At 29.5% G+C, this 72,089-nt stretch overlaps 2 protein-coding genes across 2 annotated transcripts; both read right to left on the bottom strand.

The window, feature by feature from the left end:
* Positions 1-7,830: 7,830 nt before the first annotated feature.
* LOC129907839 (odorant receptor 4-like) lies at positions 7,831-9,402 on the bottom strand. The gene is made up of 5 exons (XM_055984236.1): positions 9,037-9,402; positions 8,647-8,792; positions 8,366-8,570; positions 8,143-8,298; positions 7,831-7,938 (listed from the first exon to the last, which is right to left on the bottom strand). Exons 1-5 carry the CDS (start codon positions 9,304-9,306, stop codon positions 7,876-7,878), a joined length of 840 nt encoding a protein of 279 aa, XP_055840211.1. The 5' UTR covers positions 9,307-9,402; the 3' UTR covers positions 7,831-7,875.
* Positions 9,403-19,199: 9,797 nt separating this feature from the next.
* Positions 19,200-69,602, bottom strand: LOC129906063 (BTB/POZ domain-containing protein Tiwaz). The gene is made up of 6 exons (XM_055981696.1): positions 68,931-69,602; positions 57,250-57,629; positions 56,534-56,596; positions 20,476-20,583; positions 19,926-20,413; positions 19,200-19,864 (listed from the first exon to the last, which is right to left on the bottom strand). Exons 2-6 carry the CDS (start codon positions 57,258-57,260, stop codon positions 19,428-19,430), a joined length of 1,107 nt encoding a protein of 368 aa, XP_055837671.1. The 5' UTR covers positions 57,261-57,629; positions 68,931-69,602; the 3' UTR covers positions 19,200-19,427.
* Positions 69,603-72,089: the final 2,487 nt, after the last annotated feature.

The raw sequence follows: 72,089 nt of genomic DNA, 5'->3' as shown, positions 1-72,089 counted from the left end.
TACAATATGCAGGGATTTTTTCTTAAGAGTAAAGATTCGGATCTAAGTTCAATGTTGTAATTTTTCGGAGAGAAATTTATTAACTACCTACCAATGACTCTTAAATTTCAATTCAGGCCACATGTAGCTCCAGCTTAAAAAAAAAACAAAAAGGAAACCAAAGAAATTTTAACTTGGGCATGATTGAAAACAACTATTTTCCATTTATTTTGGAATATTTCAATTAAAACACATTACTCATACACCCCAGTGTCCTTTTAAATTCAAACTTGAAATTTACTGTCACCGAAATAAGAAAAATAAAACCGAAATAGCTGCATTATATTCAAAATAAATTTTTCCACCAAGACTTCAAAAACGATAGTGATAGAAAAAACTAGAAAAAAATAGTATGAAATTACCCCCAAAACGTGAAAAATGAAAATATCCAAAAAAAAAATTAGAGCTCCTAGAAAGTAACCAGTGTGATTTTAAGGCTAAGGGAACCCAAATTCATTAGGTTCGATAGCAAAATTTCTGGAAAATGTTAACAAACAGTTAAAATAAGCATAACTTTAAAATAAGTACGAAAATCCCCCCAAAACGTGTAAAATTAAAATATTTAAAAAAATAGAGGTCCTAGAAGTAAATTAATGTTTTTTTTTTAGGCTAACTGACCGCAAATACATTAATTTTAATATAAGTTTTCCTGGAAAATTTTAATAAACGCCCAAAATAAGGAAACCTTAAAAATTAGTATGAACATTCCCTCAAATATGAAAAATTCAAAAACTAGAACTGCTATGAAGAAACCACTAGGTATGATTTTTGAGCTTACTGAACCCGAATACATACAATTTGATATAAATCTTTCTGGAAAATTTTAAAAGTTGAAATTGTTGGCCAGTGTTTTGTTTGTTGCACAATTTTTGAAGTGGTGAAAACTCTCGTAGTGATTTGAAACACGATGAAACGAAAAAGCGACAGTCAAAATTAATTGACTATATATTTTTTTTTTAATAGTTAGATGAATGAAATTTATACTGTAGATAGATAATAGGTAGGACTATATTTGTACAAAACTTCAATTAATTTCATATTCACAAGGGATCGGGTCAAAATTCTGGCTTCAAAATTCTGCTTTTCAAAATTCTGCTTTTTTAACGAAAATTCTGTTTTTCAAAATTCTGCTTTTTTTCTATTCTGCTTTTCAAAATTCTGCTTTTTAAAATTCTGCTTTTCAAAATTCTGCCAGCTTTATACTTGAACAAAAAAATTCTGCCAATTCTGTTTTTTTTTATAGCATATGCGCTGACTAAAGAAAAATACACCTCATCAATGTAATTCAACATTGATACTCTCCTAATTTTTTTTGTTTAAGTTTCGCAAATCATATTTTTTAAAATGCATAGACTGACTTTCTTTCAAATAAAATCTATAACTTATTGGAACTGATGTTGTTTGACACAAGATATTCCTTTTCTTATTAAAATTTTTGAATATTCATCTTTATTTGATAAATTTAAAAATTTTAAATTTTTTTCGGAAATGTTTAGTATTAAAAACCTTTTCTTAATATTTTCAAATCTATTCATTTATAAAACAAAAATTAATATGCATTCAAGGAATGACAAATTATTTAAGTAAGTAATCAAATAAGCAGATAATTTTTCAAGAAGATGATTTTACTGAATTTTGCAAAAAATTAAAAAAGGGTTTGGAAAATGTTAAAAAGCGCGCGCTTTTTAACATTTTCCAAACCCTTTTTTAATTTTTTGCAGAATTTTGAAAAACAGAATTATGAAAAGCAGAATTTTGAAAAACATAATTTTGTAAAACAGAATTTTGAAAAGCAGAATTTTGAAAGCAGAATTTTGTAAAGCAGAATTTTGAAAGCAGAATTTTGATAAAAGAATTTTGACCCCGGCAGAATTTTGACCCCAACCCTATTCACAATCCTGAGATAAGGGTGCAAAAGATGTTCTTTTTCAAAACACGTTATATCTTTTGAACTAGAATATACATACAAAATTGATTTACTACAAGATACACAATCTTTAATTCAAAATCTACAAAATTACCAAAAATTCAAAAATTTACTGTGGAGATCTGTTGCCGATGATCAAGCACAAGTGAAGAAATACGTAATCTCATTCTTGAGGAAAGCCTAGTACGCAGTTCGAGCTAAATTTAAATACATACAAATTATATAATTGTTATTATTTGCATGGGATAAATGTTAGCTCGGGTATTGAATTTTATTCAATATAAGAATTTGGGAACTATCCCGTACACCTTTTAACGAGTGAGCGACTGTTTTCAGGAGCTGATGGAAATGTGATGGACGTTATCGTTTGCCACCAACCAACGAATTCTGAAAAAGTACTTTTTATTCCCCAAAACTTACCTTCAGTTATTTGTATTCAATAAAATAACAATTTTTGAACAATGAGAAAAAATGATTTATAAGATAGAAGTCTTTTTTTATTATCCATTTTTACTTGCGATATAGGTATACTAGGATTCGTAAAAAAAAATCAAACTCGAGATACCAATTTTACATGAAATTACGATAATGGAGAATGCCAAAAAAAGTTGGTCCTGCACCTCTGTCTATCGGTCTGTCTGTATATTTCAACGAAAATTTTTATACAAAAGCATTTAGGCAAAGGTAATATTAAAATTTTTATAAAATTTTCAAAAAACACATTTTTGGATTTTTAAAAAATATTTCAATTTTTTTTTTTTTTTTTTTTTTTGAAAAATCAATTTTTTCAAGAATTTTGAAATTTCGTTTATATGTGTAAATTATTTATTTCTACAAAATTACATACCAACTTTTTTTTGAAAAATGTTAGAAAATTTTTATATATGAAAAATTGAAATTTTTTTTCTCAAAATTCTTTTTTATACAAGAAATTAAATGTGATACTTTCTTTGTGTATAAGATCATTTAACCCTTTGACTGCCAGCTTTTTAGTGTTCTAATATTTCACATAAGGGGTGTCACCCAAAAACGATAGCCATGGCACAGCCACAGGCTTAAAACTTTTTGTTCAATGAAAAGCTTTAATATTAGCGTAACTTTTATTATAAGAGTCGTGCATTTTATTTAAATTCGGTATTCGCCCAAATATGATGAACTATTTGTCCACATACTAAAAAAAGTAGGGCGAAAAGGCCGAATAACGAATAGCGGCCAAATATTCAAGACATCTCTTATTTCGATATCAGTATGTGTGAGCAATAGGTACAAACAAATAGAGACATATTTGTGACTTATCATCATAATTTTAATGAATTCATGGAAATGAGAATAGAACGACGTTTTTTTTGAGCGGTTTTTAATCATAAATCATAATTTAATCAAAGTTTTTTTAACTTTTAAAAAACAACAATTGAAAATTATTGTGATAACTGCAATTAAAGCTGAAATCTGTTTAGTAATTAAAATTTTTTGAAAATTAATTTCAACTTTAGCTTAAAGATGCTTAATGTTTGTTTTTTGTCAACATTGCTCTACGTTCTTATTTTTCGTTTTGTAGGTTTCTTTATTGTTTATCAAAATATGATTTCAAAAACTGATGCTCCGAGAAAAAAACTCAATAAGTTTGTTAGCTGAAATTTTTGTGTGGTTGTCTACTATTTAAGGCAAAAAATGAAGACAACCTATAAATTGTCAATCTTACTGCTCATTAAGTCCACCATCTTGGCCTTGAATATCTAAAAGACAGTAAAGTCACAAATCTTAGTTAAATACCCACCAAGGTATGTACCTATAATACAATTTCAGATTTAATATGTTAACATTATTTCAGTTGAGACATCATAAAATATATCCTCAACGTCCTTAAAGAGCTGACGAAAAGCCGTCCGGAACTTATTGCCAGCTCGTTTATTATGTCTATATATCTACCCAAAACTCACATCATCCGGCTATAACACCTATACATTCCAATTATACTTTACCTACCTGCCATCAGACACAACAAATTCTACCAAAACAAACAAAAATAACAAGAAAAATAATAACAAACAACTCACTTATCCTCTTCCCTCTTAGCAACAAAAAAAAAAAAAAAGCCACTGGGGCTGGCTTTCGTCTCCTTTTGTTCCCGGATAACGAAGTACATCAGACTTGACAGCTAGATGAGGAACTCCAACTCCATCTCCAACTCTATTCATATATCGTTTCGACCACCTCAAAAGTCCACCACCACCTCTTTCATCTCCCATCATCATCGTGATCAACCCAAACAAACATCTTCGGCTTCGCATATTCAGAACACAGCCAGCGTGTTGTGTTGTTCTTCATTCGTCTACTCTGTACCCTATCGACTATATACATACACACAACAACCAACGCATTTTAACATCTATTTTAACACAAACACATGAAAAAGGACACACAAAATTGAAGACACGTCCTTGGTTCGGTACAATGTTAAGGCGAAAACGATGTTATTTTGCCTCTTTGCAAATTCAAAACAGCACCCGTCGTCGCCAAAATCCCCCCAAATAGGTAACAAAAATAGAAAAAAAAAACACAACAAAACAAAATACAAAAACAACGAAACTGGAAGGGTGAAAGAAAGAAAGAAAAAGAACTTACAAGAAAAAGATAAATGACCATTACGACTGTAAACGAAAATACATAGTTCATTCGTCCTGGATTCTGAATCCTCGGTCTGGAAGGGTGTTTTGTATATTTTTTCGTCCTCGTGTTGTCGTCTTTCGATTTTTTTCTAAACACACTGGCTGGTCTTATGAGGGAGAAGGAAGGGGGAATGTTAGAAAACTGTGTACAAAAAAAAAAAAAAAAAATACAAACTAAATACTAACTCCTGTTAAGTTAGATGGATGGGTTGATTATTATTAAAAAAACACATATTCACCAACATTTCCGAAGGGAAAGGATCCAAATTGAGGGTGGTAGAGAATGTGAATAAACATGGTGCGTAACGGGAATATTTCAAATTATTGATAGAGTTAATTTGACACTTCTACCTACAACTTTCGTTTGAGTCACTGTGGCGTATACGTAATTTTTTTTTGTTTGGTTATAGAAAAACTTAAGAAAAAAAAAAAATAGTTAGTACCAGCCTTATATTAAAACTGGAGCTCTTATTTGGCAACCCTATTTTTAACTGGAAAATACCAAATACCAAAAAAAATTCTAAATAGTGAGGAAATAAGGAATGAAGGACTAAAAATAATGAGAAATAAAAACACTATTAAAGCTTCTTTGATTTAAGAGGCAGATTATAGCGTGGTGTTTTCATTCGATTTGAAACAAAAATTCTATACTAATTTTTAATGCATTTGTTTTCCATTGCAAATTAAAAAAAAATATGTATTACCTACAAATTAAAAAAAAAATTGCATTAAAAAAATATTTAATGCAACTGAATAAATTGCAATTTAAAAAATAAAATTGGAACTGAAAAATATTTGCCTTGAAAAAATATTTATTGAAAATAAAAAAATGGTATTGAAACTGCAAAATATTTTCATTGAAAATAAAATTTGAATTGCAAATTAAAATATTTTTAATATAATTAATAATTTTAATATTTATCGCAAATAAAAAATTTACTCAATGAAACAAAAAAATCAATGCCAAATGTGTGCATTAAATGTTTTTTCTTAATATTCGTCGAATTTCATACAATTTTTGCTATTTGACCATACATTAGCTATTTCAACTATACTATTGACCAAATGCTATGTAATGTCAAATAGTCAAAACTGTAAGGAATTCGACGAATATTAAAAAAAATATTTAATACAGACATTTTGCATTGATTTTTTTAAAAGCAATACAATTTTTTTTAATGCTTAATAATATTTTTATTTGTAATAAAAATTTTAATATTTTTCGGTTGCAATAACATTTTTTTTTAAAGCAATTTGTTTTTATTTGCAATAAATTTTTTTTAATGCAAATATTTTTCAGTGTCAATAAAAACATTTTTTTCTTGCAATTTATTTCAGTTGCAATACATATTTTTTTCATGAAATTTTTTTTACTTGCAATAAATGATTTTTTTTTAAATTTCAAATGCATTTTTTTTAATTGATGTTTTTACAACCCTGAATAATAATAACATAGCTTTTACAATTTTGTAATTACAAGAAAACAAAACAAAATTTCTCGATTTATTCACAAATATTGTGAAAATAACTTGTAATTACAAATTTGTTAGTTGGTGAAATAGGGCCCTCCTCTCATTCCTTGTATTCAGCCCCACAAACTAATTTCAACTGCTATTTAAAAATATTAGTACTTTCCGGAAGTTATTCTCTAGTGGAAATTATTGGAAGCTAAACATTAAATAGTTAAGACAGCAACCATCAAATGGATTCAGCTAAACATGTAATATTGATTTTTTTCGGTTCGGTTCTTGTACAAGATACTGTATGTACATGGTTTTTGTATGTGATAGTCACATTGTGAATTGAATAGTGGAAGTGGTAAACGATGGTAAAAAGACATTTAAAGTGAATTATAATACACAAGTTATTTCCACTTTTTATTCTCTCCAAAAAATGTCTTTTCCATAGGGAAATTAAATGCATAAATATATATTTTCTGTTTCAGCCTGTGCAAAAAAACAAATAGTGAAGAAACAAACGATGTTGTCGAGGTTGGACTCGTATCTTTCATCTCAGGGAAAACTATCTAAGTGAAAAGAATTAGGTATAAATCTACAGAACTACAGACAGATCAATTAATCGAAAGTAAAGAACCGTTTGACTGTTCAAACAAATTGATAACAAATACATAAAAATGCAGAAAAACAGTACACAATAAATCTGCTACAAAACTTAATTCAATAAATAAAAAAAAAAAAAATCATTAAAACTTTTATATTTGTAGTTTTAGCAATCACTTAAATTAATTAAATAAAAATTGATTTAAATATAAACTATAATCAACTTTTGTTTGTGTTTTTTGTTTTATTTTATTTTGAAAAACTTTTATCTTTTGTACCAGAAATTGATTTTAAGAACAAAAATCTTCCGAATACGAACGTTTCCAAACATTCCTCCGAACATTTCCAAATATTTCCGAATATATCCTAACATTTGCGAACACTTCCACACATTTCCAAACATATTTGAACATATTCAGATATTTTCGAACATTTTCCATTATTTGGGAACACTTCTTGGCATTCTAAAATATTTCGGAGTATTTTAGAGCAAATCCAAACGTTTTTGAATATATCCGAACAATTCCGAACATTACGGAACACTTCTAAGCATTTACAAACATTTTCGAACATGTCCGAATATTCCCGAACATTTCCAAACATGTCCCAACATAACCAAACATTTCGAACATTTCCGAACAATTTAAAACACTTCCGAACATTCCCGAAATTTCGGAACATTTGCGAACAATTCCGCAAATTTCCAAACATTTTCGAACATGCCTACACATGTCCCATGAGACATGTCCCGTCCCGTGAGACGGGAGATATCTAATGGGACATGTCTCACGATACATGTCTCATGAGACATTTTCAAATAATTCTAATCCAAAATTAAGAATTTGAAAATTTATTTTTCAAAAACTTATAACTTTTTTTATCAACAGCAGTAATAAATGGACTTCCGACTTTATAAAGAAAATTTTTTTTTAATTGCCATTCTAATGCATAAATGGCATTGATAGAGACAGACTCTTCTGTAGTATGTGTTCTTAATTTTAACCCAACTTGCCATTTCTAAGTTTTCGTCCCAATATTATGCAAATTAACTTTTTCACTTTGAGCAAGTTGAGCAAGATTGTATCTAATAAAAATAGCAAAATATAAAAATAACAAGGAATACATACACAAAATACTACTTTATTTATTGATTTACTTGAAACAAAGTCAAAAAAACAATTCACAAATTCTTTGGTCTCAATTCATTTATAAAAGCAAAAAACGCATAAGCTCTCCTTAAAACCTGTTAAAAGATAAAAAAAAATATATTTATTAATATTGAAAAAAAAAAAAAATAATAATTTTAAACCCTGTTTCGACCAAAGCATTTTTTAAAAAGGACACTGCAATACAAGTACAGCGAAATCTATGAGAAAGACAAAAAAAAAAAAAAATTTGATCTAATTTCAGCTCTAGTCCAAACAGAAGCTCTATTAAGTTCATTTACATGACCAAATGTCTCCATTGAAAGTGGAATTAATTTCCCAGCATAAACATAACGTTCATTTTGTAAAACTGCCATTGACACTAAAATCATTACTTTAAAGCTCTTTGTAGCTTGATACCATTTTATGAAATACAATTCTGTATGAAGTTTAAGTCTCTGAAATAAGAAACCACATATGATTTGAAGGAATACAATTTTTCTTCTTATATGTAACTCAACATACTCGATCGACTAAATTCTGACCAAAATGACAATACATCCATAAAAGAAATGTTGAGGTTATAGTTGAAAAGACAATTCCAAAGAAATCTACATTATGAAATTCCATCCTTGCAATTACATACAATCCCAAGGACATAAAACCACATAGATAAACAATGTGTGTAAAAGTTGTCATTGCAAAAACATCTGATATTTTGTCTACAAAACTTTAAATGGGTGTAGTTTTTGCAGCAGTTAGGTAATTTGTGTTCATATTAATATTTTTTGAAGGCAAAAAATTACCTTGAGATTTCAATGACTTTTTCAATGGCATTTTTCAATTTCGCCTCTGACTTTTGATGGTCATCAATAACTTCATCAATTTCACGGATTTCTCGTGAAAGACTTTTGAAGGCTCCGGCAGAACTGCACAGAAATCCACAGTAAATCTATACAGGAAAAAATTTAATAATTTTTTTGGAAGAGTTTGACAGATTACAAAAAAATTGGTTCGCTGAAATAGTTCATGACTCTGTAGGGTACTATATATTTAATTTCATGAGATGTCTTACAGTCTATAACCAGGATGTAAGCAAGACACTTGCAAAAATACCTCATTTATCAAATTATAATAAGTAGTTTTGAAGTTATGATGAAACACACATCTCTAACAAAAAAATAAAAATTACTTACCGTATCAAAAGACACATTAGCACACGCAAGAACTAAACTAGATATCATTTGATAGACCAACATCAACTCAAAATTAGGACTTTTTTCCAAATTGAAAAACCACATCGATGGCTGGAAAAATAGTTTTCTTTCACCAAAAATCACTACGGGCGCCGACATCATAAACAACACCGAAATATTTGATAGACAGATGCCCAATAAAAATAATTTCTCATAGAGAGCTTGTGCCTTGTAGAAATAAGTTTTCTTTTCAAATTTTGACGATATCATCTCAAATAGTTGGATACACTTGATAATTTTGTCCTCGCTGTAAGTTATGGTAAATGTTTTTTGTATTGCCAATAAAATCACAAAAAAATACAAAATTCTTGTTATTTTAAAATCAGGACGATCCGATTGCAATGCTTCGATAACATCGACAAGTGATAAAATTAACATAAAACAGCCACATAATATAGTAGCCTATATGTAATAAGAAAGGGAAATTTATTTATTAATTTTTTTTTTTTTTCAAATTACAAACACTATAGAGATTTTTAAACTTACCCAATATTTACAAATTTGAGGGAAATTTTTCAAAGAATTTTCTCTTGACCATAGAAAGAAAAATTTGAAAATTGTTTGGGATTTTCCAAAGAAATTATTATTTTGTACCATCTTGGAGGGTTAACTTACTTTTGATTAAGTGTTGGATTAAGTGTTTGGAGAGGCATTTAAATACCACTCAAAAAGGATATTTTCTGACAATTGATTGGTGTTGTATAGTCTTTAATTAGTTGATTTTAGAAGGAAGTTCTTTAATGAATTTTGATGTGATTGACAGTTCTATTGGGATCTCTTTCCATGCTTTTTACTTAAACACATGGAAGTAAAAATGTATTATTAGAAGGTAACTGGAAAGACGAAAAAGGTATATTTGCAAAACTGTTGTACAATCAACTTTACCCACTCCATTTTTACATTGTAGCTACAGTTGAACCCTCTTTCTTTTCGTCAAAAGATAGAAGTTTGTTGAAAAACTAACTAACAAACAGACTGACAAACTGACAAGCTAACAAACTAACAAACTGACACACTGCGAACTGACAAACTGGCAAACTGACAAACTGGCAAACTGGCAGATTGACACACTAAAAAACTGACAAACTGACACACTGCGAATTGACAAACTGACAAACTGGCAAACTGACAAACTAAAACACTGTCAAACTAAAACACTGACAGATTGACACACTAAAAAACTGATACACAGCGAACTGACAAACTGGCAAACTGACAAACTGGCAAACTGACTAACTGATAACTGATAGACTTTGAGTAAGTTATCTGTTATTATATCAATTTTCGAAAGTTCTATTTGTTCAAAAACTACTCCTACGATTTTATCAAAATAAAATAAAATATAATTTTTTGTTATCGATTTCAGAATTTCTCGTTAACTTCAAAGCCGATTTAAGCCAATTTTTTATACAAAAAGTTAAAATTTTCAAAAACACATTTTTAGATTTCTAAAAAATTTTAAATTTTTGTTTTTTTTTTTTTTAATTAATTTTTTTTGGAAATTTCGTTTTTATGTGTTGTTGCACACAAAATCTAGAAGAACTTTTTAAATAATTGTTGTAACTATAGGTCTTAAACAGAAATAAACTAATACTATAAAAAATTAATTTTTAATTCTTCCCCATTTTTGACTAAATCAAAAAAAAAAAAACACATTTTTTAGAGATTTTACATGGTGCAGGTTTTCCTAAAGCCTGAACTACATAGAAACACAAAGTGAAAAAAAGTAAAAAAAAGTTACTTATTTTTCAAATAATTTAAATTTTTAAATGTCACATCAATGAATTTGTTTTTGTTATTTTGAACTTTTGTTTACTTTTTATACTTTTTTTTTTTACTTTGCGTGTTTCGATGTAGTTCTAGCTAAAATATCATAAAATCAATTATTAGTTTTCTGGCAAATTTGTGAACAACTTTTTTGTTAATTATTGTTTTCTTCATAAGAATAATGTTTATTATACATTTATCGAAGAAAATCGGCCCCAAAGTCAAAAATTATCATGGGTAAGAAAAAAATAATTCCTTTTAAAAATTAATATCTCAGCAATAAAAAAAGATATTAACATTTATTGAATGCAGTTACAAAGAATAGCATTTTTTCTAAAAATCAAGACATTAATAAATTTTCTACCATGAGTATTAACGGAGTTATTATCATTAACATTAGTAAAGGAATACCAAAGTAAGCGTTTTCTTAAATCATCGCTAAAGGGTATCAACTTTACAGATAGAGAGTTACTGTAGAACAATTTTTCTCTTAGAATATACCCAAAAATCATCCCTCAATCAACATTAAGAATATGCAAAAATTACAACTAGATAAACCCCTTAACAGGGCCGCTAAAAATTGTACGGCTAATCATAAATTCATAAGGCGAAAATGCCCATTATTTGGGTATCTTGTGTTATCGGTGATTCATGTGCTTAAGATAAACTAGGAAGCTCAGTTAACCATAAGATTAACAGAATTCTTCTCTTCATGATTTATCTTGGGGGCCCTATCATAATCGAGGGCCCCGGGGCATCAATTTCAATCCAATACACCTGCCCTAATGGTAGCCAATAGTTTCCCAAAAATACCTTTGTCAACTGTTAAGTTACCTTCCAATTATGTTTTTACTTGCGATATAGGTACTATATATCAAGTTATGCATTCGTACAAAAAAAAAGTTGAGATAACATTTTTCCATGACATTACGATGGTAGACAATGCCAAAAAAGTGGGTCCCGGAAGTCCGTCTGTCTGTCAGTCTGTCTGTCTGTCTGTCTGTATAAGGACCTACAGCCTAAACGGATGGACCGATTAATGTCAAACTTGGTATGTAGCGTTATTTGGCGACTCTCCAGAGGGGTTTTTGGAATTAATTTTTTTTTGACCAAAAATAACGGTACTTGTCATATACCGATTTTAGTAAAATTGAAATATCTCGAAAACGGCTCCAACGATTTTGTTTAAAAAATTCAAATGTTAGTTTCAAGCTAAGGTCTATATTTCAATGAAAAATTTTTTTTTGAAAATCATTATTAACGGTACCTGCCATAGAACCGTTTTTTTTTTTCAAATTCGAATATCTCTCAAACTTCTTATTCGATTTCAACGAAACTTTTTGTGAAGAAGCATTTATATAATTTAAATATAAACCAAAAATTAAATTTCAAAAAAAAGAATTTTTGGATTTTTAAAAAAATTTTGAAAATTTTTTTTTGAAAAATCAAATTTTCGAAAACGGGACATTGAATTTTTTTGAAATTTTGTTTTTAGATGTTGATTACTGATTTCTACAAAATGGCATACCAATATTATTTTCAAACTTTTTTTCCAAAAAATTATTTATAAAAAATTGTTTTTTTAAAAAACGGCTCTAACGATTTTGAAAATTTTTTTTTCTAAAAATACACGTTAATTTATCAATCAAAACTGCATACTTGTTTTGGAGGGCAATTAAATTTCAGATTTTATTTTATTTTTTTTTAAACGAATTTTTTTTTTTTTTTTTTCAAATTTCTATATAAAAAGTCTTAAAAATTTAAGCAACTTTAACTCCAAGAGCAAGTTCGTGCGACCCAGTCGTGCATTTTGTTTTACTTGCGATATAGGTACTATAGGGCAAGTTTAGGATTCGTAAAAAAAATCGAACTCGAGATAACAATTTTACATGACATTACCATGATGGAGAATGCCAAAAAAGTGGGTCCGGCAATTCTGTCTGTCTGTCTGTCTGTCTGTCTGTCTGTCTGTCTGTGTGTCTGTCTCTATCTGGAGCTGCAGCCTAAACGAGTGAAGTGATTTTCTTTAAACTTGGTAGTTAGCAGTTTTTGGTGATTCCCTAGAGGGGAAATTAAAATTTTTTTTATGACCAAAACTAACGGTACTTGCCATATAACGGAAATAGAAAAGTTAATTTTTTTCAAAAACGGCTCTAACGATTTTGATTTAAATTTTTGTGTGTAGTACTACACATAAGAGCCAACTTTTAAAATAAAAAAAATATTTTTTGTACCGTTATTAATGGTACCTGTCATAGAACGGTTTTTTTCGTTTCTGAATGTCTCGTACAACATTAACCCGATTTAAATGAAAATTTTTATACAAACGTGTGTAAGTAAAGATAATGTTAAGAATTTAGAAAATTTTCAAAAAACGCATTTTTGGATTTTTTAAAAATATTTCAAAATTTTTTTCAATTTTTTGAAAACGGATCAACGAAAAATTTTGAAATTTAGTTTTTATGTGTAAATTAATTATTTCTTCAAAATGGCATACCAACTTTTTTTTTGAAAAATGTTAAAAAAATTTTATACATAAAAAATTATTTTTTTAAAAAACGGCTCCTACAATTTTCGAAAAATTTTTTCTAAAAATACCTTTTTATACAAGAAATAAAATGGCATATTTGTTTTTTTTTTTTTTTAAGATAATTTAAAATGGAGTTTAATTAATTATAAAAACAGATTTAATTTTTTTATACTACTTATGAAATTTCTTCAAAATATCAAATTTTAAATTTCTTGAATAAAAAGCTTTAACATTATAGTTACTTTAAGCATAAGAGAGAGTACTTCCATTTAAGTAGCAAGTATGTACCTACAGAGACCCAAATAGAATCAATGTCAATCACTTCGCACCCATAATAATAGAGCTTCCTTCTGATATCAACTAATTAAAGACTACAACAGCAATCATTTGTCAGCAAAATATCTTTTTTAAGTGGTATTAAAGTACTTCCTCTCCAAACATTTAATCCAACACTTCATCAAAAGTAAGTGGAACCATTCAAGATGGTTAAAAATAATAACTTCCTTGAGAAATTTCAAACAATTTTCGAACTTCTTTTCATTTGGTCCAGAGAAAATTCTCTGACCAAATTCCCTCAAATTTTTAAATACTGGGTAAGTCCAAAAGCCTCTCAAGTATATCGATTTGAAAAAAATATATAATTTCCCTTCCTTGTTTGTAGGCTTCAATAATATGTGTGGCTGTAACTTGGGAATTCTATCACTTATCGATATTATTGAAGCAATGCAATCAGATCGATACTAATTTCGACGGGGCACAGACTCTTTATGAGTCCAAATTTGGAGTTGATGTTGGTTAATCAAAATTGTTATGTGGTTTCATTCTTGCAACTGTTGATGCGGGTTATGATATGATACGGTAAGTATTTTTTTTGTGATTTTTTTAACATGTGTGTTCCATCATAATTTCTAAAACACTTATAGGAATTTGACAAATGAGGTATCGTTGGAAGTGTCTTACTAGACTTCTCGTCATGAGTTGTAAAATTTAACACGAAGTTCATAAACTTATTCCAAGAGATCATTTGAATGTTTTTTTTTATGTTTTTAAGATTTACTGTGGATTCTTGTGTTGTTCTGCTGCAGCTTATAAAAATCTATCCCGAGAAATTCGTGAGATTGATGATGATATTGACGACCATCAAAAGTCAGAGGAAAAATTGAAAAATGTCATTGAAAAAGTTATTGAAATATCAGGGTAATTTTGTTTTTAAAAAAATTTTAAAATCAATAAATTTTCTATAACCCAAATTTTTAAAATGATATGAATTTATTTCAGTTCCGATTGTATCCAATGCAAAGAGAATTGAACTGCAAAGTACATTGGAAAAGTTTTATTTAAAAGTTATTATTAAAATATTTAATTTTTTTTTTTAGTGTGACTTCATATGGACTTTAAATAGACCAAAAACTTTATTAAGAATTGTTAAACTAGATCTAAGCAACATAGATAAACTTCTTCTGATATTGAAGTTCCCAGACAATTGCTACAAAATAACAATACAAAGGTGTTTTTCATCAGAAGATGATTCAATTTTGCTCCAATCGACTCAAAATTTTGATATAATACTCTTTAAATACTACGCATTCAGAAAAAATAAAAATGCAAAATGGAAAAACTTCCCACAAGCTAATTTAAATTTCTATTTAAAAATTATGCTATTATCTGTAAGCGGAAGTTAAAATCTAGCGATAAAAACGAGAAACTATAAAAAAAAAAGTATAGACAGCAACCTTTAGATTGGTTTTATTGATATTCTGGTTCAGTATGAATACGAAAGATGGCTTTATAATAAAAAAAAATGGTTTGTGTTTGTGCTTTGTCATATTTTTTAAAGAATGTAATGAAGTTATACCAAACCCATTTAGCCTTTAAATTAGCATAAAAAAAAACTAGGACAGAATTTGTAGGTATCACATTAACGGAGAGAAATAAAATGTCTACTCCTGTAATTAATTCTTTTATTAAAAAGCTAAAGTGCTATTTAAATAGAACGTCCACTTCCAGTGGTAAGAAATTCTATACAGGGTGATTCAGAAGTAATATGCACAAAGCTAGAGCGCATAGGTAAGGTCGAGACAAGAAAAGAAATCGTATGGGAGAGGGGGGTCTACCCCCCTTCGTTTAGCGGGGAGGGGCATTTTAAAAACATGTATTTAATTTGTAAAAAAAAAAATTTTAATCAAGGGTTATACCTACAATAAAGTGTTATACCTTTTGTAAGGCCAAAATACAAAATTTAAATAAAACCGATTTATGGTACAGTTTTTGAAAAATTTATTTTCAAAATCAAAATTTAAAAATAAAATTAGAAAAAAAGATTTCAAACTAATTTTTTTCAAAATTTTATTTAATTAAGAACTAATTTAATTTTAAAAATTCGATGCTCTTTAAACAAAAACCGGATCCAGAACTATCTTGTCATTTTCGAGAAATTAACAAAAAACTAAAACTACTTTTTGATAAATCGATGAACCACGGCAGCCACCACAAAAAAGTGACGCCATTTTCTAAAGTTACACTCTCGCACTTTCGCAGTGCGGCAAAAAATTTAAATTCAAAATTAAAACTAAACTATTAGAGATACAAAAATCTTCTATAGCTTATTTGAAAGATAATAACCTAAAGCTTAATCCAAATGAAGGATTTTTAAAAGTTCCGTCATTTAATAGGGTAAACAGGGGTAAAACGGAAAGATGAAATTTGGGCTAAAATCTAAAGCGAAGTCGTAGAGAATTGATTTTTTTTGCTATAGATAGATAAGGATTAATTTAAGAATAACTGCATTTAAGAAAAAATTCTAAAAAATTTTGAAACTAAGCTATAACGTTTTGTTTGAACGTTGTACACGTGATGGGGCTATGAAAAAATGATTATTTTGGGTAAAGGACATTTTTTTTGACAATTCTAAAGATGCCAAGTGAAAGATGAGGGAAAAAAATGATAAGGATTTTTTTCCAACACTCTGCGTTTCGAAATATGAATTTTTGAAAAACACCTTGTTTTTAGGGGTATTTTTTTTTTGTAATTTTTGATTTTTAGCGTTAAAAAAATCTCAAACTTATAGGACATGTAGGTTTTGGTCTTATGCATGTGCAAAAACTTGGAATCGTTTAGTGAGTTTTGACTGAATAACGGAAGAAACAAGTTTTAAAAAAACACGTTTTTGACGGTTTTTAACCGATTTTTATCGCGTATTAACTTTTGTCTTTTTTTCTTTAACAGATACATGAATAAAATATATGGAGTAATGATAGACCATGACTACGACTATATGTTTGCGAAGTTTCAATCATTTTCGTAAACACAATTTTGAGATAACGGTAAAATAAAATTTTAGAATTCAACAGTTTATAACTTTTGACCAAGAGCAAATAGAAATTTTACTAACCAAGAGCATCCTGATACAATTACCTTTCATTTGGTATATCACACATAACGGTCTCAAGTAGCACACTGGTGCATAAATTGGTGTAAATTCATTAATTTTGGTGTAAAATTGAGAAATTTGAATAAAATGGTGTATTTATCAAAAAAGATGGTATAAAAACTATACCATCATCTTTTCTGTGTAAAATTTCAACATTTCTTTTAAGATTCCGTGCAAAAAATACGCCGATATTCAATTGTTTTTATAATACACCATTATTGGTGCATAAAATTATTCGATTCTCAAATGAACCGAAACGGTATATTTTGTACACTCTCTTTGGTGTAGGAAGTACACCCTGTGAACATAAAATTCACCAGACTGCATAAGTGGGAGACATCATATTTTTCCATGGCCGCCATTTAAATAATGAAAACAGCGATTAATTATTTTACTTTAATAGTACTATATCGGCCTAATATCCCGCATTCTTACTTTTTTTCGATTCGTTTATATTATAATAAGAGAACGCTTCTAAAAAAATGTAAAAAACAACAAAAAAATTATTATTTTTGAAAACTGATTTTTAAAATCGAAAAAAAAAAAATCATTAATTCATTGAAATTTTTTAGGCGCTCGATTTTTAGACGGGGTAGTGTCTAAAATAAGTAGATGGAATTTGTTTCGTTCTTAAATTAGGCACTCAAATTCATATTTAATCATTAGTTTATTGTATTGTGATAGAGAATGATTTATTTTCATTTTTTTCATAAGAAATAGTGTACATTTTAATTCATCAAACTATTTAAGGTTACAAAATAAACTTTGGTTCAAATTATAAATCAGAATAATTTAAATGGTGTATTTTATCCATAGATTTATTGTGTATTTTTCAATTTCAAAGGAATAATTTTTCACCAAAAATCAGTTCATTTTTTATACCACTAGCTCTATTTATATACAAAAATCGGTTTAATTTTTTAACCAGCGGAGTTTATTATATACGAGAAAATGGTATATTTTTTATATTCAAAATGCATATCAAAGTGTATTTTAGACTTTTGTGCTACTTGAGGTAGACTAACTACAAGCTACACAATGTTAAATCAAGATACTTGCGAAAACACCAGTGGAGATCTGTTGCCCCCCGAACTGCCACCAGTGTGGGAAGTACCATAATCTCAGTCTGGAAATTCGACATGGTTGACTTTAAAAAATTCTAACTTCTCTTGTAGGCAACTTTGAAATAAGATTGACACGTCATATGAAAGGTAAAATAATAAGCTTTCACATGATATAAAATTTTGTATAGATTGTCAAACAAAGAAATTGATTCCATAGCGTGAGAACATAAAAATAAATGTTTTTTTTTTGCTTTTTTTTAATGAAATTTGATCGAATTCAAAATTTTTTATAGGTTGTTAGGGAAAAAAATGGGGTTAATGACGTGAGAAGATAAAAATTCATGTTTTTTTTGATGAAAATGATTGTTTTCAATAAATTATTTTTATATTTTTTGCGCATTGTAAAATTTAAAAATTATTTTATTCTTAAGAAGAAATACTTGGCTTTTAAAATGCATAATTTTTTTTTTGTAAGCTTTTAAAATAAAAAAATTAATATATTGAGAAAATAAAAAAGGTATTTTTTTTAGCTTTTTCTTGAAAAAAGTAAACGCTTCAATTGACTCATTTTAAACAAAAGCACACAACCTGTTTTCTGACAACGTTATCACGTAAAATCATGCTTTACAGACAACCTCTTTTTTTACATATTCTTATTTTCAGAAACATGTATTTTCTTAACAGGGCAATAAATCCACATAATTTTAAGATACTGACCATTGTTGGGTTCGCTCTGAAAGTTAAATAAATAAAACAAATTCCATTTAATTTTCATGTATCCACTTTACAAGTATTTTTTTTTTAATTTTATTTTGCCTAAATTTAAATTTATTTTTTATTTCCATTTAATATCGCATTTTGATGTGATATCTCTTTTTTTTTAATTGATGTTGATATTTGCAATGATTTGGATGATTATACAAAACTCAATATTCATTTTATTTTTATTTCATAATAAATACATAATTACAATTATAGAAGAAAACATCAATTTTTTGTTTGTATTTTTTCTAATTTAATTCGTTTTGTGTTTTTTGCAAATAAATATCATTTCGGGGGACACTTATAATATTGTTTATTTTGTCTCAAGACCTTACATTTTTTGTCATTATTTTATATCTACTCATAATGATAACTTTTAATTGTTATTACAAAAAAAAAACTAAAATAATTTATCAGTTCTTTTCCAAAGATTACACTGTATTTATTGATGACTTCAATCCTATTAAATTGCATCTTATTCCATAAAATTCGTATCATCTAAGAGTTATTATTTTTTTTTGTTTTAATTTTATTTTACTTAAATTTTTATCTACTTATCATACTTTTAGTCATGAAACATAAAAAACAATCTTTCCACAGGACACTAAAAAAAAAAAAACAACAAAAATAAAATATAATCTAACCTCAATTCGAAAGTGAGTGTGAATTATAAACTTAAAACAAAAAAAATTTCTTTAATTTTTTAAAAAGAGGCTAAAGTCAACCAGCTTAAAGCTGCATCCTAACGTACCTCAAAACACCCCGCACAGAGGCACTATCACATAGGAATCCGCCGCACCAAAAGATACTCGGAAAATTGCTGCCCCTCAACTCCACCGCCAGTACTGGCTTCGATGGAAAAGCCAGCGTTCAGCAATCGTGTTAGCACCTGTACGGAATTCAGTTTGCAATAACCGTTGAGTGGGAAGCGGATAATTTGGCGCCAATCGCCCTGATTCCAGGACACTCCAGTCCGGCTAGTCTGAGTGCCTTGATTGACTTCGGGAAAGACCTCGTCTAGGAGAGACCGTTCAGCTGATAGCATTATCCGTTCGCCAAGGTCTGGAGAAATATGCAGGGCAACAACTTCAAAGTTGTATTCTGTCGAACCGATGCGGGGCGATGATTTTATCCTGGCTGGCGGTGGAGGTGATATCAGATAGTTGCCATTTCGGACACGGTCTTTCCTCATGGTCTCGAGTTGTTTTATCATTGCTGTTCAGAAAAAAAAAGTCCATTAAAATAAGGTCTTAAACTTAAAGGGTTTCAATCTTACGTTCAATTTCAAAGTATTTCGCCTCTTCGAGTAGAAGCTCCAAGTCCGGAAAGTCATCGGCTATTAAAAGTCTTGAATTCCTCATGAAATTCAGAACATGTCTGAACATTCCACCATCTCGGTCGATAAAGTAGTGCTGTTTCAATGAATCCAAGACAATTGGTATGGACCCATTGAACAGTCGGGCCAGCTTCGAGTCTGGATATTTGGTTAGAGTTTCTAGAGAACTGGTGTAAATGGTTCCACCTACGTCAATATGAACTGGCGCTGTGTAACGTGATGCTGCGGCAACACATGGAATTCCAGTGATAGGCTTATGATTTGTGTGCAGATAAGAGGTAGCTCCTGAAGAGGTACTACTACTTCCTCCACCACCACTACCACCACCGCCGACACCTCCGCCAACTGGTGGTACTGATGAACTGGCCGGTGGGGTTGGTGTTGGTGATGATGAATTTGAGATCGTCGGTGAGACTGTTGGTGATGCACTAAAAAGTGGAAGAAATGATAAGATATAAGGTCGTTTAAGGGGTACAATTTTAGTACAAACCTGATTTTTATATCATTCCTGGCAAATATTCTTCCGGTGGATGAAAGATCTCGGGGTTCGATGGATTTCACGTCTCTTTCTCGTTCTCGATCCATATCGCATTTTTTTCTGAAATTAAAGAAAAATTCAAATTATTAGATAAAAATAATAACTAATTGACTTTTAAGAATGGATTTATAAAAAAAAATTTGAAAATGCAACTTTGGTTGCAAATAACTCAGCAACCCGACATCAAAGGAACTTTTGGTTTTCAGTTAATAATTGAGCTTTAAAAGACCTTTATTTTGATGTCTCAATCGATGGATTTGGAGGAATTTTTTTGAAAATGCATTTTTTTGAGAAGGGGTTAACCTTGGATTTTTTTCGAAAATCTGAAAAAATATAGATATGTAATTTTGTAGCTAAATGCATAGAGCTGTTCACTACGAACTCTTATCTTCAATTTATAAATTTGTTTCGAGACTTGGGTCCAAAGATATCTGCTTTCCAAACCCATTTTTGAGAAATGTTGTAACTTTGGTTGCTAATAACTCAGCAACCCAATGTCAACGGAACTTTTGGTTTTCAGTTATTAATCGAGCTTAAAAAGACCTTTCTTTTGATGTCTCACTCGATTGATTTGGAGGAATTTTTTGAAAATGCATTTTTTTTGAGAAGGGGTTAACTTGGATTTTTTTTCGAAAATCTGAAAAAAAATTGATTCATAATTTTTATACCTTAATCGATAGGCTTTACCACTAAAAACTTATACCATTCAACAGAAACTTGTTTCAAGACTTGGCGTGGGTCCAAAGATATCTGCTTTTAAAACCCCTTTGTAAAAAGAGTTTTAACTTTTGTTGCAAATAACTCAGCAACCCGACATCAAAGGACTTTTCTATTTTCAGTTAATAATTGAGCTTTCAAAGACCTTCATTTTGATGTCTTAATTGATGAATTTGGAATTTTTTTGGCAATGGTTAACCTAGGATTTTTTTCGAAAATCTGAAAAATATAGATTTCTAGTTTTAGTACCTAAAGGCATAGACTTGTTCAATATGAACTCATATCTTTAATTCAAAACTTGTTTCAAAGCTTGGGTCCGAAGATATCTGCTTTCAAAACCCATTTTTAAGAAATGTTGTAACTTTGGTTGCAAATAACTCAGCAACTCGACATCAAAGGAACTTTTGGTTTTCAGTCATAAATTGAGCTTTAAAAGACCTTTATTTTGATGTCTCAATCGATGGATTTGGATTTTTTAAAATGCATTTTTTTTTTTTTTTTTTGAGAAAATCAAAAATCTGAAAAAATGTAGATTTCTAATTTTTTTACCTAAATGCGTAGAGTGGTTCAATATGAACTCATATCTTTAAATCAAAACTTGTTTCGACGCTTGGGTCCGAAGATACCTGCTTCCAAAATCCATTTTTAAGAAAAAAAACAATATAACTTTGGTTGCAAATAACTCAGCAACTTCAGTCATTAATCGAGATGAAAACGACCTTTGTTTTGATGTCTCACTCAATGGACTTGGATGCATTGTTTTCTACTCGGGGAACCTTTGAATATTTTTCGAAAATCTTAAAACACAAATTTCTAATTTTTGAATCTAAATCAATATCCATAAACCAAAACTTATTTCGAGGCTTGAGTATCCGTAGATATCTCTTTGGCGCTTTTCCTCTTATTTGGTAAAACAGTAACTTATTACAAAAAAAAAAAAAAAACTAAAAAAAATAACAGAAACATATAATAACTTTTCCTGTGTTACCTTGAAAAATAACCACAGATTACCCAAACCCAGGTTATCAAAAAACTATAACTTAAATGCGGCAAAGATATCTTCACTTCACCTTCAAACATTGTTCCACATGACCAAGTCCTATCTCTAACGATGGCTATCACTCCCGCAAAAAGTTCCGATACTTCGTTACAATATTAACAAATACCCCCAGTACCAAGAGTTTTCTAATAAAACACCATCCCCCCCCCCCCCCCCATTTTCCCCCTTCCACCAAACCATCTTATGCCAAACTCACTGCAGTTACTTAAATCCATCTTTCTATCTACAAAATATAGTATAACGAATGCCTCCGATGTTCAAAAAGTAGGTATGTAAGTGTGTATATGTGTGTGTGTATTTGTACATCATCATCAGATGAGATTTAATTCGAAACCCATCCAAATGGCCAATGGCATAAAATTCTTCTTAACTTGGCCTGAAGGATTTTTTAGATTTGTGTACTCAGACCCAATGTTTGTATAGGTTCACATTTATATATTTTTCAATACACACACACACACACACTCGTAAAGCTACATACGCACACAACCAACGAACGAATGTACCAAAAACCCACTCTTGGGCACACACATGATGTGGGGAGCCGCCTGGTGCTGGTATATTGAAAGAGGTTTGCAGCACCAGAGACAGCCAGCCAGTATAGAAGCACCAAGGCTTCACAGCAGCAACTAAAGCTCGTATACTTTAAAGTTGAGATAAGGTTTTTGCCTTCAAAACTTTTTTAGCAAAAAAAAAAAGAAAAACCTAAAAAAAAGAAGTATCTTCAAACCAAAGCGAACTGAACCCAGGAGCACCGCAGGAGAGGAAACGATTGCCATCCACTGAACAGACAGAGACAGAGTGAGCGGGAGAGAGGGAGCGAGAGAGTGTACACGATATAGTGCCATCAGCCATCCAGTCGGTCTTATACCCTTCTGCCTTGCCATATCCATACCACACACTACTATCGCAAGCATATCGGGCGGCGACTCTGAGCTGGGCTGCTGCTGCTGTGGCCCACTTGAATCCCCAACACCTCTGGCAATGCCATAACGTTACGCTTCTGCTGTATGGTGTACGAGAGGATATGGGCTCCTTGGTCGTGTTTCGCTGCTGTTGCCTTCATGGATACTATTCGGGTGGCACATTGGGGTTTCGGAGGGGGGGGGGTGGGGGGGGGGGCAGAGGATAGACGAACCAGATTAGCTGGAGGGCGAATTTTGGGAGTCAACATAGAAGAGAGAAATCCTTATGAAAAAGGAAGAAGTCGTCACATGATGGTGCGGTGCTGGCTGGTGTGCGGCGGCCAACAGGCGGATTATATGGAAAGGCATGAGAAAGATTTTGCCCCTTCCGATTTTCCTATACTCCTCGAGAATCCTATACTGAGGGGATATAAGATATTTTATAACTTGTAGGTTACCTTACAAGAAAGAAGTTGTATTGTATGAGGACGAGGCAGGGAGGGGGGGGTTGGAGAGAATAAAAGGCAACAAGAAGTCAAGCCACCAAGGGCGCTTCGAATATTCGTAAACATATTAAGATTTTGGGAGTGCGGTTGTAGATGGTTCATATTTCAATATTTTGTGTCAGGTGCGGGTGGAAGGTGGGTGAAGGGGGAAAGAGATCGATTTGGGAAGAAAGTCCCCTAAAACTTTATTTTTAGCAAATAAGTTTTTTTAGGTTTCCTTCTTAGTTCTTAAAGAGCTAGGTATGGTAAAATCAAAGTTTTTACTTAAAAATTGGAAGCTTTCGGGGTCGTATGGTGGTGCTCATGAGTTTGGCCAAGTTTTTTTTTTGAGAAGGGGGGTCTCGAAAATTTCTTTTTAATTATATCGATACCCTTAAAAAAAACTTCTTTTTCAATAACTGATAGAAAATGGTGAAGTTGTTGGTTGTATGGTTTCTTTCGACATTTGTGGTCCTCAAGATTTTATAAGGGGGTCAATGCTCCCCAAAAATGCATGTCTCGTTGACGGATTTCAACGTTACCGGGAAGTCTTCAAATAGGTCCGGAAAATGAAAGTTATAACAGTAAAAGACTAAAACTTCAAGGGGGGCATGTATTAGCTTATAGGTTCGGACCATTTTTTTTTTGCGTTTTTTGAAGGGGGGGGGGGGGGTCAGAAAAAAAATTCTTTTAAATGAATTTTTTTAAACGAAAAATTGAGACAAATTGGCGGAGTTATTTCTTGAGCGATGGGCTGTTCAAAAAAATTTCTGAGGGGGTCAAAGTTCCCCAAAAGTGTGTGAATATCCTCGTTAATCTACGATTTTGCGGAGAGGCCTGGAAAATTAAAGTTATAACGAAAAAAGTTGAAAACTGCAAGATGGTTTGATTTTTTGTATGAATTCTGGCCAAGTATTTTAGGAAGGGGTGAGCAAAAACTCTTTACTTATGAAAACAGAAAAAACAACCTGTTTTAGCAAAAACTATGAAGAAGCGGTGAACTGTTGTGTTGAAACGTTTGTCAAGAGATTTGCTTAAATTTTCTAAGGGGGTCAAAGTTCCCCATATTTTTTTCAGATTGTGTCGTAAAGGAGTACCAGTAGCGGTTAGTCTATAAACAAGCGTGAAAAATTGGTTAAAAAGTTGTACGGATAGATTTTCTTATGTGTATGGTTTGAAGTGGGGGGGGGGGGTACAGAATACCTCCATTATTAAAAACTTGAACAAAGCGGTGGCGATTGGAGGTTAATCTAGAATGCCTCAATAACTATAATCACATTAGTGGTTAAGATAAAATATATTCTTTCAAAAAAGTTTTGATGCATCTTTTCCTGCTAACGAAGAGGGAGGGGGAGGGTGTGAAAAACTCCTTCGAAATTAACAGAAAAACTCCTTATGTCAAAAACTGGAGGATAACGGCTGATCTTTGAGATTCATGTTTTTTGGAGAATTATGTTCGGTAAAATTACTAAGGGGGTCAAAGTGCCCCAAAAAATCTTCTGAACTAAAAAAATATTCAAAACCAACATCTAAGCGAAAAAAAATTTGATTCAAAAAAGTACCTACCTACTTTGTTACTTTATCATACGATCAAAAGATTTGTAAAAAGAGTGAGGGGAGTGGGGGGGGGGGGTGATAGAAAAAATCCTTCGAAATGATTATATTGGAGGACTTGAAAAAAGCGAAAAATTTCTAGTTGGTGTTTTTTTGAGACCCACACTCGGAAAAATTGGCTAGGGGGTCAAAGTTCCCCAAAAAGTTTTCTCTACGACAAGCTCGTCAGCGGTTAATTTAATTAAGAAACATTAAAGGAATTTAATAAGAATTAAATAAGTTCAAAGGCGTTTCTATAAAACCAATACTTGCCCTTTAAGGAAGAACAAAATTTGTGAAGGAAAGAAAACAGGGGCAACTCACCCGAAACATGTATGAATATTTTGGGCTGTGCGGGTGTCCCTCTTGGAACTTCATATTAATACCAACCATAACCAAAGCTATACCGACATACACCAACAAAAACAACAACCAACGACAACGACTATTATACGATGAAGAAGAAAACCGCCTGAATGCATTTTGAATGTTATTCCAATCAAAAATAAAGTTTCCCAGGCGTATTTATATGGTTACCTTACCTTTTTCGTATATATAAGTTCGACTCGACTTGACTCTCTCGGTGCTGCTTAGATATGCGAAAAACAACTTGGCAAGTACACCTCGAGGTGAATCAAAGAAGACGCGCGTACATACTGCGTTTTGTATTTGGGGGGGGGAAGCAGATCATTTATTGGCATAAATTCTGTTGCAAGTACATTTTTCCCCCCTCCCCTTTACAAGTCCCATCACAGCTTTAATACTGAAGGTACAACATTATGATAGAATGATGAGAAATTCTATTCCAGGTGAAATACTCGTGGGTATTTGTATCTCTTGAAGTGCACACACAACGAGTGGTCGGTCGTCAGAAAAATGCATCAATCTCTGAGATTCAGAAGTGCATCCAGTTCTCCCTCTCTGCGCGATGTGGCCCTTTTTTTCATCCTCTTGGTTATATGAGATGTGATTCGGGAGAGATTGTTATGTGTAACATATCACGGTGGAAAGTTTTGGTTATGGTTTTGCTTTCGTTAATGCTTGAGGAGCGCACGAATTTAACCTGAAGCGGTTTTCAAAAAAAAAAATCTTATTAACTGACTTTGAAGCAATTTTGAGAAATGTATGTGTGTTTGTAGAGTGGAAGGAGTGGGAGGATGTTGTTGGCCTAAAGCAATTGCAAATTGGCCTTCTCATATTTATTTGAAGGAAAATATATAAAAGTATGTATGTTTTTAGGTACCTTAAGGTATTTTTTTTTTTTTTTTTAATATAATGGTGGGTGTTTGTATAGTGGGTGGAAATTTTAAGAAGGAGAATTTTCATATTTTTTGTATGTCGATAAATGAAAACATGGAACTCTCAAACCAAATGTTTTTTAATTATTTTTAATAAGAAAAAGAAAGATAAAAATAGAAGATTATTCAAAATGAAAACATGAAAAGCTGAGATAATTAAATTCAACACGAAAACTGATGACGTTTGAATTTAAGTTAAATTTCATGTAATTTTTTACATCTATTTTTATAGAAAATTAGGACACCGTGTTATAAGAACAGATAATAGAATTCTGATTAAAAATACCAAAAACATACAGAATATGTCAATGTCAATATACTGCATCATTTATTTAGATAGTCCTGAAGCGTTCCTTTAAATGATGTATTTAACATTGCACCAAACACACCAAATAAATCGTTTATTTTAGAAACAGCATAAGTCCATTTTTCCCAAATTTTTTTTTTTTTTTAGATTTCTTATTTATGTATAATAGTTATTCATCTTCTGGAAAAATAAAAAAAAATATGTATGTCAGACCCCCCCAAACACGAAAACTGAAAGAAAAGGGTTCAAAATATATGGAAATATTTCACCCGGTGACAACATTTTTGACTGCTAAATACATGATTTTTTACCAGTTTTAAGTTATTTTGACAATCTTGACACGCACACCCTTTTGTTATACATCTATAAAAAGGTAAGGAATTACTCTATCTATATCTATTAAATTCATTAAAATTGAACTCAGGGTTCAAAAGTTATAGCCAGATTTCTCACGGTGTAGCGTTTTTAACTGTTGAATATATGACATTTTACCTGTTTTTAATTATTTTGGCAGCCATAATGACACGCAAGCTTAAAAATTATACATCAATAAAGAGGTAAAGATTTACTCTATCTACTACTATTTTATTCATTAAAATCAGAAGCAGGGTTCAAAAGCTATAGCTAGATGAAAACAAAAGTTTTACAAACAAAAAATCGTTTATTTCAGAAACGACATAAGTCCAGCGACTTTAAAGGCTTAAAAACCCACTAAGACTTGAAAAAAGTTTTATATTTTTAATTTTTTAATGCGTCTTTAGCTAGATTATAACTGTGGTAATAAGTTAAAAGAGCTTATGTCGACATAAGTGAAAATCGATTTTATTTGCTTAACATGTTCACCTTTTGTTCAGCTTTGTTTTAGTCTGGGTCTCATTTCTCTACGCAAAATATAAACCGTTAAATTTAAAAAAAATCATAGTAGCTTAAGTCTTTTTGGACAAAAACTGCATGTGCATAAAAGCTTATGTATATGTTAAAATAAAATCGTCCAAATCTTAAAAAGAATAAATTTTTTTAAATCAGCTTAAGTCGTGACATAAGCTTTTATGACAATTTGAATTCAAATATATTCATCGCTTAGGTCAACGTAAGCTATTTTAAACTTGTGGTCGAGTGAACCATTTGTGTTCTTATGTCGACTTAAGCAATTTTAAAAAATTGCATTTTGAACCAAAACCAATTTTGAAAAACAACTTAAGTAACATAAGTTGTTTTGTTCCTTGAAATGTCCGCCAAATTGTGTACTTAATTCAAAGTAATATATTTTTTCAATTGTAACGGTCGTCCCAAACGTTTGCAAGAAAAAATATACATATGAAAATAAAGGGTATAACAAGCTTGTATCCTAAAAAAAATTGTTAGTCTAGCGGCAACAGTTTAAAAGTAATCACAAAAAAAGTACAAAAAAATGATGTCCACAAATTTCATTTGCTTATACTGAAAAATGATAAAAATTGACTTAAGCTCTTTTAACTTATTGACAAAGTAAATTAACTAACCTCTTTTTTTGTACTATTTATCAGCCCCGTTGTGAATTTCACGTGGACAATTTTTCGCCCGAAATATTTTTGTTTGTCCGGAATTTAAAAAAAGTTGTTGCAAGTTGCATCAGAGTGAAAACTAAAAAAAAGTTCAAAATACGAGGAGTATTCGGGACCCGAACAACTTGTCGCCCTCAACTCACAATAAAGGAAAAGTGAAATGTAATTTTTTTGGGTTGAATTTTTTTCACGCGAAACTCACAATAGGACGTGGGCACAAAGCCAAATCTTGAAAATTGTACGTTTGAGAAAAACTTCTTTCAAGTTTTGGAAACTCATGCAACGGAAATTGATAGTTACGACTTCAAGGCAAAAGTTGGAGGATCGGGATCCAATAGAGGGACCGATAACAAGTAAAATGATGCATTAAAGTGAAAATGTCGAAAATGCCGATTTGCGGTTTTGGCGTTGTGCCGACGATATATCGTCGCTTGAAAAGCAAAGTGACTGTTGCCAACTTAATTCGAAACTAGTGTGAGCGGGGTCTTAAGGTAGTTGGGGGTTGGCAAGGCACTCAACCACCAGAACGACTTAACGAACGAATCAAGCTTTGTCAATTTTTTTACTGTATAAATGGTCCAAAAACGGAACATGACCGCCCGACGAAAATACTCTTCCGGATTAGTTTGAATGCAGCATTGAATTGGGGTTTCTTCTGAGTTTAAATCTCAATATTTTGAGAACGAACTGTCGTACAGAAATTTTGTGGAATACATTATAACTAGTTATCTTAATTTCTTAAAAACAATATCGAAAAAATTATTAGAATCCGACGAAATTGATGATTCTAGAGAAGTAATATTTTAGAAACTATAATCTAGCGGAAACGGTTTTAAGCTCAAAATATAAGAAATTTTACTATCTTTAAGGACTTGATGCATTGTTTTTATCAACATAAGGGGATGAAATATCCAAAGTTTGAAAAATCAGGCATTTTTCAACATTTTTATGATTTCTTGGCATTAATGCGTTTGAAGTATTCAGGGAACGCTTTTTTTTGGGTTGATTTGATGGAATGAAATTATAATGAACTCTTATAACTAAGACGAATACAAACTTATTTCTAACATAGCTAAATGAAAAAAAAAACTAATTTAACATTGTTTTGATTTAAAAAAAAAACAGTGTCTGAAACTTAAATTTTCCAGCTGCATGATTTTGGTCTGTATGATAAGGTTTGATTAAAAACAAGAAGTATTTTTATAATTTTGGTTTTTCCTGGACTTTATTTTTTATCAAAGAAGATTTTAATCATTTTCGAGTGTTTTTTTATACCTTAATTTTTAATTTGAAATTATTTTATTTACAAACATGCGTTATTGATAAGCATTTATACCTTCGGAGTATGAAAGATTTATTGACCTATTCATTTTATTATGAAATAGGAAAAGGTATTTCAAATTTCAGATAAAAATATAAATTATAAAATCATTTAATTAATTATGTACCTATTTTAAATTTAAATACAATTTCTTACAATCCGTTTTCGAAAAATTGCAATACCTTGAGAATCCTTAATGGAAGTTATATTAGTTCGAAAGGAGATTTTAGAAAAGAAAAAAAAATACTGGTGATGACAATTAGCACGAAAACGAAATTCAGACACATTTATGAAGAATGGTCATTGGTCATGGAAAATTTCGACAAAGGAATGCCGAATGCTGTTGGCCCGAATCGTTATTCCATAAATAACCCCATCCTTTGAACTTAATGGTTCAATAAAAAAATTACAATTAAAAGACTAAAAATTATTTTTTTTTTCTTTTTAATTAAAATTTTGTGTTAGTTTTGGGGCACCCTTTATTGAATTGAAAGGGTAGGATACCTATTTTGTTTTCTTTACAATTATTTCTTGTTTCATAATGACCCCAACGCTCTAGGTTTCTGTCGGAACTTGTCTAAATGAAGTTGAACATCTATATTACGACCCTAAAGTAAGTCAGTCTGATAGAAGATAGTGCTTACCATAATAATGTTTTAGGATGAAATTTTATAGAATTTTTGTATGGCGTATACGTAACATTTATTCTTGCAAAAAGTTCAAACACAACAAGAAATAACAAACAAAACTGGGTCGCACTAGCTTGCTCTTAGAGTCACACTTGTTTAATTTTTTAAAACTTTTTATATACAAATTTCATAAATAAAAAAATAGTACTATTATTTTTTTTATTTTTTTTTTTTTGAGTTTTTGTTTTCATAATATATCTAAGAGCATAAAAATTTTTTTGAATATGTGACGAATCCAAAAAAAAAATTATTTTATTACACCAACCATTAAATTCATATTTAAAAACTCACACTCTCAGACAAGTTGGGGAATTTATTCAATTCTATTTAATCACCTCATCTTATAAAGCCTAATTTCCTACAGACCTTGTTATTCAACTTCAACGTAACATAGTAAAACTGAATTTGACTGCCTTTTCATATTTAGCCAATAACATTCTGCTCCTTTAATATCTAATTGATTGCACATTACTAATTTGAATATGCATGCATGCATCGTGCGGTATTAACCAGAATGCAATGATGTGAGTAAGCACCGCACTTTACTTCGACTTTGACTATCGAGAAGTATTTTAATTGACTATAAATTTGAAATGCAGTAACCTTAAAATCTAAAATTTGAAAGTCAAACGAGCCGACAAATAGGAAAAGTCGAGGAGGCTTTTTGAATTTGCTTCTGCCAACATAAAAATTAAAAAAACAACAACAAAAAAAAAACTCAAAGAGATTTTGAATTGAATGCTGAAAGGATATAGGCACTCTTACATCCTGCCAAAATCCAGATTTCACACGTGAGCAAACCCATTAACGTGTTTGGTTTACTGTTCTGTGTGTTTCTGTCTAGAAAGAGGAACTTGTGTGTGTGTTTGTGTGTATGTTTGTTTAATGTGCAGTCATATTGCAAATGAAAGGTGAAACGATGCGCTTTTGTGTTGTCGAGAGGTTAATCATGCGGAATGATCACACACAACCTCTGCCTGCTACGAAAGCAAACACATCATAAGCGATTACCTACATGCAACAGAAAGATAAAAAAAAAATCTGATGCCTTATCCCATTCGAAATGGCGCGCTTTCAAAGAGATAGAGAGACATAATAATTGAAAGTGGCAGGATTATCATCAGATAGGCAGGTAAAATAATGGTGGTGGTGGTAGTTGCAGTAATTTTACACTTCACTTAATTGCCACATTTCCTAATGCACACTCCTGCAATACCACATTTCCCCGTATTTCAATTTTATGGCGCTTTGATGTGCATTTTAGTTCCAGAAACTCAATGAGTCGCTAAATAGTTTTCTGAGATAAATTATCCAGTGATGGTCTTTCGTATTCTATGACGAGAGTTTGTTTAGACTGTCAATTAGCGATTTTTGTGATAGACCTGCTTTGATAATAGCGATATAGGATATTAGGATTACCAAGTTGGGAAATTATTAGAAAGGTTTTGAAAGCAGAAAATTGTCCTTAGCGTTATTAAATTAATTGTAATTACAAAATTCCATTAAAAAGTTGAACATCATTTTTCCTATAAATTAGGTTTAAAAATCCCAAATTTCAGTATTTATCAACTATCGATAGATAATTGTGAATCACAATAAGGCTGATAAAATCCGTTTTTCAAAGCAACAAAACAGCATCTGAAATCAAACTGCTTTCTAAAACAAGTATGCAGTTTTATTTGATATATATGCAATTTTAGAAAAAAATTTCAAATCGTTAGGCCCGTTTTTTAAAAAGCAATTTTCTTATAAAATTTTTTGTTGGAAGAAAGGTTTTAAATTAAAACTGGTATGTCATTTTGTAGAAATCCCTATTCAACATCTAAAACCAAAATTTCAGAAAAAATTCAAGTCCCGTTTTTGAAAAAATTGATTTTTCAAAAAAAAAAAAATCCAATTTTTTTTTTAATCCAAAAATTATTTCTTTTAAAATTTTATTTCTGATTTATATTGAAATTATAAATTCTTTTGTGTAAAAAAATTCCTTGAAATACAATAGCAGAAAATCAGATTTGAAAAAACGGGTCTATGGCAGGTACCGTTAATACCGTGATTTTCAAAAAAAAAAATTAACAAAAAATAGACCTTGTTTAAAAACTATTATTAGATTTTTGTTAACAAAATCGTTGGAGCCGTTTTCGAGAAAATTAATTTTGTCCGAAATTAGTATACGACAGGCACCGTTATTTTTGGTTCAAACATTTTAATTCCAAAATCCGCAAGTACACATTCTGCATTTTTTTTAATATTCGTTGAATTTCTTACAATTTTTACTATTTGGCCTTACATTAGGTTCGATATGGTTAAATTTTTCAAAGCAAAATGTTTGTATTTCCAATACCTGAATATTTTTTTCTTTTAAATTTGTAATAGAAAACAAATGTATTAAAAAAAAAGATTTTTTACAACCCTGGTTGAAACACTGTACGATTACACTGGTCGGCAAAAAAAACAAAAAAAGTCGGGAGCAAGAACTCTGTAAGGTGATTTTAATAAACTTGAGTGTGCTGAATTCAAAACAGTTTACAGATTTTTTCCATCACGTCTAGTTTTTGAGCTCTGCTCATCACAATTTTAGCTATAAAGTCCCAAAAACTAATTTTAAATGAAATGTTTTTTGACATTTGACCTAAAAATATTATTTTTCCGTAATATTTTGCTATTTTTTTAAATCGAAAACTGAAATTTACTTCAAATCTGCTTCAAAAACCATAATTTACCTTAACCACCAAGATTTTGAGAAATCATACCTTTCTATACCAAATATCTTTTAGAAAAAAACAATTTTGAAAATAAAAATAAACGTATTTAAGACTATAAAATATGGCTTTTGAATATTGCATATGTAGTTTTGCGAAAAAAAAAATTTAACGGTGATGAAATTCAACGCCAAAAGTACCACAAAAACGCGTTTTTGACCTATTAATATTTAAGTATCTCGAAAACTTGACGTGCTAATGAAATTATGACTTCAGATTCTTAATAAGCACACAAAAGTGTTATTTATGAGTTCTTATAGGATTGTTTATTAAGTGTCCAATTTTTCAATAAGTCTATTTCTTTATATTGAAATTATTCGTTTTATAGTATAACTGGATGATTGAAAAATTAGGGCTAGAAGAGATGCGAATAATTTGTCCATTCACCAGGTGGCTTTCCGCTTCAACTTTATTTTTTCAATATCCTTTACCAATATCCCATCCCCATGCATCTTTTTCAACTTTTCTTTTGCTTGACTTAATATTTGTTATGATATTTTGTATCTTTTCTATTTCATCTCTTTTAAATGCAAATCCTCATGTCAATGATATTTGACTTTTATTCGCTTAAGTAAACTCAAAGGTTTTATCCTGGATGAATCCTGTAGATCATATTATAACAGTCGTTATTCGGTAGGTCTCCGATGGATAGAAATATTATTCCAATATTTATGAGAGAACAAAAAGCTATAGTTTGGATCCTTTTTGCAGTCTATAAAAAGGTTAAAAAAATAAAATGTGCATTCAAAATTTTCGAATGGGTTAGATTATTTTCCAAACCCAATTACAGCTCAAAAACTTGTCATTCATACATCTCTTTCTGTTCATTGTTCATTGAAGCTTAATATACCCGTATTATCATCGTCATTTATATCATCCTTTATGTGAGATCCTTATACCCATCTATCAAAATGATGAGAAAGGGAGCCTATTCTACATGTCCTCTCATATATGAAGTAGGTATACTTTTGAAAATCCTTTTAAGACAAAATATGGATATCGTATTATTCAAAAATTCCATCGAAAATCCATCAGTAGGTACCTAATATTTTATTTACCCATGACGAGTGGTATTTTGTTCTTTGTGAGAATTCAGAAAGATTCCAGATGACATCATGATTTTTGGTTCTTTTTGGATATTTTTGAATTTTCATCTTTCATTTTGAAATGAAATCAAAAATATATTTTCAAACATTGATGCCTATAGATTTTGTTCTTTCAAAAGATTGAAAGGGCAATGTGATATGAGAAAAGATTTTCATTTTTGAATCATCATCAAAATGCTAATTGAGGCATGATACTCGTAAGACTATGATTTCAAGGAATAATATTTTTGTGTCTGTTTTAGTTGATGAATATGTAAAATAAGATTAATTAAGACGTTGTATTTAAAAAAGGAGTCAGATGAAGTTCCAAGAAAAAAAAAAATTTGTATTCCATTCTGTTTTGTTTAAAAATTAGTTTTAATTAAAATTTTCATTTAAAATGTGAAAAATTTATATTTAAGAATAGATTTATTATGTTAAAATGATCATATTTTAATTTGCATAGTTTAATTAACTAAAAAAAAATAATGTTAGAATAGAAAAATTTATAAGAAAGCAAAACAGTGGATTTATTCTACGAGTGTCCCGTTTGTGACGATCCCACATCTCATGTTTTTTTAGGAATGTAAGTACATTATGCCATATATAACATAAATAGACCATGAATAGGCCAGAGAAAGCTGTTTCGTATCTGACTTCGTTCAAACAAAAGAGCTGAGAAGCGAACTTTAGTTTGATGATTTTTTTTTAAATTTTAACTTGTAATTTTAATAATTGACATAAATCAATCAAATTAACAGTAGGAATTAAAAATAGCTTACTTTTATTTATCTGTTAAAATTATTTCGGATGTCACCCATTTAGGGTGACAGGTTATGTTTTTAAAAGTACAAAAAAAGCATGTCAAAAAATTGTTCAAAATTGTTGGTATAAAATTTCCAAAATTATGAATTTAAAATGAAAAATTAATCGACACATAAAAAAAAATTCAAGAAAATTCACTGGTCCTTCATAAAAAAATTCAAAAAAAAAAAAAAAAATTTTGAATATTTTTTTTTAAATCCAAAAATGATTTCATTGAAAATTTTCCTAATTAAAAAAAAAAAAAAATAAAGTAAGAAAATGGGTTGTATTGCAGTTCTTTTTTTTTGCGATTCCAATTTTGTCTATGGTAAGTATCAAGTAGAAAATCTTAATATCATAGTGGAATTTCATTTATTTTATTGAGTTTTTTTTTTGTCTGGGGGTGAAACCATAATTGCCATTTATAAGTAGAATACATCAATTTATCCGTCCATCATTTCAGGAAAGCTTAAACAAAAATTTTATTTGTTTTGTAATATTATGATCAAAAATTGAGGGCACTTGTATCAAAATAATTTTATTTTGCATTGTCAGATGAAAAATAAAAATCTTTAATGGTAAAATCGTGGTTTTTGTTAACTTTGTTTGTAAGACCTATTACATAAAAAAATTTGCTCAAAAACGGCTCCAAAGGTTTTTTTCAAAAAAAAATTAATATGTTAGTTTTAAGACAAGGTCTCTTATTAAAAGATACAATTTTATTTCGAAAATCAGTACCAGTAGGTACCTGCCATAGAACCATTCATTTTTTAATCTGATTTTCTTCGAAGCTACTAATTTGATTTCAACGAATTTTTTTGTACATTTCTTTCATTTACTTTGGATATGTTAAAAATAAAATTTTGGAAAAGTTGATTTTAGGATTTATAAAAAAAAAAAAATTTAATTTTCGAACAACTGAAATTGAATTTCTTTTAAATTTTGGTTTTAGATGTTACAAAATGGCATACCAAATTTATTTTAAAACTATGTTTCAGAAAAATACTTATAAAAAATTATTAAAAAAAAAAACGCCTCTAAAGATTTAAAAAAAAATACTTTTTCTAAACATTCATATCAATATTATTAAGAGAAAATAAAATGCATACTTATTTTGAAGTTCAATTAGATATATGTAACATGTTGATACCTATTTTAATTTGAAACACAATTTTTTTTATATATGCATCTTACAAATTTCTATGTAAAAGTCTTCAAAATTTTAGTATCTTGAACTCTTAGAGCAAGTTCGTGCTACCCAGTCGTGCATTTTATTTTAAGAGATTTTGATTTTCAAACAAAATATAGGTATGCCAAATTTTAAGAATTTTATTTTTCGAAAAAAACGTAGGATATCAAAATTAACTTCCCTTTTTTAAAGGAAATACTAATCGAGATATAAAAACAAAACTAAAAAAATGTATTGATCCGTTTTCAAAAGAATTATTTTTCGAAATTCAAAACAATTTTTTTTTTTTGTTAATTTTCCTTAATTCTGATATTAAGGTTAATTTAACGTTTTTTATACAAAAGTTTTTGTTGCAATTACCGGTCCCTAAAATATTTTTTCACATCAAAAGAAAATTCTGATTTGCCACTATACATAAATATTTTTTTAATCAAAATCGTAAAAATCGCTTTTGAGAAAAAGCGTTCATTTTGATCATACAAATATTAAATTTTCCTTTTAGGGATAATCACCAAAAACTCTTAACTACAAGGTTTGAATATAATGATGAAACCAATCTGTTCAATTTTAAAAAGGCTTATTAGAATTTAATTAGTGACAAAATTTGACTTCTCATTCTTTCAAATTCTAAATTATGGTATTTGTCTTACTCATCATGAAAAACAACAAAGTGACCATTTATCCCCATTGAAGGATTTTTTCTCATTATTTATACAAAAATTAAAATTAAATGAAAAAGAAAAAAAAAAACATATTAATCAATCGCTCCAGGTGAGCGCATATTATATGAATAAAGTATTGAAACAAACGTGACCCTTCTCCTCCTCTTTCTCCTTTTATAAAGTCATTATCTGTATTTATTTTCCAATTACACAGAAAATGTGTGTCACATACTTAAGTAGGTAGGTAAGGTATCAACTGTAAAAAAAAAAACTTTGTGTGTGGGAAAGAATACAGAAGAAGAACAAGAAAAAAAAAACGTTAAAATTACGAAATGTTTACTGTTATTATCCCCAAGGCACTCTCGCTCTTATACTGTTCAGGACGTGTCAAAAAGAGAGAGAGAGAGGAAGTCTCTGGCAAAAACTGGCTATATGCTGTCCGAACACCTACTTTTCATTACCCAAAAGTTCTTCCTCCAGCTCTTTCATTTCTTCTTCCTTCTGTATTAAGCCATTCAACCAACACACACACAGAAGTAAAAAAGGAACAACAAAAATGTAGTCGCATTAACAACACAACATAATACCAACAAACACCCTATATACCCACACTTTCGGTCTTCAAAATACCAGAGAGCGAGTGGACGGCGACAAAGAAGAGTATACCAATAACAACGCTTATAATAATTTTCTGTGTGAAAAACGTAAAGTTCGCCACCCTCCAACCAAAAGAGTGCACTTTTTTTTGTCGGTCCCCCAACAACGATTGTCTTGCTCAATTTACCCCCAAGCGACACAAAATACACACACTTACAACACACAATTTTACAAAGCTGGAGCCGCATCTCCGTCGTCGTAGTCGTCGCCAAGAGAAATGAAGCTGCAATACCATCCCCATCATCAAATAAAATGCAGAGAGGACATGGGGAGGAGGCCACTCTCGTGCTGCAATTGGCATTTAACGATACTTAACAAGAATATAAAGGAAAAAGAAATCGAGGGAATCCCAGATAAAGGAAATCCGAAAAGGAAAACTATCTTGGAAGACCAATCCCTCCTTCTTCAACCCACTACATCTCCAAGAAGAAGAAGAATTGTCGATGAGAAGATGAAGACGACATTTCCGACATTGGAAATTGCCTGAGAATCGCAATTCAAATGAGTTTTCACGATTCGCGAAAGTCGCGACCATCACAAAATTGGTCAACTGCACTGCGCTTTGTTCACGAGAAAGGAGTTATTTTTTTCGGGAAAAAAAAGCTTGCGGCAAGGCGATGCGATGGGATGTGTGAGCACCCTGGCAAATCATTTGTTTACCTACATTTCATTATTTCGCAGTGTGTGAATTTTTTGAGGTATATTAGGTGTACAAGGAGATGATGAATGTAGGAGGAAGCGTTGGGTTAATTGATTATTTTCCATTCTTTCGTTATTTTTAGTTTTCTCAAAATATCTTCATAGTCAAACGAATCAAGAGTCCTCCATAACTTTTCGGTTGCATTTCAAACTTATTCAATTTTGATAAACTACCATTTTAGACTAATGCGATACTGCATCGTATCTATAAGTTTTCTCGTACTATAAGTACAATGATTAAATAGAGCTTTTAAACATTTTAAGTTACTCTAGCACTCTTATGATTTCAAATTTGATAAGTGATATAAAATAACTTTATATGACAATTTTTTGTAAAATAATCTCAGCTACAATTTTGTAGAACATAATTTTTGTCTAAAACATAGCGTTTTTAATATAAAAAATGATGTGATCTTTGACCTCTTATAATGGGACTAGCGGACAGAGGAAACCTTAGAACTTTTTACAGATTGTAAACCAAAAATCTGGCTCTTACAATTTTCCCTTTTCTTTGACAATTTTTCGTCTTTTCTGACTGAATTAATAGACAATCTCTTCATTGTTAAGAAGAAAGTTGAAGATAGAACAGAGAGTTGTGAGATATTAAAATTTAGGTTCAAATTCAACGGTCCCAAAAAATATCTTCTTATCCATCTTTGAAACCTCATATAGACTATTTTAAGATAGAAGTGCTTTATGAGAATGTCCAATAAATGTTTTAGAAAAAAGGAGCGCAATTATAGTGTTTTACATAAACAATGGTAAGACTGATTTCATCTTTCCATTATGTAAGCCACTTAACAGCGAATTTAGACGACAAAAGAAGTATGACATCCAATCTCTGGTATAATAAAAAATTCTTCGATTTCTTTTTTTGAAAATTTGTTAGAAACTTTTTTTTTGTATTTTTAACATTTTTAAATAAAGAAAATGCTATGCTTACAGAAAGGAAATATTAATTTATTAATTAATTAATTTCCGACAAAATCATAGACCGGTTTTCAAAAAATAGTTTTTTCCAAATCTTAATACTACTTAAACTTTTCCACATATAATTTTTTATTTAGAAGAAAGTCAGAAACAAAATTATTTGTTTTATGACAGGTACCGTTAATCACACTGGTCAACAAGGTTTTTGCCACAAGAACCAAAATATACTTTTCTAGTAGTTTTTGGGGTGCTGAATCCGAATCTGAAGACAGAAAAGTTTGATTGGCCTTCGTTTTTGAAATATTACCGTTAGAAAATGTCAAAAAACGTTATTTTGGCTGTTTTCGAGGTTATGTTTTTATGTGGAGTAATTCATTATAAATATTATAAATATAAATATATTTATTCTTTCAAAAAATGTTTAAATCTTTCCGATATCTCTTTTATTGCCCGAGATATTTAAAATTTAAGTTGCGGTCTTTGGCTCAGAAACAGCACAGGCCAATCAAATTAAACTTTTTTTGCCACAAGAATCAAAATATACTTTTCTAAAGGTTTTTGGGTTGCTGAACTCGAATCCACAATCAGAAAAATTCTATTAGCCTTCGTTCTTGAAATATTACCGTTATAAAATGCAAAAAAAGTTTTTTTTTATAACGGTTATATTTTAAGAACGGAGTCTAATAGAATTTTTCCGATTGCGGATTTGAGTTCAGCAACTCAAAAACCATCAGAAAATTATAATGAATTACCCCATCACATAAAAACAGAATCTCGAAAACAGCCAAAATGACGTTTTTTAGCATTTTATAACGGTAATATTTAAAAAACGGAGGCCAATCAAATTTTTCTGACTTCAGATTTGGATTCAGCACCCTAAAAACTACTAGAAAAGTATATTTTGGTTCTTGTGGCAAAAAAAAAGTTAAATTTTGTTGACCAGTGTCATTTATTTATGTAGTTTTCGACTGGTTTCACTCAAGGATTCACTCATTCTGAAATTCAATAAACAGTCTGAATTGCTTCCACTCGATTCTGAAATCTTATACCTGTGTTGGTGAATAATCAAATAATTTTTTTTTATTATTTAAATATTATTTAATTAGTGAAATCAAGAAGAGAATTTTTATTCTGAGAAGCGTTCTTTCTGTCATGTTCGTGCGAATAAAACACTTTCAGAAGGCTTCTGAATGATTCCGGACGCTTCCGGAGAACCAATCGAAAACAATATTACTTTTATAATGGTCCAAAAGAACGAAATTTAAAAAAATATTTTGTATATTACAAAAAAAAAAACAAAATTTTGAAGTGTTTTTGAAAAATTGTAATAAAAAACTTCAATTTTTTTTTTTTATAAAAAATTAGTTTTTTTTTTTAATTTTACTTTTATAGGTATAAAGTTTTAAGCTGAATATTTTTTGCAAATACTTTTTCAGTATTTTGTATTCGGTCGAAAAATTTTTCGCGACATCTCTCATTAAAATCATTTTAAAAGGGTAAAGAAAATTTAAAGGAGTAATGATGAGAGGCATCCAAAATATTAATTTTTATTCTTACAAAATAACATCTTAAATGTTAAGACAACAAAAAAAAAAAATTAAGAATATCGAGAACTTTTCCGGCATCATAATCTCAAGTTGTAACTGCAGAGATTCAAATTTTTGACATGCATGTGCTAAATTTAAAGCAAAATATTTTTTGCTCATTTTTAACAATTGAAATAAATCAATTATTAGAAAAAGTAAAAAGGAGAAATATTGAATAAGCCAGAGGGAAAGTAGAATATGTATTTTTTATTTAAGTACCTTAGCCCTCAAGGAGATTTAAATGCAAAGAAAAACCTGTTAATAACTTTCTGTAACAACTTTCTTACGTTTATGTAAATATTTTAAACTACTTAAAAAAAATGTATTTGGCCAAAAAAAAATTTCTTCGATCCGAAAAAATATTAAACAACAAATCCTATTAACGGAGCACCATCTATTATAAAAACTGTTGCAATACTCTATCAAGGAAGTGACGCCAATTTATTTTTAGAGCCTAAAGCTTAAAACAAAGACCATTTTTTATGTATGAGTAATACCTTTTTTACGTGCAGCAGCTTTAGTATTTGGGTTGGCGGGAGGTAAAAAATCAAGAATGAAAAGAGATAATTTAAAAAGTTTCTTTTCTATGAGTGGGTCAAAATTTGACTTTTTTTTCAAACCTCTACTTTTTTAACGAAAATTCTGTTTTTCAGGGCGCACTTTTGACATTTTTCAAACCCTTTTTTAATTTTTTGCAGAATTTTGAAAGGCAGAATTTTGAAATCAAAATTTTGACCCCAACTCTTTCTAATTTAGCCATTTTTCTTGATATTGGATTCCAGTGACAAATTAAATAAATTGCACGACTGGGGTCTTTTTATTCAATAAATTTAAAATTTGATATTTTGAAGAAATTTCATAAGTAGTATAAAAAAATTAAATCTATTTTTATAATTAATAAAACTCCGTTTTAAAATATCTTAAAAAAAAAAACAAATATGCCATTTTATTTCTCGTATAAAAAGGTATTTTTAGAAAAAAAATTTTGAAAATTGTAGGAGCCGTTTTTTAAAAAAATAATTTTTTATATATAAAATTTTTTTAACATTTTTCAAAAAAAAAGTTGGTATGCCATTTTGAAGAAATAATTAATTTACACATAAAAACTAAATTTCAAAATTTTTCATTGATCCGTTTTCAAAAAATTGATTTTTCAAAAAAAAAAATTGAAATATTTTTTAAAAAACCAAAAATGCGTTTTTTGAAAATTTTCTAAAATTTTAATATTATCTTTACTTACACACTTTTGTATGTAAATTTAAATTTTCATTTAAATCGGGTTAATTTTGTACGAGATATTCAGAAACGAAAAAAACCGTTCTATGACAGGTACCGTTAATAACGGTACAAAAAATATTTTTTTTATTTAAAAGGTTGGCCCTTATGTGTAGTACTACACACAAAAATTTTAATCAAAATCGTTAGAGCCGTTTTTGAAAAAAATTACCTTTTCTATTTCCGTTATATGGCAGGTACCGTTAGTTTTGGTCATAAAAAAAAAATTTCAATTTCCCCTCTAGGGAATCACCAAAAACTGCTAACTACCAAGTTTGAAGAAAATCACTTCACTCGTTTAAGCTACAGCTCCAGATAGAGACAGACACACAGACAGACAGACAGACAGACAGACAGAAATGCCGGACCCACTTTTTTGGCATTCTCCATCATCGTAATGTCATGTAAAATTGTTATCTCGAGTTCGATTTTTTTTACGAATCCTAAACTTGCCCTATAGTACCTATATCGCAAGTAAAAACTGTACGGTCACTGTGGTGTATGCGTAATTTTTTTTTTGTCTTTAGAAAAACTTAACCTATTAATATTAAAATTTCTATAGCGCTGACCAAAGACAACAAACTTAACCAAAATGTCTGGAATTTTCAACTAGGCCGTTCACTATGCATTGTCTCCATCTTTTTGTGAATACAGGGGAATCGGCTTACACAACTGTCGATAAATTGATGATTTAAATAACCCAAATTGTCGTTTTTTGACGTATTTCTAACATTTTATTTTGCAAAACTTTTGTGGAAACAGATTTTCTAACAAGTAAATAGAAAAAAATCTAGCCTTAAGCAGGTGACGTGCAAGTTATGTAAGTTTCAGTTATCTTAAGGAGAAAAATCAAAAAAACGGAAACACCCGTTTTTTTTTTTTTTTTTTTTTTGAAAATTCTACTCTTGATGAAAAACCATTTGCTATTAATTTTCGCCATTTTTAAGAAAAAACAAAGTACTGTCTAAGAAATTAGGGTTTTGATTTTTGATAGGTATAATTGCTTTCACTTTTATATTTGTAACCAATCGATTTTGGTGTTTTCACGGTATTGACCCTTTTTTAAAATTTGATGTGAGCATCAATCATTGTTTTCCAAATCTTAAAACCCAAATATTAATATAACGTATAAACAAAACATGAGTAATCAAAAACTCAATTTCTTGATACGTTTGCTTATTTTGAAAAGCCATCAGCCAAGTGGGTACATTTATATCATAATCAAAGACCTAACAAATTAATGCTTGAAAAGATATATAAAGATAACTCTATCACGTCATGAAATGTTTAATCAAACACTGACCATCTCAATTTAAGTATAAATGTAGGTAAGTTATAAGCACTACCTTCTCTATAAGCTAAACTAATTGCCATTTTCTACATTTATTCAAACCCGGTCATCTGTATGTGGAATTGGAAGGAATTTGGTTTGGTATTATATAGAAGAGAGTGGAGCAAGAGAAACTATCTGCAAAAATCTACCCTCCGGCCAACATTGACATTTCATTCAATTCAATCTCAAAATGTGACGATGATGACATGGAACCAAGGAGAAATCATCATCATCATCAGCATCCAACAAGAAGAACACACTGCACCCATATTTGCAGTCGCTGATGCTGGATACTAAGCTTTGGATGTAGACAATACAAAACATAGAACAAAAAAAAAATAAGAGAAGAAATTCGAAGCTTAGGTTGAGCAAGCAAGCAAACCCACAGAATTATTATCATCATCAGAATATAGCTTGGCTTCCTTCGAAGAAGCATGAGGAAATTATCTCGACTCAATGGCATACGGCGCGTTGTAGATTATTCGGAGACCCTCCGGTAGAGGTTCCCCCGAACAACAGAGAGCCTTTTGTTGAATTCATATGCCACACACTATACTCTGATGGAAAGGAGGAAAGCATCATTTCTGACTTCGTCATATCATTCATTTCACATCCAGGTGAATGCAGGAGGTATCCCTCCTCTATATACGACCATAACCACGTTCTTCCTCTTCCAAGCTTCGAGTGGATGCTGCCAAGAGTTTTCGGTCGGTTCTCTCTCTCTCGTTCGCATTGTGCCAGCGGGGATCCTTTGGATTGTAGCTTCTAGGATCTTATGCACTTGGGCCGACCGACCGTTCTGCCGACTGTTATACCGCACCATATCCACAACCAACCATCAGCAGCAGCAGTACCTACAATCTACTCCAATTAAAAAAGTTAGAAATTCCATCAAAGGTCATAGGCACCCGACCCGAGCCTATTCGTTATGCATATGCCTCACCAGAGAGCAGAGCACACCGGAGCACCCAAACACCCGAATCCAACAAAATCCCCCCCTTCTACACCCTCTCTCACATCATATAATAACCGACCGACACACAACGCTGACGAGGACGAGGACTACGAATATGATGAGAAGGATGTGGTCCTGTCTTGGTGGTTGATTATGTTCAGGAACACACACAAAAAGGATACCCACTCGTTCACGAACTTGACTTGATCTCTTGGAGCACACCAGAGGAGCGCTCCAAATAGCACACAACATACAAAAAAAAAAGAAAAATGCTCAGTTCCATTCTCTCTGTGTTCTGATGGGGTACCTAGGACCCGAGGCGTTACCGGAGCAGGGCAGGATGCAAAAGCTGAAGAACTGGAGTACAATTGAGCCACACTATACTATACGAAGTCAACTAAACCACCATACCCGACGACGACGACGACGACGACCCCATCTCGTAGATACTTTCCGGTTCCGTACGCTTCTCTCTTGCAATATATATATATTTGTATAGGTGTATGTGTGTGAGTGTAGTATGTGAATTGTACGAGTAGAATTTTCCAAGTATCTGGTAGAATTATGCCGAAGGAAACTCTGGTGAACCTTCCTTCTACCTCACTTTTTCCCATCCATACCATTATTCGCCCCCCTCTTTAGCTCCCTGAAACTACTTTTGTTAGCCAAGTTTGTTGGCTTGTATTTATTGTATTGAGGCTGGGGTTGTGTGTACCAAGAACCGTTCTTGCTTTTGTGTTGCTTGGTCTTTGCCAGCTGGCTGGCGCTCCACTATGCTCTGCATCTCTGAAGCTTTTTTGCAGTTAAGAATTTCACAAGAAAAATATAAGTTTTTGAAGTTTTTTTTTGAAATAATAGTAGAGTAGGTAACTAAAGCTCAAAAATTGGCAATATTAGGGAACCCGGCCGAACAGCTTAGATTTTGATGATCTTTTTTTTTTTTCAAAAGTCGGTAATTAAAAATACTTTAAAGTCTATAGATTAAAAATTGCCGGTGTTGCCGTTTTGATTTTTCAAATTTAATTGAAGATTTTTGTGAACAAAAGAAATTTTTTTTTCAAAAATTTTTCTTAAATTTCATAAATAAATTGATGCCAAAAGATTGTGAGGGACAATCTTCCATCGTTCAAGCGATAGATGCAATTTTCTTATTAATTGACTTCAAACACAAACAAAATATTTGAACACAACGGCAACACCTACAATATTTAAATATACATTTTTAAAAAGCTAGAAGCTTAGTCACCTTTGTAAAATTAAAATTATGTTAATTGAATGAAGGGCTTTTGAAAGAATGGTACCTAATTGAACTCAGATTTTTGAAAAACAAAAAATTATTGACCAAATTTTAACATGTGGTTTTTAAAATATTTTCGTAAAATAAAATGCATTTATTTTTCAATTTTTTTAGGCCACATTTATTATGATTTAAAATTATAAAAGCAAATGTCAATATGTATTACGGTTTCTGAAAAAAATTAAAATGTATTTCATTTTCGAAGAACTTTATTCAATAGAATTTTTGAAAAAAAGTTATTTTTTATTTATTCAATAACAAAAAAGTTTAAAGTTCTTATTTGCCAAAATCTTTGAGAAAATCAATTATTTCAATGCAAAAATTCAGTTTTTATTTTTATCAAAGAAACCCATTGAAATTGAAGTAATTTTTAATTTTTTTTTTTTTCAAATGTGTGATATATATTACCTTTTCTGCTACGGAATTCAACTGATAATATTTATGGCCAAACATTTTTTTTTAAATAAATTCATATTTTATTACCTAGAAAAAGTTTGGAAAAAAGTCATTTAAAATTTTTTTAATAACATTTTTTTTTTAATTCTGAGTTTGAGGACCATTTTTTCAAAAACTCTTAGTTAAATTTAGTGGATTTAAATTTAAGAGATAAGAATGAGCTTCCGGCTTTTTAAAAATGTATTTTAAAATATTGTAGGTGTTGCCGTTGCTTTCAAAATATTTTTTTTGTGTTTGAAGTCAGATTGTGAGAAAATTGCATTTATCGCTTAAACGATGGAAGAATGTATCTTACTCCCTTATTTTTATTTTCCTTAAATTACCTAGAGAATTAATTGCTAATGAAATTTAAGCAAAAAAAATGGTTTTGTTAAAAAAAAAATTTAATTTTAATTTTAAAAAACAACATCGGCAACATCGGCAATTTTTAATCTATCGTCAAAATCAGAGCTGTTCGGCCGGGTTCTCTAATAATTTGCTTTAGTTACTCCACTAATAAGGAGAATGATTTTTTTTGTCATCTTGCGAATGATTTCGAAAACTTATTTTGGTATAGTTGGTTAGTTTGTACCTCAAAAAAGATTAACATTGTGGTCGAAAACCCAAATACCCATGATTCCCATAAAGCATTTAATTTGTTAAACCCTAGAAATCTAGAAATTTTGCAAATCCAACCACCAAGAACTTGGGTTTTCATAATTTAAGGTTGTTGAGGTTGTTAGTTTTCGAAAATACGGTTTTTTTATGTTTTTATTTTTATTGATTTGGTGTTTTCAGTATTTTGAATTTCATACTATAATTGGGATTGTAATGATTGTTGGAAATTTGGTCTATGATTTCAAAACTTGCATCTGAATTGACCTTAAAATCCCAAAATTTTATTTAAAATGGAAAATTTTGTACCATTATTTTGGATTTCATGGATTTTGAAAGCTAGTGACTAATGAAATTTGAGATATAATATTTTTGTTTTGTTGTTTTTTTTTTGCTGTAAATTTTCAAATGGAAAGCTTTTTTTTTTTGTTTTTAAAGCTACCCCATTTTTTGCCGACTTACAAAAAGGAGGTTCTCGATTAGTTTGTATTTTTATTTATATGTATATGTTTGTTACCCCAGAACTTTTAACTGGGTGAATAGAATTTGATAATTCCTTTTTGTATTTGAAGGCTGGTGTTTCCAGTGTGGTCCTGTTTAAAAAATTCAATATATTTTTGGGTAGATACTAAGAATTATAGGGTCAAAATTATAGGGTCTTTTCGATTCGATTATAGACATTTAGAAGCTAAATTTCGGAATGTTGGAGTCACACCCTAAAAGAATGCTGTACTTTAGAAATCATGGCAGCTAGGCATTTCAAGTCGTGAAATTTTTCAATTCTGACGGAAGCAAGATCCCGAAAAACTGTCTAAAATAGGAAATTCGACAAGTTTTTTGTTCCGTTTTAAGAAATGTTTCGCTTTGAAAACTAAGAAAATTTATAATTTGTTTGCTGATTTTTGGATTTTGTCTAGCGAGCAGGCTTTTATTTTATTATTTTACTGAGGTTCCTAACTCCGCAAGAGTGAGTTTTTTTTTTGTGTGAGTTTTTCTCTGCTGTGTTCTTAAGGCTATTTACACATTTTTTTCATGTACACAGAGGAATTAACTCTTGCAGAATTGGGCCCCAGGAAAAATTTTCGAGAATTGCGTTTGTTAGATTTTTTGAATTTTTGAGATGTTGAATTGTCATGATATTAGCTACATGCTTGATGTTGTACATTTTGGTTCAAATTTCATATTAAGTTTTAGAGGGATTCAGAATAAAAAAAAACAAGTTTATTGAAAAATTAATTAAAATTGAAAATTTGAGTGATTTTCTCTATTTTTAATTTAAATTGCTTTCAAATTTTTCTTTGGAGGGATTTTTTGTTTTTGGAGTCATGCGATAGTAAATTTAGAGTTTTTGTGATGGGATTTCAAGTGTTTTCGGTTTTCTCTTTGCTGGGTTTCTTTCTTGGATCTCCACATTATATGAATTTTGAGTTTAAGTTGCCAAGATTTTGTTATAAATTTTTTATATTAAATTCTTTTACCGCCAAAGCCAAAACCGCGAATCTGCATTTTTTGACATTTTCATTTTAATGCGTAATTTTACTTATTATCGGTCCCTCTTCATTGCGTCAATCACAATTCTACATCTGTTGCATAAAAGCCTTAACTATCAATTTCCGTTGCACGAGTTTCCATCAGATTGCATGAGTTTCCAAAACTATGAAGTCGTTTTTCTCAAAACTACAATTTTGCAAATTCGTGGTTTTGGTATTTTGTTTTCACGTTATGAAAAAAAAAAAAAAAAAAACAAAATTACATACAAAACATAAAAAATGTCTTGAATTTTTAAGTGGTTTTATTTTTCATGTTTGCAAGATTTTTTTTCGAAAATGTATGCTTTCATGACTTAGGTCCTTGGAATTTTTAAATGCTGAGTTCCCAGATTTTGGGTTGTATTTCTGGAAATTAATTTTACATTTCTGCATTCTTTTGTGTGGAAAATACACACTATCTAAAAAAACATTACACATTTTTTTATTTTAATTTTAATTTTTATTTTTATTTCTATTTTTATTTCTATTTCTATTTTTATTTTTGTTTTTGTTTTTGTTTTTGTTTTTATTTTTATTTTTATTTTTATTTTTATTTTTATTTTTATTTTTATTTTTATTTTTATTTTTATTTTTATTTTTATTTTTATTTTTATTTTTATTTTTATTTTTATTTTTATTTTTATTTTTATTTTTATTTTTATTTTTATTTTTATTTTTATTTTTATTTTTATTTTTATTTTTATTTTTATTTTTATTTTTATTTTTATTTTTATTTTTATTTTTATTTTTATTTTTATTTTTATTTTTATTTTTATTTTTATTTTTATTTTTATTTTTATTTTTATTTTTATTTTTATTTTTATTTTTATTTTTATTTTTATTTTTATTTTTATTTTTATTTTTATTTTTATTTTTATTTTTATTTTTATTTTTATTTTTATTTTTATTTTTATTTTTTTGGCATGTTGGGTTCTTAGGATTTTAGAATTTTCAGACTCTTAAACTTTTCGGTTTAAAATTTCAAAATTTGGGCAGATAAATGTTTCTTTAAATTCATGAAGTTTATCCAATAAGGTCGCAGTAGTGGGTGTTTTGGGTTCATGAATTTTAGTCTTATAAAATTTTGATTTTCTAAATTTTAACTAGATATTATAATAACATCCTTAGCTTTCATTTTTAAGATTTATATCCATTTTACATCTCTCTCGGTAAATTGCAAGGTATTTACTCTGGAAATAATTTTTTTTTATTTACTCTGGAATTAAATTTTTTTAATCTGCATCAACGTTCGTACAGTTTTTATATTATTTTCACAATATTTTTAAATAGCTTTAAACATGCAAGTCGTCAATTACGTGAAATGAAAAAAAAAAACACTACAAGAACCACCAAATATTATTCGACAGACCATCAATCACCCAAATCAATTTTTATAAAACTGTAAGAATATAAGGTATCTCAATAACAATATGAAAAAGAACTTTTAATAAATATAGAGAAAAAAAAATATTTTTTTTCTTACAATTCTGAGGCAAGAAATTTGCAGATGAATTAGAAAACAAAAGAGCTGAGCAACAAACTTGATAATACTATTTTCTTGAAAATGCAAATAGTAAACATGTCTTTCATCAGTTTTTTTTTAACAAAGGAAAATGAGCAGCTTTTAACAAATAATAACAACAACGTTATTCTGCAATTTCTAGTAAATCTGAAGTTCCTATGAACTTACAACTTTAAAAATGTTCAACAATTTCACTCTTGTACTCTAAAGATTCTCAACATATTCGAAGATATTTTCGCTACTTAAGGAAGAAAGTGATATCAAAAATATAGTTTTGAGAATATTTTAGTCAAACCTGGAAAAAGATTTTCCGAATTCCTTATTTATACGAATGCATTTTCCCTAAAAAATAAATTTTTATTTCAAATTCCTCAACAATTATGCTGGTGAAATTCCGAATTATAGTTTGTTATTTATATCGTTGATATGAATGTAACCGTAATATGCCAGTGCCAAGCCAAGGAGTGGAATCATTTTCTTTTTCAATCTTTTTGACGTAATTACTTGTTTGTTCGAAACGTTCGTTGCTGTTGTTGCTGCTGCTGTTAGGTTGCTTGGTTATGATGCTCTTCGAGTCCCAAAAAAATTCGCCTCCAGGTCTAATTTGGGTAGAAAAACAAAAATACTCAGATAGCCAGGGGCGCTCATCAGACCCTTCGGGGGTTAAGTTAAATTTTCGTTTTATCTTCATTTTCTGTCGTTTCTTCGTTTTTAGTTTTCTATATGAATTTGTATTGGTGTATACTTATTATTTGTGCCTTTTATATTATATTTATTATTGTATAAGTGTGCGGGTGTGTTATAGGTATAAGAAGAGAATGGAGTTTTGTAACAGACGTTTTCTGGTGTAGCTTGAGGGTGTAAATTGCTTGAGGCAATATTTCGAGATGGAGTTTAGTTTAGGTACCGTCGAACTAAAAACCGATTCATGCATTTTATTTTCTTGAAATTACATACAAACATATACAAATTTTGAAATTTATAAGAAGACAAAACAAAAAAAGAAAAAAAAACTTGTAAACCCTATATAAGAGTTTGAAAAGGGAAATATTTCTATGAGACTGAATATTTTGTTAGGAAAGGCTTGAAGGGGAGTCGTACAAGTACGACTACTATGCTATTTGCTCTGTTGCACAACAAATAAGAAGGAAAATATAATGCTTTGTGGTGGTTGTTTTTTGCTGTATAATGTTTAGAGGGCGGCTAGCTTTGAAGTGTATATGTGAATTTTAGGGTTAACGAGCTTGTGAATGTTTTTCGTGAATTATTAAATTTGTAATGGGAATATCTACCTATACTCAAGTGAAGTAGTTTTATGACTGTATCATTTGTAAAGCACTTGGTTTATCGACACTTTAGGTGATAATTGGTTAATTTTTTTTTCTATGAAAGGAATCAAGATTGCATTTTGAAGGCTAATGAATGTGTTTGTGTTATTACGCAAACATTAAGTTATATAAAGAAAGAAAACTTATACTAACTCTGGTAGATTCTATAAAAACCCGAAAATAGAATTTTTTAAGTTAAGTTTAAGCATGTATCAATTTTTTTTATTGTTTCGACTCAGATTTCATTCAGTTTTGAGCCAACTTGAGCGTTGAAGTTAGCGATGAGTAAAAAATTTCATTTAGGGGAGAGTGGCGGACAGTGAGACACCCTTTTTTTAAATTGGTATATCTTAGAATGTTTTCGAGATAGCTTAACGAAACTTTGAAGTTAGTTTAAGGCATATTTTATCTTAATGTTGCAAAAAAACTTATAGTTAAAGAATGAATGAGGGCATCACATTGGACTAAAATGTAGAAAAAGTCAAAACGTCTCACTGTTTGAAAGGGGTGCGATCAGTGAGACATTCTTAGGTGAAAAAAAAAATAACGAAAACGTCAAATAATTAGGTAATTGACAAGTATATACTTAATTAATTTATGTTACTTTAACCCATTTATTCAAAAAAAAAAAACAAAAAGCCAAAAAAAAATGAAAGAAAAAACAATACAAAATCATTTTGAAGTCATGCTAAAATAATAGATTTTTTTAAAATCTATATGTCTCACTGTTTGCTTTTTAAAAAACCTATGTCTCACTGTTTGCTTTTTAATAATGTCTCACTGTTTACTTTTTGTCATTTTTCGGAAAAATATAAAATTACAAAAAACGAGAAGGAATTCTAATTCAATGATATTTTTTTATGAAAGAACATATAAATATAATACATATGTAAAAAAAGTTCTGTCCACTAACCAGATTTTTTTGTGTTATACACTCTTTTTATAACACTCCAAAAACTACTTTCACCTGATTTTGTGTGATATTTTACGGCGGGGGAAAATGGACAGCTTTAATTAAGTCGGGACAAAATTAAAAGACGCAGACGGGGAAATAAACGTTTTGACCCAAACTAGCGTTACTGTGCTTATTTTCAGAAAAGAGAAAAATGGATTGTCTCACTGTTTGCACCGTCTCACTGTCCGCCACTCTCCCCTAGACCTAAACTAACAACAGTTTCCAGTTTTCCACATAACATTCAAATTTTTAGCACAACCATTTTGAAGCATTTTATAAATTATTTTGAGTTTAGATCTAATGAAATTAAGTATTAAAAAAAAAACACAAAATCAACGGCGGCGTGGAAAAAGTGGATCACAGTATTAAAGCTTTCCGGTATAGTTAAAAATGGCGAAAAAAGGGGTAAACCTCGAAATGAATGCTAAAACTTATCTCAAAAGTCTAGAAAAATCTCATGTCCGCAAGTGGCCAGTTTCAAGGTCAAACCGCGAAATAGAGATATTCAAAATTTGCAAAAATAGACAATGGTATTAACCCGTATTATTACATATAACAGTTGCCAACTTAGTGCCGAAAAATATTTAAAACTTATGCTAAAGTTACCAAATTTTGCATTAAAGTTTAAATATTTATTATCATTAAGAACCAAAACAATGCAATTAAAAAAAAAAAACATGCTTATCTATGAAATAATGGTATTTTTTGAGAAAGGGGGAAATTGAATTTCCAAAATTTGAAAATTTGATGAATACAAACAATTTATCGAAGCCTTAGGTCTCAAGAATATTTTGTGAACATTAGTGTGGTCCAGGTTACAAAGCAAAAAAAATAAACCATATATATCATTAGTTTCATACTTATTATTTTGTTAGACACATCAATACCAACACAATGCTGAAAGTTTTAGCCCTCTTAAGTCTTGGAAAGGGGGCATTCATCAGCTTTGTAGTATCAGATTTTGTTACATCTATTACAATGGTCTACAAAATTTATTTTTTGTTTTGGTGCGGACACTAAAATATACTATAGGTTTTTGATATGCTGAACTCGAATCTGAAGTCAGAAATATCCTATCAGCTCCCATTTTGGAAATATTACCGTTAGAAAATGCAAAAAACGAAACGTTTTTTACCACTTATGATGTTATGCCTTAATTTGAAGAAATTTTTAAAAATATAAATCATAACGGTTTCAATAAAAAATATTTTCCCTCTTTCAAGACCTGTTTAAATCTTTGTAATATATTTTTTACTGCCCGATATATCTTAAAATGAAGTAATGGTGTTTTTATCAAAAAGGAGATGAAAACGTGATATCTGTTTGATACATTACAATAAGCCAAATAAATGACGATATCTCGAACAATAAAAAAAAATCGAAAAGATTTAAAAAGATCTTAAAAGAAGGAAAATAGTTATTATATAGAAACCGTTATAATTTATATTTAAAAAAAAATGTCTTTACATAAAAGCATAACCTGAAAAGTAGTTTTTTTTACATTTTCTAACGGTAATATTTCAAAACCGGGAGCTGATAAGATTTTTTTGACTCTAGATTCGAATTCAGCACATTGAAAACCTATAGAAAAGTATATCTTAGTCTCGGCACCAAAAACCTTGTAGACCTGTGTTATCTGTTGGTATCGTAATTGGACATGTCTTGGAGTTGGAATTTCGCTAAAAAAACGATTAGTGCACAAGTTCCCGATAACCCAGTAAACAATTTTCATCTTTCTTTCTTAACAGACGAATTTAAATAAACAAAATGAATATCTCAAAAATATTAAGTAACTACGGTTTTTATAAAAACGATCGGCATATCATGAAAAATTATACTAAATCCCAACTAACTTCACCAGATAAATTTAAATAAGTAATTTTTTTTTAAGTATGAGAACCTGCCTAGAACAGCATTCAAGCAAAAACTTTGAGCGTATTTACGTATTTAATACAAAATACATAAACAACAAGATTTTTAAGTGGGAAACAACGAAAATGTGAAATCCAAAAATTGGACCCCCCTAGTGAACAATGATGTTTAATACTTCAGTAAATAAAGAAGTAACAGCCGAAGAAAATGAATCATTTCCGTTCCACTTTCTATATAATAATATTCTAGTCCTTTTATTATAATATTCTTTTCTTGGTTTTTTGTTTTACATGCACAATAATAACTATTTCTGTGATCAAAAATCACTGACGGTCTCGATTGAAGTGTCTACTTAAAAAAATTTTAGAATCGTTTACTCTGAATTTTTTATAACACCCCTAAGATAAAACATTTCCAATGCTTTCCTTAATATTTAACGAATAAAGGTATAAATAATATTTTAGTTAAAAGATAAAATACAAAATCTGAACTCGTTAAATAAATCTCTACAGATGCTTTTTTTACTTCTGTAAAGTTTTAAAGAAGTCAAATTTTTAGTTTGGATTTTACTGTTTTTTAAATTTTGTATGTAGATATTTAACGGAATATTGAATAACTACATATTTGCAGAAGAAAATAACTTATAATAATTCAAATACATAACTTTACTCATTGTGAGTACATTCAAGGTGATTCCTGAGTAAGTAATATGGTGTACTAAAAGGTTGCACTCAAACACAAGTTTCTTACAAATTCAATTCATAAATAAAAATGATCAATTTTTAATATTTTAAACTGCACTTTGCAAATCACATACAGTACCTTGCCATATTATTAGGCCCAAGCGAAAAAAATATAACTTTTTGGTTCATGTTGCTCAATTTTTAAAGTTTTTGTCGAAATATCTAAAAAAAAAAAAAATGTTTGTCTCATATACTTACACTTATCATGTAGATACGGATTGACTTAAAAAAGTTAGAAAATTCTTAAATTTCGATCAAAATAACGTGTAAAAGGGATTAAGCTCTTAAAGACGTTTTCTATGGAATTCATGACCAGAGAATTTCCGGACTAGTGCAATACTTTAATTTTTGCATCGAGGAATAACGTGACATTCTTAACTTAATGCAAAGGACTACATTATGCACAAATAGAGAATCTTTGAGCCTATTCCGAAATCGTAGAATCAAAACGAAAACGTCTTTTGCACATTATTTTTTATCGAAATTTATGAATTCTCTAACCTTTTTTAAGTAAATCCGCGTATATCTACATGATAGGTGGAAATAAATGAGACAAAAAACTTAAAAAATTCATCAACATCATCAAAAATTGTATTTATTTTTCTGTTGCGCCTAATATTATAGGAAGGTACTGTAGGCAGTTTGCACAACAACGATTTTTGTACCAATTATAATTATATTATAATTATAATAATAATTATTGGCACCCTTCATGCAATAAAGCATTTCACAAAAACTACTATGCCCAGGAACAAAAATCATGTTTTTTTCATAAACTGTATTAATTCTCTACAATTCTGCATTTTTATTTAGGTCTATTTCATTTTCAGTTCCTTTTAATTAGTAAAAAAGTAAAGCCGTTTCTCTGAAAAAAGTGCACAAAATACAGTGTTCCCTCTAAGGACACTGAATTTGGTAACTGTCCGTTTTTGATTATTTTTTGAGTTTTTGGATGAAGATTATTTTTTTTTGGGTTAACAATATAATACATAAAATGTTTTTAATTGTTTTTAATATAAAAAATATGTTCACATTAATTAAAAAGGGGTGTCAATAATTGGTCCCATATAAAGTAGTGGTTTTATATAGATATCTATTATATAAAGTTTTAGAGATATTGCAATTTTCTCGAAAACGGCTCCAACGATTTCGATTAAATTTGGCGTACGCAATGTTTTAAAAAAAATATAGGTATAACGAAAAAGCGTGTTTAGTTTTTCTCAAAAAAAATTATACAGCAGAAATATGACGTTTCTTTTTTTTGCGAAAATGACATAATTTTTAGTTATAAATTTAAACTTAAAAAAAGATTTAACATCCAAAAATTATCTAAAGTAAAGGTATGTAATTTGAAATGCAAGAGCTAGTACATACGACCCAGTTGTGAATTTTATTTAATTTTTTTTTTAATTGCGTTAAATGAAGATTTTTTGTTATATTAAATTGCTTTTAACTAAACTTTGATAAAAACTATCATGAAAAACACTTGTATTTCTTTCAATTTTGAGGGTGCCAATAATTGTACCTGGGTGCCAATGATTGTACCTTTTGGGTAGCTTTTCCTATTTTAATATTTTAAAAATAGTCTTTGTTTTTTTAACATTTTTTTCTAATAACATTCAAGTCAGAAATTTTTCAAACTTTAATTTGACATATTAAACATATTCCTAACTCTTTAAATGTGAGAGTTATTCGCAATTCAAAGTGAAAAAATGCTTAGGGGTGCCAACCATTGTACCCGTTACGCTAAATAGGAAAGGTAACTAAATTTAAAATAAAATTTTGCATTTCATGTAATGACTTTTCATGAATTCACAATCTAAGTAAATAATGCATCCTTTGCTATGTTCTTAAAACTCACCTTTTTGGGCAAGTCGGCTCCACTGTCAAAGAAGTCCGCTGATCCAATGCAACAAATGATGTCCTGCGAAAAATATTATTATCACAATCAAAATCTTTTTATATGACAAAAAAAAAAACTCATTTTCTAAGTTTGCCTTTTTAATATTCACACAAAAATGCAATACACACTCCATGCAACAAATAAAACGCGCCAAACAACAGTCCAAACAAGAGAATAGGAAATCAAAAAAAAAAAAAAAAATTCAAAACATTCACACACACACACACAAACAAACAGATTTACAGTCAAACAGAAAACACACACTTTTTTGGTTGAAGCACGTGCTTTCTTCCTCTTTATGTCCACTTCTATTCGAATTTTTTTTCCCGACCCCCCACATTTTAGTATCCTCCCCCAAACTCTCTCTAACACATCCGAAATAAAAGAAGACAAAAAAAAAAGTAATTCTACAAAAAAAAAAGAAACCTCCCCAATCTTCGTGTCTGAAGGTCATTGCTGCAAACAAAAAAAAAAATTACAGAAAAAAAAAGTCGCGCGAAATTCAAAGGATACAAAGAAACGTCCGTCGTCGTGTAGAGTCATCGTATAGTCGACGACGACGACGAGAGTGGTTACACAAAGAGGAAACAAGCACATGTTGAACTGTGATTTCAAAATACATTCTTTTTTTTTTCATTTTTCATGTTTTTCAAAAACCGATTTTTTTGCATTACCTGACTTGCATTCGAGCCGACCGTCTAAACTAAACTAAAATTTTGGCAACGAATCCAGCTCCAATGGACCAAAGTCAACGATATAGATAGATTCAATGTTGCTAGAAACTGTAAATGTTGCAGATACTTTTTTGTGTCTTGGATGCTGCGTAGCGGGAAGAGAAAAAATCCTCTCTGCGCAACTCTCTTTTGGATTTCAAAATTTTCTCTTTTTGTTCTTTTTTGGATGTTGTGCTGTGTTGTGTTTTGTTGTCGAATTCAGGTTTTCCAGTCCAGTGTGTTGTCTGAAATAAAATACCGCCGGAAGTGATATCACCGGATTCTTGGCACTCTCCTCGGTCCTTGTGTCCGATTATTATTCAAATGTCAACCATTTTCCACTGAAAATTCAAAAATAGACATTCAATGAAAAACCCATTTAGCGTGATTGCCAATAAATATTCTAATGACAAATATTTTCTAATAATACATCCCCATCATCAAGGATGTGTGTGACGATGGAAAGGATTGGGATGGGGGGGATGATTTTGTGCCTAATTTTTGGGGGCTGTAAATAGATATATCATTCTATCGATGTCCCATGTCAGGACTTTTTTTTTGTCTTGTTTTTTGGGAGAATGAAACAAACTTTAGACCCGCGTTTGCTATTGAATTTGATGAGCATTTTCATTAAATAGTTGATTATGGCAATTTGAATAAACAACACAACTTTCTACACTATACAAATAGACTCTATACACACACACAAACATATTTTTTTGGTGAAATTTACGATGATGGTGCTGAAGCTGATGAATGATGACTCTGCGATGTTTATACGACGATTAATGATTATTTAGGGGTTGTTATATGATGGTTATTTGGCCAAGGGGATGATGGATGGTGGAGGAAAATTGTAACAAAATTTTATGAATTTACACAGAGCCATCACACCGATACAGAGAGCAGAGGCTCTGTACTATCATTATTTGTAAGCAGAAAAAGCAACTTGATCATGGTTCTGGATGAATGAATGTCGGCGGCGGTGTGTCGAGCGATTATAGAGATATGCCTGTTCTATTCTGCCTGCATCGCATTGAAAAATATATATATTTTATATAGGCTTTTTGTTTTTATCGAAATTGAAATGTTTTATGTTTTTTAGCCTCAAGTTATTTACCCAATAGGGTTCGCAGTTCTTGGTTATATTTTAGTTTATTTGCCAAAGTTTTATGTATTTTATGTCAAATTCATGTTGTTTTTCCTATTTTTTAGTTAGAATTAATACTTTTGAATGTGAATGTAATTTCGATGAGAGTAATAGAAAAATATTGAAATTTTATGTGTTTGTGTATAGAATATAGAAATTATTTTGTTTAGGATATAAAATATTTAATTTTATTTGACATTTGCTGCGGGGTTAGAAATTGGAAACATTTTGTGCTTTGAGCTAATAAAATTCTTTGAATTGAAATTATTTTTTGAAAATTTCCAAGTAATTAAATTCCCCTTTAAATAGAAGATAATCAGTAGGTCATTTTTAATAGAGTAACTTTTTTAATTCCTTTATTCGAGAATGAATAATTTTTTTTTTTTGTTAAACACAAGAATTTTCAACAGCAGAGAGACAAAATGGTCCCACTCATCGGCACGAGTGAGTCACTTGGAGTTTGGACATAGATTTTATTGTCTCTCTTGTACAAAATTTACGTAGGTAATAGGTATAATTTCATACCTTTATTTCATTGACTAAAATTAAACTGGGCCAAGAAGTGTCAATTTGATTATTTTTGAAAATAAAAAAAGTATTTTAACCGTCACTGTGAGAGACCTAATTAATAACTTCAAAAACAATTTTTAAAAAATTTCAGTCAATTTTAAGACATCGAAAATATTTTTGATAATAAAGTGTCAGTAAAAAAAGTAATGTTAAGTTGAGAAGAATCTTGAAACCATTGAGCTTACCTAATCATAAGTTAAAAAAAAATCACAATTTATTAAATTTATTTTAAAATTTATATCACAAATTTTACTTTTAATTATTTTTTATATATGTAAGTATAAAATATATATATATTTATGTTATAGTCTTCTTAATTTTATTCACCATTAGCATATTTTTATAAATCTAATATTTTTTTTCACTGCAGTGTTCATTCACATATTGAATCATACTGAGCTCCATAACAAGAACTATGGAATTTCATTTATTTTATTAAGATGTATTTTTAGAAAAAATAAATTTTTAATTTCAAAAGATTTCTAGCCATTTTTGAAAAAAAAAAACTAATTTTTTATAGGTAAATATTTTTTTTTTTTTTTTGGAAAAAGTAGGTATGTCATTTTGTAGAAATCAATAATAAAACTGAAATTTCAAAAAAAAAAGTCAATGTCCCGTTTTCAAGAACTTAATTTTTCAAAAAATAAAATAAAATCAAAATGTTTTTTTAAAATCTTAAAATTAATTTTTTTCATACTTTTATTTCTGATTCATATTACAATATTATATTTATCTCTTGTATGCACAAATTTCGTTTGGCAGAAAATCAGATTTGAAATTAAAAAAAAAAAAAACGATTTTATGAACAAATCAAAATCTTGAAAAGATAACCTTGCCTAAAAACTAAGATTTGAATTTTTTTCGTTGAAGCTGCTTTCGAAATAATTAAACTTATCCGAAATTTGTGTATGCGAGTAGTTACCGTCAGTTTTAGTCCAAAAAAATTCCAAAAACCCCTCTGGAGATTCTCCAAAAAATACTACATACAAGGTTTGACTCCCTCTAAGGCAAATTTTCTCGGGACACAAAAAATTGGTTTGGGTAAGAGGGAAATTCGAGGAGTTCGACTGTATTTGAATAAAAATTAACAAAGTTTTTATTGTATATAACACTGGTCAACAAAATTTAACTTTTTTTTTGCCACAAGAGCCAAAGTATACTTTTTCTAGTAGTTTTTGGGGTGCTGAATCCGAATCTGAAGTCAGAAGAATTTGATTGAATATTACTGTTATAAGATGATAAAAAATGTCATTTTGGCTGTTTTCGAGGTTCTGTTTTTGTGTGGGGTAATTCATTGAAAACAAATTTGTAACGGTGATTATAAGAACAGATATTCTTCTTTTAAAAACTGTTTAAATTTTCCCGATATATCTTTTATTGCTCGAGATATCTTAAATTTTAGTTAATAAGCCAAAGAGAAACTAAACTTTATCTAAAGTTTAAGTCACTGGTCACAGAATTTTTGCCACAAGAGCCAAAATATATTTTTCGGAAGGTTTTTGGGTTGCTGAACTCGAATCCGCAGTCAGAAAAATTCTATTAGCCTCCGTTCTTGAAATATAACACTAATATTTCAAGAACGAAGGCTAATAGAATTTTTCTGACTGCGGATTCGAATTCAGCAACCAAAAAACCTTCAGAAAAGTATATTTTGGTTCTTATGACAAAAAAAGTTTAATTTGGTTGGCCAGTGCTGTTTCTGAGCCAAAGACCGCGACTTAAATTTTAAATATCTCGGGTAGTAAAAGAGATATCGGACAGATTTAAACATTTTTTGAAAGAATAAGACCAGTTCTTATAGGCACCGTTACAAATTTATTCATAATAAATTACCCCACATAAAAACATAACCTCGAAAACAGCCAAAATGACGTTTTTTGGCATTTTCTAACGGTAATATTTCAAAAACGGAGGCCAATAAAAAATTTCTGACTTCAGATTCGAGTTCAGCACATCCAAAACTACTAGAAAAGTATATTTTAGTTCTTGTGGCAAAAACCTTGTTGACCAGTGTAATTAAAAACAAAAACGCTCAGAAAAACCCTAATTTCATTTTTACTTTATTTCTACAAATTAGTAGAAAAACTTTATTAAGTTATAAAACTAACATTATTTACTTTAACAAGTTTGGAACCCAAATGTTGATCAAATTGTTTATACATCACGTTAACATTGTGGTTTATCTTGGTAGGGCAGTGGTAGGTATTTAAAGTTTTAAAGCAGATTTTTGGTAATAAACTATTAAGAATATTTAATTGAAATTAATTTTTCTGTGATTCAACTTCATAGGAGACTAACGTTGTTCCTATAGGTTTAAATAAAATATCCGGAATAAAATATATGATTTTACAAATAAAATTGAAATTTGCAGTAAAGTAACGCCGTTGTTTGATTTTGATCACTTTCTGTTTAAACTATCATAAATATAGAAATATCATTCCAAACATATCCATGAAAATGTTATTTTATAATAGATTAAAGTATAATATTTCTATGTCAACTAAAATATATGAAAAAATATTAAAAAAACATCTCAAAAATTTTTTTTTTTTAAATCTTGGGAAGGTCAACTTGTACAGTTTATTTCTTCTACATGATTGATTCAAAAACTCTTGGTGACTTCAAAAATTTTGTCCACTGTATCGCAATGCAAGTACTTTATATAAACCAATTATAAATAGGTATTAACAGTGAGTTTTTGAATTTCATATTTTTCATATTTACTAAATTAATGTCATGCTGACAGATTTGTTTATTGAATGCAAACTGTTTTTGTATTTCAAAGGAAATAACCTCTATTTATAGAAAATCTGATTGTTTGTAAAGATACATCATTTCTCACATAATTATAATAAATTTATTCTGCGTTAGTTTTTCTTGTTAAATAAAATATATGAAACACTTTCTGATATTTTGCTACCTTTCATTAAAAATATAGATTCCAATAAATGCGTTGATTTTAAATAAATGAAATTAAAATACTAAAAATGACCTTACAATATTTTTTAATGATCCTTAAAAATGAAATTAATTAACTAATTGTAAAAGGAGGTGAAAATAAAAAAAAAAAAAAAAAACACACAAACAAAACAAGGAATACCTTTAAATCCCGAGCCAAAGGGATATTTTTCTTTCTTTTTTCCATTTCATTAATCCCATGTAGAGTATTCTGGGAATGGAGTATTGTTTTCATTTAATTTTTTAAAAATAATGTAGTAGTTTTATCTTTTGATGTATAATAATAATTTAATTAAATTAATTTATTATATGCCCGTATATGTTGTTGCTTGGTAATATTGTTGTGTGTGTAGGACAAAAAAAATATACCTACATTAAGGTGGTTCTCAAAAAATTTTACCTATTATAATTTTATTTTAATCCTTTTTGATAAAAACTCAAATAATTGAAAATTTATTTTTGCAAACGTTAGTGGGTCATAATAAAATAATGAAAAAAAAGTTGATTCCATTTTAAAAATAAATGAATTATACTTAGAAAACTTATTTATTTTATTGTATTTTTGGAGTCGTATCTTACTCATCCCCCGTACCTTTACCCCCTCCAATAAACATTGTATTTGCACGCAGTTTCACCTCCGACATTTATGTTTTTTTTTTTTTTTTTTGCTTTTCTTAACATCCCGCAGCAATAATATATATTTATTAGTCAAGTCCCTGAAATTGAAATAAAATAAGAAAGAAAAAAAAACCGAACTGGGCAACTTTAGCCAGCACTTTTGTTGTCCTTTAAATTAAAGAGAAAATATAAAAAAAAAAAAAATATATATAAAAAAATAATGAAAGTCGCCATTGGCGATTGTTGTCTTCACATTATTTGCACGGTTGTTTAATTTTTGGCAAATCGTACTACATACGTATGAGTATGGTAGAAGAGAATTGTGTAGCAAGCACTAAACCAAAAAAAAAATATTTTTTTTTATTTGTTGGATTTTTTTGTGGAATGCATGAAATTAATACAATTCAGCCTTTAAACGGCTAAAGATATATAGAGGACTTACAGTGAATGTCAAAAGTGTGGAAATACCCAAATTCTTGCTCTGACAAAAAAAAAATCATGTGTCCAATTCACAAATGTTAGAGGTGAAACCTTAAAAAGTCAAAAAACTTAATTTTTTTTATTTCATCACCTTTAAATCCATTTTCTTATATGACAACTTGTAATAAATTTTATATCATCTGAAAGCTTATTATTTCAGAAAAAGTAAGAATTTTTTTAAGTCAACCATGTCGAAATTTCAAACTGAGATTACGGTACTTCCTACACTTCTTCTGTTTGAATGACTAAGAAGTCACTTACAAAATAAAAGATTTTGAAATTTTGGTGACTCCAAGAATATCAACTAAATTATTCTCAATTATAGAGACTCCATAAAAGGTTTTTGTAAGAGCAATTTCGTAAAATATCGAAAACAAAAATTTAAAAAATTGAAGAATTTGGCAACTTGAACATTTTTTTTTTCAATATTTCAAAAAAATATATTATTTGTTCTCAAACTTTTGAGTCCCACTGTATTAATTTTTTTCATAAACGAAACAACATTTTTTCTGATGTGCCAAGTGAAGAAAAAAAAAATCGGACACCAAAATGCAGTTCAACCCTGCGGCGATACTAAAAAAAGAAACAGAAATTACAACTTTTAGGCTGTCATATACTTGGCTGAAAGATTTTTCATCTTTCAATAAGTCAAAAAAATATTTTTTCGTATGTGAGAGAGTACATACATGCTTTTGACTAATAAATAAAATTTAAGTCTTCAGGGGTAAGTTTATACAATGGAAGTTAATAAAAGAAAATAAATAAACGTTCATTTGGGTTGTGGGCAGTTTGACAGAAATAAAAAAAAAAAAACCTTAAATTGTTGGTTTTTTATCGAGACGAAAATGACCTCGAAAGAAGAAAGGTCATTGTTTTTTAATTCTCATTCTTACACACTCATGTCAAAAATATTAAGGTTTTTACTTCAAAGTTATATCACCCAGAGGGCTGACAAGTTCTTGAAAGAGTTTCTGTTTTATTAATTGGAAACATCAAATTAAATAAGTAGAACATTTTAAATCGGAAAGATTTTGACGAATAAGAAGAAATGATAATTTAGTAAGATAAATAAAGCTCTAAGGTATTTGACACTCACTATTAAATAACATCTCATCGCATTCTAATCTAAGGACGAAAAATTCGCAATTTACAAAATGTGTCGAAATTAGATTTGGGTCTTTGCATATTGTATGATAAAATAGAAAAAAAAAATGGAATTTTATTTGTGGAGAACAGGCTATAATTTTCTATTTACAAAAACTGGTGAAAATCCAATAATGCGATTATGGGTATGTTTGCATCTAGATACTAGAAATGTAGTCGTTTTGCCAAGAAAAATATTTATTTCTGTTTCTTTACATTAAATATAATCTGAGATTCAAATGATTTAAAAACAAATTTTAGTCTATTAATTGTAGGTATTTTTTAGCTCAGTGCCACTCATGGCACTCATACACAATATTCTTCATAGTTTCTTACATGTCTTCCAAAAAATATTTACTACACATTAATAAATGTTGTCCGCAGAAATGGCACTGCTCTTTTGATAACTAATTGAAATTACTGTTATTAGGGGTGTAACTACATCAAATAACTAAATAACTATAATTTCAAAGCTTGTTTCGGAATAAAAAAAAGTTAGGGGAAAGTGGCCTAAAATGGCACCCCAAGGTAAAATGGCCTACTTGCTAGAAATCGTAGAATCGAACATAATTAGAAAGTTTTATGAACGCGATTTTTAAGTTAATCTGGCAAAACCGACAGATACGAAGTTTTAGCAACTTCAAGCCATTATTTAAAATTCGACAGGTCAAACTGTCTCTAACCACCTCAACAAGTACACTCGTTATAATTTTATGAAATTTTTTTTTCCAAAAAAAAGTATAAAAAACTTTGCATTTTGGAAAAAGAAGTTAATATACGTATGTATGAAGTATTTCTTAATAATTCAATGTAATAAGTTGGCTTAGAACCATTTTAGATTTTTCGGTATAAAACTTAAATTCAAAAAACCGAAAATGGGCAAAATGGCCTACTTAGTACTCGGGTAAAATGGCATACTTACTTTAACATGGCATTTTTAACTGACTTTTACATTTTCATTTTTTTATTGTGAAAATGGTTGCTAAACATAAACGATCTACAGAGAGCAAGCCCTGGACTGAGGAAAGTTCTTGATTCCGTTAAAAAAACTACAGTAAGGAGATGAGAAACCAACAGGAACAGGGTTTTGAATGTCTCACAGAAATTTTGGGGGGGATTAAGCACCACTTGTTAAAAGAAAATCGAAAAGGAACCCTTTGACTCGATATTTCATTTAAAATCACGTATATTTGGACAGTGTGGCATTTTACCCGGGTAAATTTGATCAGTAGACGTCTTGAAAATTAAAAAATTTAAATACTTTTTGGAATTTTTTTAACTAGCAAGCACAAAAATGTGAGAGTAATATATTAAACTTTGAAAAGTATATAACATTTACATAAGTTTGAATGTTCCTTTTTTCGAGATATGGGACATTTCACTTAGGGGGGCCATTTTAGGCCACCTTCCCCAAATTTTTTTTTTTTGCAATGCTATAAACAAAAATCGATATTCCACAATATTGTGCTTTAGGTTAAGGGTCAAAATTCTTTTGTCAAAATTCTGCTTTCAAAATACTGCTTTTTAAAATTCTGTTTTTCAAAATTCGGTTTTACAAAATTCGATGTTGCCTTTTTGAGTTTACTGACTTACAGTACTTTGTCAATTTTTTGTAATATTCATTATTATTATTTTGATAGATCAATAAATTTAAAAATATTAAAAAAAGGTTTTTAATGATAAATATCTTCGAAAAAAAATAATTGAACATTATTTAATTGGTCAACTAAAAAATACCAACCTAAAAAAATATTAATGAGGTGTATTTTGGTTTAGTAAACGACAGAATAAAAAAAAACAGAATTTTGAAAAACAGAATTTTTTTGAAAAAAGCAGAATTTTGTAAATTAGAATTTGAAGTCAGAATTTTGACCCGCTCCCTGTGTTTTGCAATGTGAGAAAATTGAAATTGAAAAAAATTAAATTGATTATATGGCCTAGGTGTTTCTGACATGCAAAACTTTTTTGAATAGTGCTAATGAATATGGAAGATGATATTTTTTTATGAATTAGCTTCTCTTGAATAAAATTATAGCCCCACCTGAATTGTGTAACTCAGTCTTCTTAAGCACTGCATATTCTTTATACATAATATAACGACTGCGACATGGTGAGTTTCTGATATCATAGAAGTGGTCGTTTGTGACACCTATTCAGTCTGGTTCAAAAAGAGAATTATTTTTAATTTTATTAGCCTATAGCAAAGCTTCAAATATGTATTTCAAAAAATCTTTGAAGCTGTTGACAAAACATAAGTTTTATTCTGACTTATCAACTGCGGACTTGATAATTTAAATCAAGTTTAAAGATTTTTTCAAAAGCTTTACAAAGATGTTAAGAAGTTAGAATTTTAGAGTTTCACTCAAATTTGCTAATGTGGCTGAGAAGTTACCTTACTGAAAAAAAGTAATTCATTTGAATCGGGCCTGAAATTTCCAAAGAAAATTTCAGTAAGAACATAGTAATAATACATACCGGCTGAAAACCCTTTTCGCTTGGACCCAGATCCCCCGGGACCGGTTTTTTGCATTATTTGAAACAAATTAGTTCCTTGCGGAATTAATTTGCGGGTTAAACAGTATCTAGAGTCTGGACTATGTTCAGCCAAAATGTACCTATGATATTTCTCTTAGTGATTTTTTATTCATTTTATTAGGGTTGCCGAGTATACACTGAGGGAAAAAATAAATTAAAGTTGAAACGTCGTTGTTTCAAAGTTGAACTACTTTGATTTATGTGAGTTTAAGATACGAAACCATCAAAAATTAACCTATTTTCCACGTTGATTTTAAAATGTCCATCTTCAACGCAAAATCATTCCGAATAATAGTTAAATCAATGTGGTTTTCATTGATTTTACGTTGTTTTATGGTGGCTTTTCCCTCAGTGTACTTTTAGTGAAGTTTTTCGTTTTTTTTTTGTCATTTTTTGGACAGCTCTCAAAGTATTATTTGTATGTAGAAAACTAAGTTATGTACCTACCTATTAAATAAGTGTTTGATTTTTATTTTAGACGAAAACTGTGTCACATACAATATTCAATGTCAAAACTTACATCACTATTTTCATATTGTCCCGCGCAATTTCATGACTAAATTGATTGGGTTATATTTAAGTACTGAGGTCTCAGTATTCTTGGTTATTCCCATATTTTATTTTTATTCCACGAATTATTTCAGGAAAGGGAACACTTTCTTGTAAGAAAAAAGTTATATGTATGTATTTTTCTTGATTTTTTTATTGTTTCAAAAACTTATTAAAAGAAGAGCGTATTCATCTGAAATACTTTCTTAAGCACAAATTTTCAATTTTGCCTTTACGAAACTATTACATTCTATTTTGATGATACATTTTTGTCAAAGATGATTTTTGTACGAAAAACCGACATTAGCCTTTTTCCGTTTGAAATGTTTTTCTAACTTAACAAAAAATGTTTCGAAATCCTATGACACCAAATGAAGTTGACTTACATGAAATTTGCATGGTAAAGAGTGGTTAATATATATAATTATTTTGAGATATTAGGCTACTTTAGATTCATAGCGGAAGGGTAGATAGAAGAGTTTTTCTGTACTGTGCCTACTCCTATATATTTTGTTGCATTTTAAATACATTTAATCAAACATTCTAATTCTTTTATGATAACTATTTCCATGTACTTTTGAACTCCTACTCCAATAAAACAAAATCAGTCTTTTACTTTGCGGACAACAGCAAGAATTATTATCCATTAGCTATTGAAAATAAGTAGTAGACTGATTGAATTTTAGTATTAACGTTTCTAATATCATAGAAAACAACACTGGTCGGCAACGAAAATGGAGCTTGAACCAAACCATACTTTTCTATAGGACTTTTGTGTGCTGATTCCGAATCTGAAGACAAAATTTCACTTGCACGTCAAGTTTTCGAAATATTTAAATATTAACAGGTCAAAAACGCGTTTTTGTGGTACTTTTGTGCGTTGAATTTCATCACCGTTAAATTTTTTTTTTTCTCAAAACTACATAAATGCAATATTCAAAAGCCATATTTTATCGTCTTAAATACGTTTATTTTTATTTTCAAAATTATTTTTTTCTTATAGATATTTGGTATAGAAAGGCATGATATCTCAAAATCTTGGAGGTCAAGGTAACTTATGGTTTTTGAAGCAGATTTGAAGTAAATTTCAGTTTTCGACTCCTGATTCGGTTGAAAAAATAGCAAAATATTACGGAAAAATAATATTTTTAGATCTAATGTCAAAAAAGATTTCATTTAAAATTAGTTTTTGGAACCTTATAGCTAAAATTGTGATGAGCAGAGCTCAAAAACTAGACGTGATGGAAAAAATCTGTAAACTTTTTTGAATTCAGCACACTCAAGTTGATTAAAATCACCTTACAGAGTTCTTGCGCCCGACTTTTTTTTTTATAAAATGTGCACATTAACGTTTAAAAGCAAAAAAAGGAAAAAAATTGCCGCTACGATTATTTCAATTTATTTCTAAAACTCATAAGATTTGCATTCATCTGTTGGAACATCAGGAATTTGAATATTTAATAGGTACCTTTGAAAATGAAGAACAAATTATCAAAGTATTCACTAATTTTCAATACTACTGAAAGGACTTCAAACAATAGTAAACATTTAATTTTTATTTCAGGAAAAGGTTAACAAAATTTTGAATGATTTATTTTATGACAAAATTAAACTGTTCTTAAAATTTGGCTGAACTTACCAATTGAATTACTATCATATCATTGTTTATTGTTGTTGAAACGCACTTCAAAAATATTTTTCGTTTTTTTCAAAAAACTTAAATTGAAATTCAAAATAAAATATTCGTATCACTTCGTTACCACACTGTTATGATGATTCTTTTCTTTTTTATAGTCATACAATTCTTATCTTAAAATCAGTAGCTTGTCCGGCGCGCTACCAATAAATTGACACCAAACTCTGATTTTTGTTTGTATTGTTTAGAAACACGCAACAAGTATCTAAATATCCTTTAGCACTTTATATCGCAGCAACAACAATACCATGCACGTGGGCTAATACATTTCGACACCTATCAAGTTGTGCAAAAGAATTTCGAAACTAAACAAACTAACAAAAAAAGAAACTAGATGAATTTCGACTTGAGTGCCAAAAACTAATTTGTAAGTAATTCAGTTTCCCGACTTTGATAAGAAGAATGTCCTTCTTTTACAAAAGGACCCGATTAATATTTGTTATAAAAAATTTGCCCTTAGAAAAAATTTAACTTTTAAATAAATAAAATAATATGTTACCGGAAATAAAATATTATTTTTAAACAAAATTTTTTATTGTTTAGAGGTTGCCCGAAATTATTGTTTGAAAAAGTCCACTTATTTTTAATTGCGGTTTTTTTTTATTGTATCGAGACTAACCAACAACAGCAATCAACAGCGGTCCAATAACGACTGAAAACGAACAAATTGCTTTGGGTGTTAAACGACGAACGAAACGAGCCAATTTGCAAGAAACAAATTTATTTTGAAATGAAACCTTCAATTTTTTTAAGAGATGTTTGTATTTGTTGTTATTTTACTTTATAAAACTCTCTTTCATAATATTTTAAGAGTACATCTTATGCAAGTTAAGGTATAGTAGTTGTTTGAGGGTCAGAGTCAAATGTATACGTACACATGAATCGGTTAATGCGCTTAACTTATTTACGATTAGAGATGTTTAGAGATAAAAGATCTGTTGAATGAGATTAAAAAAAGGCACAATTTCATTTAATTGCTGCAATAGATTTGTGTCCTTTTTTTTATTTGTAGGTAGGTACATGAAAACGAATGATCTTTTCTTCTTGGAACAATGTTCGTAGAGTATGCATAAATATTTATAACTGATACTTCTATTGAGGAAGGAAGGCATTTTTTTAACTTTTTTGTTTTGATGTGATAACGTCTTATAAATCGATGAACCATGGCAGCCACCACGAAAAAGTGACGCCATTTTCTCCCGTTTCACTTGAAATTTGTACAAAAATCTTCTACAGCTAATTTGAAAGAAATTTGAAAGATAATAACCTAAAGTTGAATACATTTGAAGGATTTTAAAAAAATCCGTCATTTTATAGGGTAAATAGGGGTAAAACAAAATTTAAATAAAGTTGCTATTTTCTTAATGCGATGTAGTAGAAAGTTGATTTTTTTTTAATGGATAGATAAATTTATTGTAAGGCTAACAGTAGTATTGAAAAAATTCAAAAAAAATTTCAAAACCAAGTAATACATAGTTTATTAAAAATATGTTCGGTCTTAATCTTTAGCTTAAGTACTTTACTATAAGATTTATTATCTTATAATTTTTTTTACAAGAAAGTTGACAAATAAATAATTTTTAACTCACGACCTGTTTTTTATGACGTTATCACGTAAAATCATCGTCCGTAAACCGGCTTTACAGACAACTACTTTTTTTCGTTCATTAATGTAAAATAATGCCAGTTAAAAAAATAAAGAAGACCTTTTTGATTTATTAAAAATTTCAATCAATTTTTGGAATAAAAAAAAAATCCATTTTTAAAAAATTATTGATACATTTTTTAAGAACAATGTTTCACAAAAGCTCGTTTTCGAAAAATTGTTTTTGCAAAGAAATAATGAAATAATATTTTCTAAAGGCCACCGTTAATTTTGACATTCTGCACGTTTTAAAATCGCGATAGGGTAGAGTTGCCTATTTGCGGCCGTCTCCAGTTACCGGCCACCTTTCAGAAAATAGTTATAACTAAAACATTACAAAATATAAAACACTTGAAAACAATTATTAAAAAAATCATTGTTCTATTTTCAAAAAAAATTATTTTTCACAAACACATTTTTAAATTATTTAGAAAAAATTCAACAATTGCTAAACGTTATTTTACACTTTACTTTCGGTTTAGCCGCTTACGAGAAAGTCAGAAATAAAGGAAATGGTTCTACGGGAAGTTTAATAACGATTCAAAAAAATATATTTTTTTTAATTTTTAAAGTGGGAACCTTTTTTGCAACAGTAAACGTATCTTTAGAGCCGTTTGGCTCATATAACAAGATTCGATTATTTTAGTTCTGGGAATGAAATTTTATTTTCAAGGGAACCAAACGCGTTTCGGAAAAGTGTGTGTGTGTCAATTTTCACTACCATCGCATCTTTCCAAAAACTTTAACCCTCTGTAGGCACACCTCTTTTTTGTGACGTGATAGGCACACGGGTGCGAATTTGGTTTATACTTTTTCATGTCGCTAGAACTTTTTTCGGTCACAATATTTTATAGAGAATCAAGTATGAAATTGATGTAGAATATTCCGAGGAATTCGAATATTGTATTCACAATTCCGAAAAAAAATATTTTCATCCTTATAAAGAGACTTTTTTTGTGACCACTTTTTTGAAAAATCGTAATTTTTTTTATTTTTGTCCTGCCAAATTCGCACCCTTGTGCCGACAGACGGTTAAAACACTCTCCAAACGAAATACAATTTAGAGCAAATCTGCCAAAACAATAAATTATTATTTTATGTTTTTATTGTACTATTTCATATACATATATGTTTAAATATAAAAAAAAATTAATAATTTGATACCCTGATACTGAATCCGAAGCAATAAAAAAAAACGATGACGACACTTTTTCGATGCACAATTACCTGCTTCCAAATTCGTTTTTAACTGCTAATTTCGACGTCTTTGTTTTTTTTTTCACTTCAAATTCGAATTCAAACAAAAGGATCTTTTACATTATGATATTTTATTTCACACATTTAAGTCCTTCAGTGTCCCAAAATCCAATTAATTTGGCCACGAAAATCATTGTTATGTTTTTTTTCTGCCAGCTGAATAGTGGTACAAATTAAGAAGCATTTCTTTTAACTCATAC

The sequence above is a fragment of the Episyrphus balteatus genome, chromosome 1 (genome assembly GCF_945859705.1).
Source record: "Episyrphus balteatus chromosome 1, idEpiBalt1.1, whole genome shotgun sequence".
NCBI lineage: Eukaryota > Metazoa > Arthropoda > Insecta > Diptera > Syrphidae > Episyrphus > Episyrphus balteatus.
Note: the sequence above shows the minus strand (reverse complement) of the source record. Positions and strands in the feature narration are given on the sequence as shown.

Excerpts from the sequence above, each read along its gene's own strand:
- LOC129907839 (XM_055984236.1), bottom strand. The coding sequence starts at position 9,306 with ATGATATCGTCAAAATTTGAAAAGAAAACTTATTTCTACAAGGCACAA. Across the intron at positions 8,793-9,036 it reads CTAATGTGTCTTTTGATACG|ATTTACTGTGGATTTCTGTG; the intron begins GTAAGTAATTTT and ends TTTCCTGTATAG. Across the intron at positions 8,299-8,365 it reads GTCAGAATTTAGTCGATCGA|AGACTTAAACTTCATACAGA; the intron begins GTATGTTGAGTT and ends TTCTTATTTCAG.
- LOC129906063 (XM_055981696.1), bottom strand. Across the intron at positions 20,414-20,475 it reads AGGAATGATATAAAAATCAG|TGCATCACCAACAGTCTCAC; the intron begins GTTTGTACTAAA and ends TCCACTTTTTAG. Across the intron at positions 19,865-19,925 it reads GAAATACTTTGAAATTGAAC|CAATGATAAAACAACTCGAG; the intron begins GTAAGATTGAAA and ends TTTTCTGAACAG.